The 72,089-nt window shown below is 36.2% G+C and overlaps 2 protein-coding genes across 2 annotated transcripts; both read left to right on the forward strand.

The window, feature by feature from the left end:
- Window positions 1–11,389: 11,389 nt before the first annotated feature.
- LOC101036329 (uncharacterized) lies at window positions 11,390–17,812 on the forward strand. The gene is made up of 3 exons (XM_003931923.4): window positions 11,390–11,468; window positions 12,678–12,745; window positions 17,312–17,812. Exons 2-3 carry the CDS (start codon window positions 12,692–12,694, stop codon window positions 17,786–17,788), a joined length of 531 nt encoding a protein of 176 aa, XP_003931972.1. The 5' UTR covers window positions 11,390–11,468; window positions 12,678–12,691; the 3' UTR covers window positions 17,789–17,812.
- A 5,023-nt stretch (window positions 17,813–22,835) lies between these two features.
- OPRPN (opiorphin prepropeptide) lies at window positions 22,836–56,084 on the forward strand. The gene is made up of 2 exons (XM_074395662.1): window positions 22,836–22,907; window positions 55,379–56,084. The coding sequence occupies exons 1-2, from the start codon at window positions 22,836–22,838 to the stop codon at window positions 56,072–56,074; spliced, it is 768 nt and encodes a 255-aa protein (XP_074251763.1). The 3' UTR covers window positions 56,075–56,084.
- The last annotated feature ends 16,005 nt before the right edge of the window (window positions 56,085–72,089 follow it).

Below are 72,089 nucleotides of genomic sequence, written 5' to 3' on the forward strand. Positions count from 1 at the left end.
GCCCAGACTAGCTTGAGAAATGTAAAAAACATGTGGAAGAGAGCTGAGCTCTCCCAGTCAAGGCCATCTTAAACCAATCAGCCCCCAGCCAGCTCACCAGCTGAACGTAGCATATAAGTAAGCCCAGATAAAATCAGTCAGACCTGGCTAATCCAGGAAACCTGCACAATCCAGGAAACCTGCCCAGTGATCACACTAGTATTTTTAGTGAGAAGTACTCAACAATTGCTGTGTTAAGTCATCAGGTTTTGCCCAGTGATCACACTAGTATTTTTAGTAAGAAATACTCAACAATTGCTGTGTTCAGTCATCAGGTTTTGCAGTGGTTTGTCATGCAGAAATAGCTAACTGATACACCAAGAGAACCAAAAATCAATCTATATCTCAGGGTCCCATTATTTCCCAATCAAGACCCTAAACTGGGCATTGCAGATCTTCTAGATTAAGATTCAGTCTTCTCCAGAAATTGGCTATTCTTGTGACTGAGTCCTAGTTCTGGTCTTCAGATGCTTCTGCCCTTCACCTACAGGAGATCATAGTTTATACCCATGCTCTGAGGAAGATTTCCTGGCCTTCACATCCATCCTTTAATCACCTTTCTTTATCTGTTTCCCAAAGCAACAGTTGCTCCCCAAAACAGCTTCCAGTTAAAATGAAAGAAGTATTTTTCTTGTCTATTTTCCTCCTTTTGATTGGATTCTATTGACTTGTTTCTCAAAGAATACTTTATGAAACAACTGCACTGAAAGTATTTACAGTATATACTAACACTGCAATTTCCTGGGCCCTATTCTAAAGCAAAATCATCAGTACCTCAGCCAATGGATCTGAACTTGTAGTTATCACCAACCTCTTTGTGGTTATTAAGTACATCAACACTTAGTACAAATATGTCAGAGCTTGAAGAAGACCAGTAAGAGATTAATGACAATGAAACTAAGGCATCAAGACTTCTTTGCTGAGATTCTTCTAAGGTAAGGCCCCCTGAACAGATACAGCAATATGCTCAAAAAGTCATGTGTTTTTGTAAAATTTTAAAAAGCAGGATCTTTTAACTACCATTGACTAACGTTGCTTTTCTTACTTTTCCAATTTTCCCATGAGCAAACCTCCTCTTATATCAGGTGGACTTTGGATACCTCTGACCATTTTGTATTCATAATTTCTCCTATAAAGTGGCCTTACAGTGGTTGTAGAAATTTTCTAATCATAAAGTTGTATTGTTTTCCTTGTAGTCAGTGCCCAAATTATATAAGCCTCAGCTCTCTCTAAACTTCGATCTGCTTGTAATGGCGATGCCAGGGAGCTATCCAATTCGACTTTGTCATTTTACAAAGGAAGAAAATAAAGCCCCAAGAGATGAATGAACATTTCCAATGCCATACAAGTAACAGATGGCAAAGTCAATTCTGGAATTGGGATCTTTTCATTTCCATTTCAGGGAACAATACACTGTTTCCTCCAAAATATAAAGCTGTTAAGGCATTTGTACTTTCAGGTAATCCCTCACTATTTTTAATAAAATTCATTTTTAGAGTCCTTCATTATTTTTAAGTAACAAATTTTTACCATTAGATTGTATGTACTTTTTAGGAATAACTTTATTAAAGAAGCCAGATATAATCTTACTACTAATTCTGCCCCCTTCTGATGTTCTTTCTCCATTTAAGTAACTATAATATTAACATCTTCATGCAGTTATTTTGTATATTAAATGAGAAAATAAGTATAGCATGTTTCACCATATAATAAATGTATTAAACTAATGGTTTAAAATTGTTTAAGTTCTTGATGTAATTTACAGAGAAAGCTTGTATATGACTAGATTTTTTTGTAAAAATAATATGGCAAAAAATATATATTTTTAGAATTTAGATGAATACACGAATATTTCTCATGGAAAGGGGAACTGAATTTATGTGGTTACATGGTTGAAGTTATCAATCTAGCAAAATTCTGATTAAAGGGCAATTGAATACTTGTTTACATTCGCAAATTGGGACATCCAGGTTATACTATAAAGACCACTTTCACATTGGAAAAATACACCTCCTGCTTAAAAACATTGGGAAATTTTCCCATGGTTCTCAGTAGAAAGAAGAACTACTTTTCTCAAGAAATTATCATGATTATATTTTATGGACATTGTAAATGTTTTATCTGATTTCTTTTTGTTACAACTTTTGCTACTTGGGAGTTTAGAGCAAATTTATCATCAACTTCCAGAAAGTTTACAGACCTACATGATGTGGGTTTCTTGCAGCAACCAGGCTGCACGAGTCAAAGATAATAACTTTTCTTCAGTCTACAAGCTCTATTGTTAATTGCATTTCATCATGCTAGACTTCAATCCAAGAGAATAAATTTCTCTCAGAGCTCAATGGCAGTATTGATATCCTACACAACAGTATTTCCACAGAAAATTTTAAGGTAATCTGTAAATTTTAAAGCTTGATAAATATTCAAGGTGGCATTACCCCAGAAACTATATCACCTCCTTCTGAATAATCTAGAAGAAGCACATACTTTCCATAAGTTCAAAGAAACTATCATTACTGTTCTATTTCAGTGAAAATGAGTGTAATAAGGACAATAGGAAAACAGACTTCAAATGTATTGCTGCATGACTGAATTTAATTCTGCTAATTTTCTACCTATATTAGGAAAATATTTTCCATCTGTCACGTAAAACTCTGCACTAACAATAATTTTACTCTGCTGTCACTTTTTAAATTTCCTACGACCAGAGACATTAGCTCTTTTAGGTATTGTTCTAGTAAGTATTTAGTCAAGATCTTTTACAGCCATGAATTAATTAAAGATTAACTGGGGTGACTATTCTTCTTTCTTAACAGACCTATGCTTCCATTTGTTTGGGTTCCTCAAATTCTTTCTTGGTCACAAACCACTCAGAAATTGTCTTTTGGTTTTGCCAGCATTCATCCTAAGTCCCTCAGAGCCAATGATCCATTACAGTGTAAATCACATCTTGTCTTCAGACATTTGGCTGATGAAAACGTTGGCACCAAAACAAGAAAGAAGAGACATTTATCTTTTGACACAATGAATTACTGTCAAAGAAGGAAATGAAAATGTCTGTTAATTAGGAATAGAACTATCTTCACTGATGTTTGGGCATGTAATTGTTCAGCAGCATATTAAGGGCTAAGATTAGCAAACCAGGAATATATTTTTATTATACTTAATTATGTCATCAGAATTGTTAAAGGTAGCGAAACTCTAACAAAGTAAATGAAATTAAGTATAGTCATTTAAAACTAAAATAAACTCTGAAAGTGTAACTTCTTAATTCCTACATTACTCATGACTCACAAAAACTTAAAAACAGTAAGCACTTAGATATACTGTAACTTCAGCAACCTACACTGTCTTCCACCCAGCAGGTAGTCAATAAATGTTAGTAAGAAAGACACAAGGAAAAAAGGAAGGAAGGAAGGAAGAAACGGAGGGAGGGAGGGAAGAAGGAAGGAAAGTCCTAATCTCCATGACTTAGAAATTATAAACACTTTAATAATATATTTTTTTAATTAAGAAGTTGAGACACAATAAGACAAAATAGCTTGTCTCATATAACCCAGAAAGGAAGTGTTGTTACTGGGCTTTGAAGTAGAAAGACCTATTAAGTTCACTTGATTCATCTCTCTAATGTACTGTAACAAATGTTAATTAAGTGTATGGTGATTGTTAAGATTACAGAGGTAACAAGAAATACAGTTAAAAAAATCACTTAGATCATGAAGTGGGCTGACTTAAGGTCAAGTCTCACTCAGCTAATTAGCATCTATGTATAAAACTAAGATGACAATAGAACTTATTTTAACATATGGAATATGTTAGAGGCTTAATAAACAATAGCTGTTATGATTACACAATAATGTATAGAAACATGAGATTATATGATCATTTAGCATAGGATAATTATTCTCAATGCCTAGATTTATCAAAAAGACAAGGTTATAACTTTCCATTAGATATTTGCTTTGAAGTAAAAATATCTGTATAATTTTTCCATAATCAAAAATTTTGCATGTCATCATACTTTTAATTCAAATTCTCAAGTTAATTATGGCAAGGATCACATCTAGTTAGTTCTTCATTGATAAAAGAGAACTTCCCGGAAGAACCTGGTAAGATGGCTGAATAGGAACAACTCCAGTCTACAACTCCCAGGGAGATCAACACAGAAGGTGGGTGATTTCTGTATTTCCAACTGAGATACCTGGTTCATCTCACTGAGACTGATTAGATGATGGGTCCATCTCATAAAGGGTGAGCCAAAGCAGGGTGTGGTGTCACCTCACCTGGGAAGTGCAGGGGGTCAGGGAGCTACCTCCCCTAGCCCTGGGAAGCCATGAGGGATTGTGCTGTGAGGGACTCTGCCATGAGGAACAATGCACCCAGACCAGATACTATGCTTTTCCTACGGTCTTCACAACCCACAGACCAGGAGATTCCCTAGGGTGGCCACACCACCAGGGTCCTGAGTTTCAATGACAACACTGGTCAGCCATTTGGACAGACACCAAACTAGTGCAGGAGTTTTGTTTGTTTGTTTGTTTTTGCTTTTTGGTTTTTGTTTTCCATACCCCAGTGGTGCCTAGAATGCCAGAGAGACAGAAACATTCACTCATCTAGAACAGAGGCTGAAGACAGGGAGCTGAGTGGTCTACCTCAGCAGATCCCACCCCCATGGAGCCCAGCAAGCTAAGATCCACTGGCTTGAAATGTTCATTACCACCACAGCAGTCTGAATTCACCCTGGGACACTCGAGTCTGGTGGGGGGAGGGGCATCCACCATTACTAAGACTTGCTTAAACAGTTCTCTACTCATAGTGTAAACAAAGCCACAGGGAAGTTCCAGCTGGGTAGAGCCCTCCACAGGTCAGCAAAGCTGCTGTAGCCAGATTGCCTCTATAGATTCCTCCTCTCTGGGCAGGGCATCTCTGAAAAAGGCAGCAGCCCCAGTCAGGGGCTTATGGATAAAACTCCCATTTCCCTGGGACAGAGGACCTGGGGGAAAGGGTGGCTGTGGACGCAGTTTCAGCAGACTTAAATGTTTCTACCTGCTGGCCCTGAAGAGAGCAGCAGATTTCCCAGCACAGCTCTTGAGATCTGCTTAGGGACAGACTGCCTCATCAAGTGGGTCCCTGACCCCTGTGCCTCTTAACTGGGAGACACCTTCCAATAGGGACTGAGAGACATCTCATACAGGAGAACTCTGACTGGCATCTGGTGGGTGCCCTCTGGGACAAAGTTTCCAGAGGAAGAAACAGGAGGCAATCTTTGCTGTTCTGCAGCCTCCAGTGGTGATATCCAGGCAAACAGGGTCTAGAGTGGACCTCCAGCAAACTCCAGCTGACATGCAGCAGAAGGGCCTGACTGCTAGAATGAGAACTAACAAACAGAAAAGAATAGCATCAACATCAACAAAAAGGATGTTCACTCAGATATCACATCCAAAGGTCACCAACATCAAAGACCAAAGGTAGATAAATCCATGAAGACGGGAAGAAACCAGTGCAAAATGGCTGAAAATTCCAAAAACCAGAACACCTCTTCTCCTCTGAAGGACCACAACTCTTCATCAGCAAGGGAACAAAACTGGATGGAGAATGACTTTGTGATGAATTGACAGAAGTAGGCTTCAGAAGGTAATAACAAACTTTTCTGAGCTAAATGATCATGTTCTAACACAATCTAAGGAAGCTAAGGACATTGAAGAAAGTTTGGAGGAATTGCTAACTAGAATAATCAGTTTAGAGAAGAATATAAATGACCTGATGGAGCTGAAAAACGTAGCACTAGAACTCTGTGAAGCGTATACAAGCATCAATAGCTGAATCAATCAAGCAAATGAAAGGATATCAGAGAGTGAAGATCAACTTAATGAAATAAAGCATGAAGAAAAGATTAGAGAAAAAAATAATGAAAAGGAATGAACAAAGCCCCCAAGAAATATGGGAGTATGTAAAAAAATTTTTTAAAGGAAAAAACCTACATTTAATTGGTGTACCTGAAAGTGATGGGGAGAGAGAAACCAAGTTGGAAAACACACTTCAGGAAATTATCCAGAACTTCTCCAAACTAGCAACACAAGCCAGCATTCAAATTCAGGAAATACAGAGAACACCACAAAGATACTCCTCAAGAAGACAAATCCAAAGACAAATGTTCATCAGATTAACCAAGGCTGAAATAAAGGAAAAAATGTTAAGTGCAACCAGAGAGAAAGATCAGGTTTTCCACAAAGGGAAGCCCATCAGACTATGAGTGGATCTCCTGGCAGAAACCTTGCAAGCCAGAAGAGAGAGGAGGTCAATATTCAATATTTTAAAAAGAATGTTCAACCTAGAATTTCATATCCAGACAAACTTAGCTTGATAAGCAAAAGACAAATTAAATCTTTTGCAGACAAGCAAATGCTCAGAGATTTTGTAACCACCAGGCCTACCTTACTGGAGCTCCTAAAGGAAACACTAAACATGGAAAGGAATAAACAGTACCAGCCACTGCAAAAACATGCCAAATTATAAAGACCATCAACACTGTGAGAAAACTGCATCAACTAATAAACAAAATAACCAGCTAGCATCATTATGAAAGGCTCAAGTTCACACATAACAATATTAACCTTAAATCTAAATGAGCTATATGGCCCAATTAAAAGACACAGACTGGCAAATTAGATAAAGAGTCAAGACCCATCAGTGTTCTGTATTCAGGAGACCTGTCTCACATGAAGACACACATAGGCTAAAAATAAAGGGATGGAGAAATATTTACCAAGCAAATTGAAAAAATATATATATAAATAAATAACAGGGGTTGCAACCTAGTCTCTGGTAAAACAGACTTTAAGCCAACAAAGATCAAAAGACACAAAAAAGGGCATTACATAATGGTAAAGGAATCAATGCAACAAGAAGAGCTAACTATCCCAAATATATATGCACTCAATATAGAAGCACTCAGATTCATAAAGTAAGTTATTAGAGACCTTCAAGGAGACATAGACTCCCATAGAATAATAGTGGGAGACTTTAACACCCCACTGTAAATATTAGACAGATCAATGAGACAGATAATTAACAAGAATATCCAGGACTTGAACTCAGATCTGGACCACGTGGACCTAATAGACATCTACAGAACTCTTCACCACAAATCAACAGAATATACATTCTTCTCAACACCACATCACACTTATTCTAAAATGGACCACATAATTGGAAGTAAAACACTCCTCAGCAAATGCAAAATAACAGAAATCATAACAAATAGTCTCTCAGACCACAGTGCAATCAAATTAGAACTCAGGGTTAGAAACTCACTCAAAACCGCAAAACTACATGGAAACTGAACAACCTGCTCCTGAATGACTACTGGGTAAATAATGAAATGAGGCCAGAAATAAATAAGTTCTTTGAAACCAATGAGAACAAAGATACAACGGACCAGAATCTCTGGAACACATTCAAAGCAGTACCTAGAGGGAAATTTATAGCACTAAATGCCCACAAGAGAAAGCAAGAAAGATCTAAAATCGACAAACTAATATCACAATTAAAAGAACTAGAGAAGCAAAAGCAAACAAATTAAAAAGCTACCAGAAGAAAAGAAAATCAATGAATCCAGGAGCTGCTTATTTGAAAACGTCAACAAAATAGATAAACCAATAATCAGCTTAATTAAGAAGAAAAGAGAGGAGAATCAAATAGATGCAATAAAAAATGATAGAAGGGATATAATCACTGATGTCACAGAAATACAAAGTACCGTCAGAAAATACTACAAACACCTCTATGCAAATAAAGTAGAAAATCTAGAAGAAATGGATGTATTTCTGGACATATACACCTTGCCAAGTCTAAACCAGGGAGAAGTCAAACCCCTGAATAGACCAATAAGAAGTAGAAATTGAGGCAGTAATTAACACCCTACAAACCAAAAAAATTCAAGGACCAGATGGATTCACAGTCGAATTCTACCAGAGGTACAAAGAGAAGCTGCTGCCATTCCTTCTGAAACTATTCCAAACAACAGAAAAAGAGGGAATTCTCCCTAACTCATTTTATGAGGGTAGCATCATCCTGATACCAAAACCTGGAGAAGACACAACAAAAAAAGAAAATTCAGGCCAATATCACTGATGAACATTGATGCGAAATCCTCAATAAAATATTGACAAACTAAATACACCATTACATCAAAAAGCGAATCCACCATGATCAAGTCAGCTTCATTCCTGGGATGCAAGGCTGGTTCAACATGTGCAAATCAATAAATGTAATCCATCATAAACAGAACCAATGACAAAAACCACATGATTATCTCAATAGATACAGAAAAGGCCTTGAATAAAATTAAATACCTCTTCATGCTAAAAACACTCAATCAACTAGGTATTGATGGAACATATATCAAAATTACAAGAGCTATTTATGACAAACTCACAGCCCATATCATACTGAATGGGAAAAAAACTGGAAGCATTTCCTTTGAAAACTGGCACAAGACAAGGATGCCCTCTCTCGCCACTTCTATTCAACATAGTATTGGAAGTTCTGTCCAGACAATCAGGCAAGAGAAAGTAATAAAGCATATTCAAATAGGAAGAGAGGAAGTAAAATTATCACTGAGTGCAGATGACATGATTGTATATTTAGAAAACCCCATCATCTCAGCCCAAAATCTCCTTAAGCTGATAAGCAACTTTAGCAAAGTTTCAGTATACAAAATCAGTGTGCAAAAATCACAATCATTCCAGTACACCAATAATAGAGAGCCAAATCATGAGTGAACTCTCATTCACAGTTGCTAAAATGAGAATAAAATACCTAGGAATACAACTTACAAGGGATGTGAAGGACCTCTTCAAGGAGAACTACAAACCACTGCTCAAGGAAATAAGAGAAGATACAAAACATTTTATGCTCATGGATAGGAAGAATCAATATCATAAAAATGCCCATACAGCTCTAAGTAATTTATAGATTCAATGCTATCCTCATCAAGCTACCATTGACTTTCTTCACAATACAGCATGGTACTGGTACCAAAACAGATATATAGACCAAGGGAACAGAACAGAGGCCTCAGAAATAACACCACACATCTACAACCATCTGATCTTTGACTAACCTGACCAAAACAAGCAATAGGGAAAGAATTCCCTATTTAATAAATGGTGTTGGGAAAACTGGCTAGCCATACACAGAAAACTGAACCCGGACTCCTTTCTTACACCTTATGAAACAATTAACTCAAGATGAATTAAAGACTTAAACATGAACCCTAAAACAATAAAAACCCTAGAAGAAAACCGAGGCAATACCATTCAGGACTTAGGCATGGGCAAAGACTTGATTAATAAAACACCAAAAGCAATGGCAACCAAAGCCAAAACTGACAAATGAGATCTACTTAAACTACAGAGCTTTTGTGCAGCAAAAGAAACTATCATCAGAGTGAACAGGCAACCTACAGAATGGGAGAAAAAAATTCCAATCTATTTATCTGAAAAATGTCTAATATCCAGAATTTACAAAGAACTTAAACAAATTTAATTTACAAGAAAAAAAAACAGCCCCATCAAAAAGTGGGCAAAGGATATGAACAGAAACTTCTCAAAAGGAGACATTTATGCAGCCAGCAAACATATGAAAAAAAAAACTTATCATCACCGGTCATTAGAGAAATGCAAATCAAAACCACAATGAGATACCATCTCACACCAGTTTGAATGATGATCATTAAAAAGTAAGGAAACAACAGATGTGGAGAGGATGTGGAGAAATAAGAATGCTTTTACACTGTTGGTGGGAGTGTAAATTAGTTCAACCATTGTGAAAGACAGTGCGGCAATTCCTCAAGGATCTAGAACCAGAAATATCATTTCACCCAGCAATCCCATTCCTGGATATATACCCAAATAACTATAAATCATTCTACTGTAAAGACATATGCACACATATGTTTATTGTGGCACTGTTCACAACAGCAAAGACTTAGAACAAACCCAAATTCCCATCAATGACAGACTAAATAAAGAAAATGTGGCACATACACACCATGGAATACTATGCAGCCATAAAAATGGATGAGTTCAAGTGCTTCACAGAGACATGGATGAAGCTGGAAACCATCATTCTCAGCAAACTAGCACAAGAACAGAAAACCAAACACTGCATGTTTTCACTCATAAGTGGGAGTTGAACAATGATAACACATACACGCAGGGAGGGGATCATCACACACTGGGGCCTGTTGGGGTTGTGTGGGGGTCTAGGAAAGGGATAGCATTAGATGTAGATTAATGTAGATGACAAGTTGATGGATTCAGCAAACCACCATGGCATGAGTATACCTATGTAACCTGCACATTCTGCATATGTACCCCAGAACTTAAAGTATAATGTAAAAAAGGGGGAACTTCCTAAAAGATGTATGTGCATATATATATATGGTCTTTCAAATAATCTACTAGCTTAAAATAATCACAAACACAAAGAAATAAAATATAGTTAAGACTGAGAATCTGCATAATCTGCATGCACCTCCTGACTATTATTCCTCTCCCACCACTAAGTTTTTCTTTCCTGTTATTTTTGAAACATAGATCCAAATCTTAATCCAAGCATTCATTTTTCTCAGGAACATTTACTCAAGCCAACTGTGAGAAACAATATACAGGATAAGATATGTACAAATTCCCAAGTACAAAAGAAGAGTACAATTGCAGTCCTTCAAATGAAAAAAAATAGAAACAAAAAAACCCACAAAATATAGCCCTGTGATCAAGACAAGCAATATTTTAGATATTCTGAACATCACTGGCCGTGGTATAGTGCCTGTGCACACATGTATGTGCATGTATATTTAGCATCCCTTATTTAACTAATCAATTTTAAATTTAATTATCATTTTTGTTCCCAAATTGTCTTGATCATGATAGAATTCAATTTAAAAATATTTTTATTTCACACATAATTTAGTTCTTTGAAATGAAATAGAAAATACAAAAGATGGCCCATTTAAATTACTTGGAATAGAAAAATACTGGTCCTTTACCTTTAAAATAAAGAGAAAATGATGTGGCACAGGCCCCAGATTGTTTGCATGAAGTGATAGGATATTACTTGTTGTATCTGCTTCCTCAAGAAACAACAAATATTGAATGGGTCAATGCTTTCCAGAAATGAGACCAAAAATGCAAAAAAGGACTGACAAATTGGCAAGAACCACTTTCCTATCTTTGTTTGAAGAGGATCAACCCAGAAGTTATTTTATTTCCAAGTAGCTTGTCTCTTACTGACAACAGAAATCCTTTGCAATATTTAAGAACTGGAATTTCTTGTCTCTTCTGTTTTTATCTTTTGTCTTTCAACTGGCAAGAGTCATTTCAACCAGTGGATTGATCAACTCAAAGACAGATCCTCACACAAAGGTATGTACCTGGAAATATTCACTGAAGAATTTTTACTTTAAATATTAAATTTTTTCTCAGACTTTTCAAGATAACGTTTCATGAGCTTTTTTTAGGACATTCATTATCACCAAAAACATAAGCACTTTATGTAAAATTGTAAGTCATTAAACATATTAAATTTTGAAAAATTCTGCCATTCACATGTCAGAGTAAAGCATTCATGTTGGGCATTGCGGACAACCACTCCATCCAAGTACACAATTGACTTTTCCCCTTGATGTTCCTTAAAGTTCTTGAAACTTCATAAGGATAGATTATTCTCAGATGTACTCTAAAAGAGGGAATTGTTCTATAGTATATTTTTATCATTGGTTTTTCTATTGTTTTTCAAACTTCTCATAAGAATGGATCATGGGAACAGTAATCCTTAAAAGAAAGAGCCACACCCATATACAATTGACTATCCAGTGAAATTTTGTCCATAGGATTCTTACAAGACTTGCATTGCTCAGACAATATACTCAACCTATGTGGAGAATTGACTGACCGCAAACTATTTGTACAATAATGCATGGAGTTGCTTTCCCAGAACTCAAGATATTATGTACTTGACAGTTGTTGCAAATTTTCAGCCAATTGAGAATAAAATATCTGGTCATCTCCATGTTCTCTGATTTGGTCTTTGATCCACCATATATGGATTTTTGGAAGCACTTTGAGACCATACATCACAGACTGAATTAATTTAGTAGAATGTTGCTAACACTAGGAGATATATAATGAGATTCTTTTTTTCTTAGAATACATCAAACAGAGTAATTTCTTTCTTACGTTTTTGAGATATCCCAAGGAATTAAATTTATAACACATTATCTAGTTAATATGTTAATATTGCAAACCCAAGCCTATAGAAATCTATAAAACCATGTTCCTGCTATTTAAAAATACAAAACTATTCAAATGTAAATAATTGTACATTTCAAAGGAATTACCTCTAAAGGCAAAAACCATAGTTACAAAAGCTTCTATTGCTAAGGAGAATTCGACTTCAAAATAATGGACCAGTTTTTATTTTTGTAATACTGAATCCAAAATAATGTTAAGCAAATTTTCTAAAAATGCTACAGTAGTATATCTTTACTACAATATATCCATGTGTCGAGAAATTTTAAATAGTACTTTTTAATTTAAAAAATCATACTGATTACCTATTTTGCTTACTTTCAGAGGCAACCATAAGGATGAAATCACTGACTTTGATCTTGGGCCTTTGGGCTCTTGCAGCATGTTTCACAGCAAGTATCGTTAATCACAATCACACATCTTTATATTCTTCTCATTAACCATTACTTCAGATCTATTTTTACATTAGTAATATTACCTTTTCTCAAATATTAGTAATGATTACACATTGATGAAACACTGTTCTAGTGCTTAAATTTAAATTTAAAATATAATTTAATTTAAATACCTGCATATTGGGTAGCTCTAATCTATAATATCAGATTGCAGTAAACAGCTATATAAATGTAAATTCCTGTGCTCTAGCAATTACACAGCAGGCAAAACCACCGTAAAATGAGATTGTTTAGTTGTTCTTAACATATGGAGTCACCTAACTCACTTACTGAAAACATAGTTTTAAATTCCTCAGCCAAGCCTGAATAAGATTATCCCATAATGGGACCTGGAAAGATGCATTTTGCAAAGGATTTAGGAGAACGCTTGTATGCTAAATTTTGAGGAAATAATAAACATTTATAGTAACACCTACTATATATTAAAAACTAGGTTAAAGAAAACTTTCATTGTCCTCAACCTAGTTTTTCATTTTAGAACATTCTCAATATGCTACAAAATTACAAAGAATTTTTTAATGCGTATTCTTTAAAGTAATAGAATGAACCTCAGTTTGAAAGGAGGGGTAGATTAATTCCAGTGTTAGAAAAGGGAGATTAATTCCAGAGTAACTTCTCCTGAAGTACCATAAAATCTATTAGATCAAATGGGAAAACATGAAAGCTGATTTTTCAGAAGACTGTGACTTCCACAAAGCAGGCAACCTACAATTGTATCATTCTGAAACATGAAACATAAAATAATGCCTCTCTCTTCTACTTTTAAAAACTTGAATAAAAGCAGAACATTCTGAGATGACTGAAATATTCTGACTTTGGCCATGTTACTGCATGCATTATGAGTGGACATAAGTTTTTATAAGTCAGAAACATACTGGCCTACATTAAAGGTCATGTCTATTTTTTTTTAATTGCATTTTAGGTTTTGGGGTACATGTGAAGAACATACAAGATTGTTGCATAGGTACACACATGGCAGTGTGGTTTTCTGCCTTCTGTCCCCTCACCTGTATCTGTCATTTCTCCCCATGCTATCACTTCCATGTCTTAATGACTTCATTATAAAGCCAATTTTCAATATTTTTATGTCCTCAGAATAAAAGAGAAAAACATTTTATTATTTTAAAGTATCAGGCTGTTATTAAACAAATAATAACTTTTCTGTAAGATATATTTGAAAAATAGAGCTTTCCAATAATAAAAGCATTTTAAATAGAAAGGAGACTTTTTCCAAATTATGTGATTCATGATGATTAATAACTACTGAACATTGGAAATGTGAAGGGTAACATGTCCTTTGTGTATATATATTTGTAGGTGGGGTAAGTAGTCATATTCAACCTGTCACCTTTTGAGTGTTTTCTCTGTTATAGGTAATTTTCCAAAGGCATTACATGCATTATCTTTTTCAATCCTCAAAGCAAGTCTATTTATAGCCTCATCAAAAAAAAATTAAATTTAGATTCAAAGTATGCATGTCTTAGCACAATTATTTCTAAATTGAATAATGTAGGAGATTAACATTAGTTATAGCCCTTTGAGAGAGTAGTGGTTCTTCCTAATATAGTATTTTCATCATTGTTATCATTTTACTTTAGCCAATTGAAAGGGAGCTAATTGCTGTGACTGAGTTAAGAGATCAGGAAAAGAACAGATATTTACTACAAAGATTTTTCATTACATAATATTTAGATCAACATCAGGATATCTTTAAAAGGTTACTTTCAGCTAATTTTTTAATTGTCTCAACAATAAAAATATGTGAAATATTTTCTCATACTAAGGATTTGTTTTCTTGACAATAAAAAGTCAAATTCTGAACTTCCATATACCCTGACTAGTCTTTGGATTAGCAGCCCTCGGGTCAAACACTCTCCATAATACCACAAACTATCACTAGCTGGAGAAGACAAACATGAGGCTGGTCCCACAGAATTGCCTTGGAATTTTTTATTTTTTCATTTCATTGGTGATATGAATAAAAGTTTTGCTGGCATGTTAAGGGCAGAGGCCAAGTTGAAGAGCAAATGGGAAATAAGAACTGGTGTTGGCAAATATAGAATTCCCTTTCATACAGCTTTGCTTTGAAGGAAAGAGATAAGAAGAAAGTCACAACAAGGGTATTGGTGGTGAAACTAATTCTCTTATAAACAGGGGAATTATATAAATTGATATTTATTTCTCAAATGATGTCTTTAACCTCTCTGCATATGTTAGGTTAAAGGGGCAAGAGTAGAATCAAGAGGTCATATCAAGGGGCTGTTAGAGTAATTTTGGTAAAAATAGTGACAGATTAGAATGAAAGCAAGAGTGATGATAAGAAGTGGGTTACATTTAGAATTCTGGGAGTGGGATGCGGAGCTGATAGGATAGGGAGAAAAAACTGAGTTGAACGTAAGTGACAGTGCTTTTCTGAAGAAAATGAGCCAATTAAAAGGCAGATATTAAAGTTTCCGAAAGTAAAAGGGAAGACTGACAGAGCCCCGTCCCTGAGAAAAGAATCATAAAGAAAAAAAAACTATCTAGCTATCAATGACTTCATGGTTGTGTGGCCAGTAAATCAGGGAAGTTCATTTCTAATTGCCTGCAATATTTTGGTGAAGCAGGAGGAAGGCCATCTTGGTGGGGTAGATGAGAACTCAGGATGAGGTGGAAAATGATGATAAAACTGGCATCAATGTAACATTACAGGCCTCTGGAGAAGTGGGAAGAGATAATTTAAGATAATCCTCAAAAAAGGATTTCAGGCAGCACTGAAGGTAACTAACTTTCTGATAATACAGTGCTTGTTACATCCTCTATCATTGTTAAGAATCTGGAATTAAGAATTCAGGAGAGAGATGATTTATGGTGATATTAAAGTTTAGGATTACCAAGGATAATGGGCAGCCAAACATGTGAAGGGACTGAGAACCACAAGAAGTGAATGGTTTTGTGTGCTATATAAACTATCTGCTCCAAGTAACCTGGACTTCTTGCCATCAGTAGAGTGGAACATCATCCTTACCCCAGAACATTTATGTATTTTCCTTCTATTTGGCATGTCCCCTCCTGATTTCATATTCCTTCAGTCTCTTTTCAAATGACTCCTTCTTAAAGAGACAATCCTTCATTATTTTCCTATCCAGAACTGATTGCTTCAGTTCCCTAATGTATTTGTTCCTTGCACTACTTTTCAACTATTTTTAAATTTTTTAATGAAGATGGGGTTTTGTTATGTTGTCCACGTTGGTCTTGAACTGCTGGCCTCAGGCAATCCACCTACTTCAGCCTCCCAAAGTGCTGGGATTTCAGGCATAAGCCCCATGCCCAGCCTCAGATTTTTATTTCTAAAAATTGTGCTCTCTATAAACCACACCTGAGATAAGCACCACCATAGGCACTTTACAAGTGATATTTCACAACAAATCTGACAATAACCACAGGAGGTGGGTACTTTTATGAATGTCATTTTCCTGATGAGAAAAAGAGACTCAAAAAGGACATCATGCTCACCCAAACTCTATATGCCAGATGCAGAACTCAAATAGTGGCAGGAAACCCTAGAGACTCATTCCACTCATTCTACTTCGCATTAGATCTTGTTTATCCCACCCTGTATTATAACTAGTCAGACTGTAGATTCATAGAAAACATGTTTGTACCTCTGGCAACCTGCCACAGTTCCTATATTAGCTCATTGCATAAAATAGGTGAACACATGTGTTTCACAATTTATTAATGTTCAAAGCCCACAACAACCCTGAACTCTTGAATTAGACATAAAACGGTCTGTTTTTCCCATGCTACAAAGGCATTGATTTTCATTTGAAATTTGGAATGACAGACCTCACTATAGGCAAAGGATAAGATTTTGCTCACTATATATTTTTTCCAGTCAATACTATCCCAGCTTTCACTGAGAGCCTAAGTATTCAGAGGGTAAAAGAGAAACTTTTTTCTTTGAAATAGACTTTCAGACATTAGTAGCCTTTAAGAACTTACGATTATCTCAGTTTATTTAGCCATAACTCTGAGCTTGACTAAAGTGGCTTCTCTGCTCAGAGTCTCACAAGTCTGAAAAGGTGTGTCCACTGCTGGTTTTTTTTTGTTGTTGTTGTTTTGTTTTGTTTTTTTTTTGCAGCTCAGTGTCCTTTTGTAAGCTTGTATGGTTGTTGGCAGGATTCAGTCCCTTGGTTGTTGAAGCCCCTACCTTCTTGCTGCCTGTGAGCCAGGTGCCACTCTCAGCTCCTATAGCCAGTCTACCATGTACTTCCACATGGCCCTCTCCACAGCATGGCATCTTGATTCAAAGCCCAGAGAAAAACATTTGCTGCAGCTTCAAATCTCTCTGATTTCTTCTCTTTCTGACATTGTAGAACCTGTTTTAAAAGGACAGCATGTGCCAGCAGGGAGTAGAAATCTTGGGGCCATCTTAGAGTTCTCCCTACCATAGAGAGAATTCACCCTTATATTTAACTGTGAAATATCTGATTTAAAATTATTTGCTTCTTTTTTCCACAGCCTGGTGAGAGTCAAAGAGGCCGCTGGGGACCATATCCACCTGGACCACTGGCTCCTCCTCCACCAACTTATCCTTTTGGACCAGGATTTTTCCCAGCACCCTATGTTCCAGGGAGATTTCCACCACCCCCTCCTCCACCCTATGTTCCAGGGGGAATCCCACCACCCCCTCCTCCACCCTATGTTCCAGGGAGAATCCCACCATCCCCTCATCATCCCCCTTTTCGCCCAGGTTATCCACAGCCACCTTTCCAACCAAGACCCTATCCACCTGGACCTCTATTTTTCCCTGTAAATTCTCCAACTGATACTACCCTCCCTACTTTGGCACCCCAAATACAGACAACTCCAAGAGAAACCATTACCACCAGAGAAGATACCATCACTCTTAAGACTACTGCTGCTGCTACCAAAAATAAGAATTTCAACACTACTTCAAAGAGACTATTAGACAAAATCATTTCCATTATTGGATGAGAATGAAAAATTCCAAAGCACTGAGTTTTTGAGAGAAATATCTTAAAGAGAAATTGTGAAACAATCCCCAAAAACCTTTATATTAATAGGGAAAAATAAAGAAGTGAGCAACACTATGAAGTCTCCACTGCTATCAGAGCCACCCGTTCACCCCTCAGTTATGTCACCTGAACAAATTTTAGTACTACCAGAGGCTGGCCTTGTCCCCCAAGGCCAAAAAAGTAAGGAAAAATGCAATAAGACACTGGCACTTGAAGTGTAGGGTTATGAAGTTAGAAGAATAGCCCACCAGAGGCCCTCTTCAGTATGGCAACCCAACAGACAATTACAAAGCACAAAATAGAATATTAATAGACACTAAAAGGAAAAAAACCTTAGACCTCACCATAGCCTGTCCCAAAGAAATTCCTAAATACCATCTGATCACTGCTTATAAATAGTTGCAGAAAAGAAACACAATTCTAGCAAATCTAAATATCTGAGAGGTGAAACACAAGTCTTTGAATTTGATATGAAAATCTTTTTCTACGCTAGGACAGAGATAGAAGATAGGTTCAGAAGGCAACAAGAAGAAGATGATGGCTGAGATTTCCAAGTTTCTAATGTATCTATTCGTTGATGTTTCAATCAGAAGTATTATGATAAGACTATCTAGGAAATGGCCTCATGATGTCATCAGAGCTTTATCTTTCTATGCTTGACTTTTTCCTTCGGGACAATTAACTTCCCACATTGCCATCAAACACATAAATTAAAACCTCTCAGGACACCTAAAGTAAACACAAAATTTCTGTACGTATTTAATGCTTTCCTTTTTTGTTTTCTCCCTGGAAAGGGTCTCACTCCCATCACCCAGGCTGAAGTATAGTGGGGCAATCACAGCTCACTGTAGACACGCCTTCCTGAGCTCAGGAAATTCCACCTCAGCTTCCCAACTAACTGGGACTACAAGTACACACCACCACACCTGGCTAATGTTTTTTGTATTTTTAGTACAGATGGGGTTTTGCTACATTGCCCAGGTTTCTCTTTCACTTTTGAGAACCTACCAGAACACAGGGACTGTTTTAGTAGCACAATAACAGCAATACTGTAGGTAGTCAAAGTATAGTCCTCATGGAGCTTATTACAAAATGATCTAGAGAAAAAGTGTTCAAGGCAAAAGAGATCCCCCCATGTAAAGAGCTGAAACAGCAATAAATTTTGTGTATGGGAAGAGCCAATGAAAGTTAATGTAGTTCACACTTACAAAAGAGGAGAGTGGAAGCAGATGATATGAAGAAGGTAGAGAAAAAATACATCATAAAGGGATTTTGATTTGGAACTTTATCCTACATGTTATGGGAAGTCATTATAGCTTCAAATGAAGAAACAGCATTATCTGATTAACATTTTCTGAACTTCATCACTCTGGCTGCTCTATGGATAGCAAACTATTACAAGAGCAAGAGTGCTTAATACCTAGGTGATGGGTTGATAGATGCAGAAAACAAACATGACACACATTTACTTATGTAACAAACCTGCACATCCTTCTCATATATCCTCAAACTTAAAATAAAATAGAAAGAGCAAGAGAGCTGGCTATTTCAGAAGTCCTGATGAAAGAAGAAGTGGCTTAAACTAGGGAAAGTTCAACAGAGATGAAGTGATCAGCTGCAGCATACAGCCAAAAAAATATCCAGAAACCTTTGATGAAGTATAGAATCTTGCATTTAAGGAAAAATACATAATCTAATAGTAACTCTGATAATGTTGGCCTAAACAACTGTGTCAATAACGGTGTCATTTAGTAAGTTAGGGAAAAAATGGGAAAAGATCAGGATGTAAGGGTTTGGAATATCATAAATTCTGCATTGGACATGTTAGGGTTGAGTTATCCATTTAACTTCTGCATTATTGTATTGCTGTCATACCATGTTATCACCAACTTAGAATCACAAAATAATACAATTTTATTATTTCACTAGTCTATAGAAAGTCTAGCTAATAGCATGGCTCAAATAGTACCTCTGCTTAGAGTCTCACAAGGCTACAATCAAGGTACTCATAGGGCTCGAATGCCTTTTTGCAGACTTTAGGGAAAAATCTGTCTAGAGGCTCATTATCTCTCCTGTGCAGCTCTTCTTCCTGACTTTTGTTTGGCCACATGTCTCTGAGTCCAGCCAGAAAAAAAAAAAAATCATTTGTTTTCAAGATGAATTTCCTTTCCTTGATTATTTAATAAAAGGGAGACTAGAGTAGATATGAAGTTTAATGCTTTGATGTAAAAATTGGAGGTAATGAAATTGTTGGTAATGATTATGTCTACAGGATTATCATGAAAAAGGTTGGGATAAAATAAAACAATGTAGGCTTTTCAAATCCAAATACAGAAGCACGCAGGTCAAAAACCTAGGAGGCCATGGATTGGATGAACCATTTATAGGGATGTTGAAGTCACCAAACCTGATGAATAAACAGAGAACACTAGGACCAAAGTGGTAAAGTCTTTTTAAAATGTCAAGTAGTGACTGGGCAGGAAGAAATTACTTCAATAAAGAAGAGTAGTGAGGAGGCATCGCTTTTTTGAAGATTCTTCAAAGTTGGAATGATGGTAAAGAGATGAGGTTTAGAAATAGGAGCGAAGGCACAGTCATCTACCTGACCTTGGTGTTGCTCCATCCATATTATTTGTAACTGGCAGTGATAGATGACATCAGAGTAGAATATAATTCTCAAAAGGCTCTCCTTATGACATAAACATTACAAAGCAGTGCTTTCAGTACATGAAATGAGGAGTACCTAAACAGAAACAAGTTGCTGTGAATTACTTAGCAAGGTCCTGTGTACTTAGCTAGCATGTGGTGATGGGGTGAGAGAAATGAGTATATGTGATTCTTCTTTATATTGTTACTTCATCCTGGTTCAAGATGTAATTTTATTTTTATTTGCAAAACATCTGGGCTTCTAAATTGCATATTTATAAAGATAAGTGATCTATACATTTGCTCCCAAACCCTGTGGAAAAGGGCATGAAAAACATACTCCAGCTCCATCAAGTGCTATAGTACAAATAGTGTACTTGATACACAGACAAGTACTGAGTTTTGCAATATATTACTGCAAACACACAGAGAAGAAACTGAGAAGTGAAAGGATCCTTTCTGATGAATATGCATGAGTTTGAGAGAGCAGAGTTGATGTTTGAGGATTGGGGAAGAAAGAGATTATACAGCCCTCTAAGATGGCGGTCTGAATATAGGTGGACGAGCTTAGAGACAAGGAATCTTAGAGGAAAAAGATGAACTCTAAGACACAGCATGATTAGTCCTGATGGCATCTTAGAGAAAGCTGGGTAATACATTTTAGTTATATCTTGTTTCTCGAGATTGTTCTCTCAGGATGAGAGGGTATTAACAAAAGCATCCAGAGCTCAGAAACATTTCAATGTTTTCTTAATTTGTTTAACATTATTTACTGACCTCCATGTGTCATGAACTGCAATAGTTACCTGAATAAATAAGTGATCAAAACTAAAATCTTTGCCCTCCGGGAGCTTAAAAAATATCAAGGGGGAGTGGGCTATGATTTTCTGTCAATACCATGAAAATTTTTTATCAATTCAAGATCATCTTGATATTATTTGATTGTTAAATATTTAAATTACCTACATATTTGCTATGATAGTTTTGGTGACTGTAGAGAAAGAAATATGTGATTATTATTATATCTTTAGACAAACCCACTTCTCAAAGATGTCTTGAAATTCATGAAAAATGTACATAATTAAAACTATTATATCACCAAAAAGAGGATACAAGGAGCACCAAGCTATAACTGACTGATAAAAAAATTTTTTTAAACATTCCAAAAATAATGAATAATTCTGATTATCTGCATTTCCCTTGGAATGCATCACAAGTTTCACATAGGTCATGTGTGAATATCAGAACGATGAGAGCTGAATCCCTTTAAAATAAGGCAAATGCATGCCTGAAGCACTCTCTACCTCTGGCTATCATGAGAAAAGATCAGGAAATAAGGAGAGCTGTAAATAGTCAATAGATAGCAGGTGTATTGGAAAAGATGAATTATTAAAGTGAGCCAAACGAATACAAATAGGGTGGCAGAGGGTTTAATGTTTAAAACTGAGAGCTTGGACACCATGCAGAACCATTATCTGGAATTTGTTTCTCTCCCAAATGTTGTCTCTAGGTACTATACTTACATTTGGATCTTTATTTTTTCTTAATTAAATATGCACATACATACACATCTGTAACTACCACCTCACCTCATTACTTGCAGCCATTTTAACCACCAGAGGTAGCATTTCTCCCATCTTGTAAGCACATAAACTGCCCCAAACTTTCCCCTTACAAGAAAGTTCCCTCAAAACTCACCTTGTCTTACAGTGTTTGGCTAACACAGTTCCTGCACCAACATCTTTCTGCGGCTGTTCCAAGTCCCTTTGTAAAAACTGCTAAACAATTTTTTCAAGTCCATTCTACTATTTGTATCAAGTCCATTCATCAATTTGTATGCACTATCAACTAAATATCAGAACTTTATAGTCAATTTTGCATGTAAAGTTAAACACACAATCACTACCCTCAAATTGCTCATTAATCCTTTCTGGTCTGGCAGCCTGTCTGGACAGACTACATATTCCTGCCATTTACTGCAGCATCCCATTTTATTTACTCCATCTCTTCTACACCATAAGAAATCGAACAGCAAAAATATAAATTGCTTATTTTATAAATATGCAAATTAGAGACTCAGATATTTTGCAAATAAAAATAAAATTACACCTTGAACCAGGATAAAATAATAATGTAAAGAAAACAGCATGTATACACATTTCTCTCACCCTACCACCACATGTCACAGGACCTTGCTGAGTAATTCACAAGCATAACAAACAATCTCACCTAGGTTCCTATTTGCTATTTCTTACTTCATTTACTGATAGCACTGCTTTGTAATGTTTATGTCATAATAGTAGCCTCTAGAGGGTTATGTTCTACTGTGATGTCATCCATCACTACCAATTACAAATAATATGGATGTAGCAACACCAAGATGGATGTTGCTTCAGAATGTCTCCTATGAATCCAAAACTCCCAAATTGCAGGTGAAGCATCATATCATTAAATACTGCACTTAAGAAACCCACAAATATCTAGAAAATCTGCATTAATATAGATCAAATGAACCCTTAAGGAAATATTTATTCATATCAAATGAAAGTAGTTTATATAGTTATGTCAATTGTAGCAAAAAAATCCGTAATTTCAAAGGGATATCTATTTCTCTATTCTTTCTGGATATACAGCCAAACTACATTTCTCAGACTTCCTTGCAATTAGGAATCACTATGTCATGAATTTCACCAAGGAAAGGAGAGAAGAAAGTAATAGGAGTTACTTTAGAAATGGTGCCCCAAAGAGTTAAAGAAACCAATAACTAACAGAAATTTTTTTTTCTTTGTTTTGTTTTGTTTGGGGGAGGTAGATACTTTTTCTGTGTGTGTGTGTGTGTGTGTGTGTGTGTGTGTGTGTGTGTGCTTTAGGCTCTAGGATACATGTGCAGATCATGTAGAATTGTTGCATAGCTACACACATGGCAATGTGGTTTGCTGCCTCCATCCCCCCATCACCTACATCTGGCATTTCTCCACACGTTATCCCCCCCAACCTCCCCACTCACTGCTGTCCCTACCTTGGCCACCCCACCAACAGGCTTCAGTGTGTGATGCTCCCCTCCCTGTGTCCATGTGTTCTCATTGTTCAACACCCTCCTAAGAGTGAGGACATGTGGTGTTTGATTTTCTGATCTTATGCCAGTTTGCTGAGAATGATGGTTTCTAGGTTCATCCATGTCCCTACAAAGGACACAAACTCATTGTTTCTTATGGCTGCATAGTATTTCATGGTACATATGTACCACATTTTCCCTGTCCAGTCTATCGTCGATGGGCATTTGGGTTGGTTCCAGGTCTTTGCTACTGTAAACAGTGTCACTACAAACATAAGTGTACATGTGTCTTTATATAGAATGATTTATAATCCTTTGGGTATATACCCAGTAATGGGATTGCTGGGTCAAATGGAATTTCTATTTCTAGGTCCTTGAAGAAGCATCACACTGTCTTCCACAATAGTTGAACAAGTTTAAATTCCCAACAACAGTGTAAAAGTGTTCCTATTTCTCTACATCCTCTCCAGCATCTGTCTCCAGATTTTTTAATGATCGTCATTCTAACTGTCATGAGGTGGTATCTCAATGTGGTTTTGATTTACATTTCTCTAATGATCAGTGATGATGAGCATTTTTTCATATCTTTTTTGGCCTCATATATGTCTTCTTTTGTAAAGTGTCTGTTTATATCCTTTGCCCACTTTTGAATGGGTTTGTTTGTTTCTTGTAAATCTGTTTTAGTGCTTTGTAGATTCTGGATATTAGCCCTTTGTCAGATGGGTAGATTTCAAAAAATTTTTCCCTTTCTGTTGGTTGCTGGTTCACTCTAATGATTGTTTCTTTTGCTGCACAGGAGCTCTGGAGTTTAATTAAGTCCTATTTGTCTATTTTGGCTTTTGTTGCAAATGTATTTTGTGTTTTAGTCATGAAGTCCTTGCCTATGCCTATGTCCTGAATGGTATTGCCTAGGTTTTCTTCTAGGGTTTTAATGGTGCAAGGCACATGATTGTCAGATTCAGCAGGGCTGAAATGAAGGAAAAAATGCTAAGGGCAGCCAGAAAGAAAGGTTGGGTTACCTACAAAGGGAAGTCCATCAGACTCACAGTGGATCTCTCTGCAGAAACCCTGCAAACCAGAAGAGAGTGAGGACCAATATTCAACATCCTTGAAGAAAAGAACTTTCAACCTAGAATTACATATCAAGCCAAACTAAGCTTCATAAGCGAACAATAAAAAATCCTCCATGGAGAAGCAATTGCTGAGAGATTTTGTCACCACCAGGTCTGCCTTACAAGAGCTCCTGAAAGAAGCACTAAACAAGGAAAGAAACAACCAGTATCAGCCACTCCAAAAACATGCCAAATGGTAAAGACCATTAACACAATGAAGAAAATGTATCAACTAATGGGCAACACATCCAGCTATCATCAAAATGGCAGGATCAAATTCACACATAACAATATTAACCTTAAATGTAAACAGCCTAAATACCCCAATCAAAGGACACAGACTGGCAAATTGGATAAAAAGTCAAAACCCATTGGTGTGCTGTATTCAGGAAACCCATCTCATGTGCAAGGACACACACAGGCTAAAAGCAAAGGGATGGAGGAATATTTAAAAGCAAATGGAGAGCAAAAAAAAGCAGAAGTTGCAATCCTGATCTCTGATAAAATGGACTTTAAACCAACAAAGATCAAAAGAAACAAAGAAGGGCATTACATAATGGTAAAAGGGTCAATGCATCAAGAAAAGCTGATGATCCTAAATATACACACACCCAATACAGGAGCACCCAGGCACATAAAGCAAGTTCTTAATAACCTACAAAGAGACTTAGACTCTCACACAATAATAGTGGGAGACTTTAACACTCCATTGTCAATATTAGACAGATCAATGAGACAGAAAATTAACAAGGATATCCAGGACTTGAACTCAGATCTGGACCAAGTGGACCTAATAGACATTTACAGAACTCTCCACCCCAAATCCACATAATATACATTCTTCTCAGCACCACATCACACCTATTCTAAAATTAACCACATAATTGGAAGTAAATCACTCCTCAGGAAATGCAAAAGAATGGAAATCATAACAAACAGTCTCTCAGACCACAGTGCAATCAAATTAGAACTCGGAATTAAGAAAGTAACTCAGAACTGCACAACTTCATGAAAACTGAACAACTGGCTCCTGAATGTCAACTGGCCAAACAAAGAAATGAAGGTAGAAATAAAGATGTTCTTTGAAACCAACAAGGACAAAGACACAACATACCAGAATCTCTGGGACACATTTAAAGCAGTGTCTAGAGGGAAATCCATAGCAATAAATGCCCATCAGAGAAGCAAGAAAAGATCTAAAATCGATACTCTATCATCAAAATTGAAAGAGCTAGAGGAGCAAGATTAAAAAAAAAAAACTCAAAAGCTAGCAGAAGACAAGAAATAACTTAGATCAGAGCAGAACTGAAGGAGATAGAGACACAAAAAATTCTTCAAAAAAATCAGTAAAACCAGGAGCTGGTTTTCTGAAAAAATCAACAAAACAGACCACTAGCCAGATTAATAAAGAAGAAAAGGGAGAAGAATCAAATACATGCAATAAAAAATGATAAAGGAGATATCATCACTGACTCCACAGAAATACAAATTACAATCAGAGATTACTGAAACAACTCTATGCACATTGCACCCTCTGAAGCCTAAACCAGGAAGAAGTTGAAACCTTGAACAAAACAATAATGGGCTGAAGTTGAGGCAGCAATAGCCTAACAACCAAAAAAAGTCCAGGTCCAGATGGGTTCACAGCTGAAATCTACCAGACATACAAAGAGGAGCTGGTACCATTCCTTCTGAAACCATTCCAAACAGTACAAAAAGAGGGAATCCTTCCCAAATTTTTTTTTATGAGACCAATATCATCCTGATATAAAAACCTGACAGAGACTCAACAAGAAAAGAAACCTTCAGGCCAATATCCATGATGAACATAGATGCAATAATCTTCAATAAAATACTGGCAAACCAATTGCAACAGCACATCAAAAAGCTTATCCATCACGATCAAGTAGGCTTCATCCCAGGGATGCAAGCTGGTTCAACAGATGCAAGTCTGTAAACATAATGCATCACATAAACAGAACCAAAGACAAAAACCACACGATTATCTCAATTGATTCAGAGAAAGCCTTTGACAAAATTCAACAGCCCTTTATGCTAAAAAATCTGAATAAACTAGGTATTGATGGGACATATCTCAAAATAATAAAAAGCTATTTACAACAAACCCATAGGCAATATCATGCTGAATGAGCAAAAACTGGAAGCATTCCCTTTGAAATCTCGCACTAGGCAAGGATGCCCTCTCTCACCACTCCTATTCAATATAGTATTGGAAGTTCTGGCCAAAGCAATCAGGCAAGAAAAAGAAATAAAGGGTATTCAATTAGGAAAGGAGGAAGTCAAATTGTATCTATGTGCAGGAAACATGATTTTATATTTAGAAGACCCTATCATCTGAGCCCTAAATCTCCTTAAACTGATAAGCAACTTCAGCAAAGTCTCAGGATACAAAATTAATACACAGAAATCACAAGCATTTCTATACACCAATAACAGACTAACAGAGAGCCAAATCATGAGTGAACTCCCAATCACAATTGTTACAAAGAGAATCAAATACCCAGGAATACAATTAACAAAAGATGCAAAGGACCTCTTCAAGGAGAACTACAAACCACTGCTCAATGAAATAAGAGAGGACACAAACAGATGGAGAAACATTCCATACTCATGGTTAGGAAGAATCAATGTTGTGAAATGGCCATACTGCCCAAAGTAATTTAAAGATTCAACTCTATCTCCATCAAGCTACTAATTACCTTCTTCACAGAACTGGAAAAAAAAAACACCTTAAACTTCATATGGGACCAAAAGAGAGCCCATATAGCCAAGACAATTTTAAGCAAAAAGAACAAAGCTGGAAGCATCATGCTACCTGATTTCAAACTATACTACAAGGCTACAGTAATCAAAACAGCATTTACCTATAGAGACAGGTTTTACCTATCTCTATACAACATTAAATGTTCTAAATCCTATGAAAGCCTAAATATTTTACTACAAAATAGAGCAAACTGTTGTAGATAAGAGAGGATGGTTCTACAATTCGAAGTTAAAATAGTCCAAAGTATTTCAATTATTTTTCAGTGCAATTCTCAATTGCTGTTAATGATGTGGTGAAGAGCCTGAACTTGATCCCATAGGCATTAGGTAATACCTGATTATATTTAATCAAGAAAAAATGTATTAAAATATTATTTAGGGGAAATATATATAAATGAAATATCTAGGATATATTTAAGTAGAATAAAATAGTATAATGATAGAAAAACAATTTAAATTAAGATTTAAATTGTAGATGCTGAATGATAATTTTTATTCATTCAGATACCAATTTAGTGAGTATTGAATTGTCTACTCAGTGTCAAATATTATTTTGGGCCGTGCATTTTATAAACTAATGCTGTATATAAATATCCACCCTGTACCAGGCCAGAATACAAATATATTTAGAGGAGTAAGAATTTTACAAATAATCTCTTTTCTTTTCCCTTTCTGTGTAGGTTTGACTGGAAAATACAACTTCTACATGCATATTCTCATCCTTCATACAATAGCACACTATCACCACTCTTTGAAGAATTTTCAAGATCAACACAAATGAAAAGAAAGACTATAATTTACTGTATACTCTTTGTTTCAGGATAATTGCCTTTTAAATTATCATTTAATGACATAATTGAAATTTTAACTGTTAAGCTGTTTTCAGTGCTGTTTCTGAGTAATAGAAATCACTTCTCTGAAAGAAATAAATTTCAAGCACATCCTTACGTGTATGCTCCTTATTTCTCTTTCTTCTATTAATAGGCATGATGATATTTTTCATCAACTTCTTTCCCAGTTTCACTAGCACAGACTGAAGTACACAATGTCAGAGGTCTTTGTTTATCATTCAGTCTGTCATATTTTATATCTTACAAACATAAGATCGTCAAATTCACCTAGATTATTAGAGCTATTTATGCCAAGATTTGATTTGCCTATGATTTCCTTTGAGACACCACAGGTGCTAAGCCTCCAAAATGCTCATAATTTTTATCTCAGTCCCTGAGGGCCAGAAGATAATCACCAGGTCACTCTACAGCAGTCTGTAGGCACTCTGCATATAAGCCATCTAACACTCTCCATTAGTTTGTCAGCAACGACTATTATTCAAGAAATATTTGTTAAATGAATTCAGCTGTCAGACCCTCTTCTAGACGTTGTAGGCAAAGAGAGACAAAAGTCCTGCCTTTAGAGAGTTTACGTTGTAGTTGGGAGATGCAGATAAAAAGTAAATAAATATCACATATCTTAGGCAATGATGACTGTCCTAAAGAAGTATAAGCAGGTCTAGGGCATAGAAACAATTTTAAATAGGATAGTCAACAAGAGACTCTCTAATATAGTGACATTTTATCAAAGATATTAACTAAGCATGAGAGTGATATGGAGAAATAAATTTTCCAGCTGAAGAAATAGCAAATGCAAATCCATTGTGATACAAACATATTTGCTTCATTAGGGACAGCTTCATAGAGACCAGTATGGACAGAAAAGGCAAGTGGATCAAAATTAATTATGTCACAGTGTAAAGGATGCGCAGGTAATTAAAGCTCTGTAACTCAAGTTAAGTATCTGATTTGACATGAATGACATTGGAGAAAGATATAATCTTAGTTATATTTTGTAATGGAATCAAGGGTTGAATCATAGATATCTATACTTTGGCCTTACAGAAACCTGTGGGCCCTTCCTATTTTTATGTCCTTTTAGTCTATGTGCTCCTTTTAAATTTTATTTCATTTTCCTCTAACCCAGGACTTCATAGTTTTCATTCACTATATACTTGCAATAACTCAAACAACCTCAGTGAGCTTCTGGGTTTGAGTAGCCCTATTTGCTAATACTCAATCCTTAAAATTCTTAAATTTTATGCTATGTATCTCTACCAAAACTGATATATATATAGAAAAAATGTGATTTTGTGTTTTCTAAATGTAGAATACAACATTGCTTACCAAATGTCAATTTCAGATAATAATAACAACAAAAAGTTGGTCTTTGAGGGAAAAGATAAATTTAATAGGCATAAGTGTCTTAAGCTTCTTACTCTTGCTTTTAATAAATTAATCTATGTCTGATCAGATTTCTAACTCTCAAAGTTTTAAAGGTGAAGATGACCCTCATGTTTTCCAATTTTTTTTATTATTTTTTGTTTTGCATTTTCTCCTTTTTTTTCAATTGTCTTATAAATGATTTTTTATGCTTTATTTGAACAAGTTATTGACATTGGTAGTATGTCTTTTAAGTTTCTTTTTTTTTATTGAATTTTAGGTTTTGGGGTACATGTGAAGAACATGCAAGATTGTTGCATAGGTACACACATGGCCGTGTGGTTTGCTGCCTTCCGTCCCCTCACCTGTATCTGTCATTTCTCCCCATGCTATCTCTTCCCACCTCCCCACCTCCACACCCTCCCATCCCTCCCCCATTTCCCCCCAATGGACCCCAGTGTGTAGTGCTCCCCTCCCTGTGTCCATGTGTTCTCACTGTTCAACACCCGCCTATGAGTGAGAATATACAGTGTTTGATTTTCTGCTCTTGTGTCAGTTTGCTAAGAATGATGGTTTCCAGGTTCATCCATGTCCCTACAAAGGACGTGAACTCATCGTTTTTTATGGCTGTGTAATATTCCATGGTGTATATGTACCACATTTTCCCTATCCAGTCTATCATTGTTGGGCATTTGGGTTGGTTCCAGGTCTTTGCTATTGTAAACAGTGCTGCAATGAACATTCGTGTACACATGTCCTTGTAGTAGAATGACTTATAATCCTTTGGATATATACCCAGTAATGGGATTGCTGGGTCAAATGGGATTTCTATTTTTAGGTCCTTGAGGAATCGCCACACTGTCTTTCACAATGGTTGAATTAATTTACATTCCCACCAACAGTGTAAAAGTGTTCCTATTTCTCCACATCCTCTCCAGCATCTGTTGTTTCCAGATTTTTTAATGATCGCCATTCTAACTGGCTAGCCATGTGCAGACAGCAGAAACAGGACCCCTTCCTGACACCTTACACCAAAATTAACTCCAGATGGATTAAAGACTTAAACATCAGACCTAACACCATAAGAACCCTAGAAGAAAATCTAGGCAAAACCATTCAGGACATAGGCGTAGGCAAGGACTTCATGACCAAAATGCCAAAAGCAATGGCAACAAAAGCCAAAATAGACAAATGGGACATAATCAAACTCTACAGCTTCTGCACGGCAAAAGAAACAGTCAGTAGAGTGAATCGGCAACCAACAGAATGGGAAAAAATTTTTGCAGTCTACCCATCTGACAAGGGGCTGATATCCAGAATTTACAAAGAACTAAAACAGATCTACAAGAAAAAAACAAACAAGCCCATTCAAAAATGGGCAAAGGATATGAACAGATACTTTACAAAAGAAGACATACAGGAGGCCAACAAACATATGAAAAAATGCTCATCATCACTGGTCATCAGAGAAATGCAAATCAAAACCACATTGAGATACCATCTCACACCAGTTAGAATGGCGATCATTAAAAAATCCGCATTTTCTCCTTTATTCTCAGAGAAATCTTTGAAACTAAGATGTTCTTTCAAATAAATATTATGATGGTAAAAATCGTAATAAAACTACCTGTCTACCTTTAAATATGTTATATTTTTTGTTTCATAAATATACAGAAAATAGTGTATGAAATATATATTTCATATAATATATAAATTATATTTTATATAATATATAAATATATGAAACATATATATATTTCATATAATATATAAATTATATTTTATATAATATATATTAATATATGAAACATATATATATTTCCATTTAATTTACTTCCAACTATTATTTTAATTTGCTCTGTGTAACAAAATTGTAGCTTATAGAAATTGCACAATCCCCTATTTCACTTCAACTTTTGTTCATTGTTATTAACATTTTCCCCTTGAACTTTCATCCCCTTTGCTTCCATTATATATGTATATTGTTTGAAAATACTTTCCAAGTATCTGCTGCCTTCAAGAGACTCACTTAACACATAAGGACTCTCAAAATTTTAAGGTAAATGGGTGGCAAAAGACATTCCATGCAAATGGACACCAAAAATGAGCAGGAATATCTATTCTTATATTGGACCAAACAAACTTCAAAGCAATAGCAGTTTAAAAAGACAAAGGATAAATTTTATAATGATAAAAGGTGTTGTCACAAGAAAGTATTACAATTCTAAATATATATGCACCTAAAACTGCAGTTCCCAAATTTAGAAAACAATTGCTATTAGGCCTAAGAAATGGCATTGATAGCAATACAATAGTAGTGAGGGGCTTCATTACTCCACTGGTAACACTAGACAGATTGTCACTGAGACAGAAAGTCAACAAAAAAACGATGGATTTAAACTATACTCTAGAACAAATGAACTTACCAGATAGTTGCAAAACATTCTACCCAACAACTGCAGAATATACATTCTATTCATCAGTGCAAGATAGACCATATGATCAGCCACAAAACAAGTCTCAATAAATTTTTAAAAATTGAAATTATATCAAGTTCTCTCTCTCTCTCTCTCTCTCTCTCTCTCTCTCTCTCTCTCTCTCTCTCTCTCTGGTGAGGATTTGCCATTTATTCAAGTTCTTCTCTAGAAAATGAAAGAAAATCCACATATGTTGTTTTTTGAAGAGTATGTATATGCAAACATTTTAGAAGTGTTACTTAAAAATAATTTAATAAAATTCTAGTCTGTCTGATTCTCTGCATTCATATTGGGCTACTCTGAATTTTCTAATTTAACATTAGGTATTCACACTGTAAGTTAAGTTTTTTTGTTTCCTGGCTTAGTTTTTTTCTTTCTTTCTTTCTTTTTTTTTTTTTTTTTTTTGTAACTATATTTTTTATTGCACTTTAGGTTCTGGAGTACACGTGCAGATCATGCAGAATTGTTGCATAAGTGCACACATGGCAATGTGGTTTGCTGCCTTCATTCCCCCATCATCTATATCTGGCATTTCTCCCCATGTTATACCTCCCCAACCTCCCTACCCCTTGCTGTCCCTCCCGCTATGAGATAAATTGCTGCTTATGGCATAAAAGAGCTAGATGAAATGGATTGGAAACAATATGACCAAAGGAGCCATAGTAGGGAATTTATTTTCCCCCCCTAGATAAGAAATAGTTTTGATGAAATTAAATAGCATAGGATTAGATGATATTGGATGGAATGAGATTAACAGAAATGGAATGAAACAACAGAGTGCATTGTGCTTCATACTCCTTGTTCTAACAAACACATTCACCTTTATGCATACTTGGCCATGTTGTTTAATGTATTTCCTAACTGCTATTCATAATAATAAAAATTTAAAATATTTTTTGAGAAAGAATGTCACTTTAATGATCTACCATTGACCCTATGTTGAATGCAGACAGAAAGGTTAAAGAGAGCTGATGGATCTGGAGAAAGTCATGAGGTCAATGAATTGGTGTTTCCAGTGGGAAGAATTAAATTTGTAAACTTGAAGGAGAGCCAGTTGTCATTGTGGAATGAGTTGTATGAATGAGTGATTTAGAATTAGGATATGTTAGTGTAATAGCAATCCAAAGTGTGACTGCAGCAGTGAGTAGCTGAAATATAGAAAAGTCACTGGAGATGAGAAAATACAAAATCAGATAAGGTAGGGATTGGAAGAAACATCTAGTGGAAACAGACACATAGATTGATGGAACAGAATGGAGAACCCAGAAATAAAGCCATGTACCTAAAACCATCTGATCTTTGAAAAAGTCAACAAAATAAAGCAACAATGAAGGGAGTCCATAATCAATAAATGATGCTGGCATAACTGGCTAGCCATGTGAACAAGAATGAAAGTGGACCCCTACCTTTCCCCATATACAAAAATTAACTCAAGATGGATTAAAGACTTAAATTTAAGGATAAATACTAAAACTATAAGAATCCTAGAAGAGCCTAAGAAAGACCATTCTGGACATTTGTCTTGGCAAAGAATTTATGACTATGCCCTTAAAAGCATTTGCAAAAAAAACAAAAGTTGACAAGTGGGACCTAATTAATCTAAAGAGCCTCTGTACATCAACAGAAACTAACAACAAAGTAAATGAAAAACCTATAGAATGGAAGAAAATATTCTCAAACTACACATCTGACAATTTACTATCCAAAATCTATGAGGAATTTCAACAATTAAGCAAGAAACACAAATAACCCCATGTTCATGCAAAAGACATGAACAGACACTTCTCAAAAGAAGACAGACAAGTGGCCAAAAAACATATGAAAAATGTTCTACATCATTCATCATCAGAGAAATGCAAATAAAAACCACAATGAGACACCACCTCACACCAGTCAGAATGGCTATTATTAAAAAATCGAAAAATAACAGGTGCTGGCAAGGTGGCAGAGGAAAGGGAACATTTACACGCTGTTAGTGGAAGTGTAAATTATTTCAATCATTATGGAAAGCAGTGTGGTGATTCCTCAAAGAGCTAAAAACAGAATTATCATTACCATGTATATACCCACAGGAAAATGAATTATTCTACCAGAAAGACATGCACCTGTATGTACATTGTAGCACAATTCACAATAGTAAAAACATGGAATCAACCTAAATGTGCATCAACAGTGGATTGGATAAGGAAAATGTGCTGCATATAAACCATAGAATACAGGCAGCCATAAAAACAGAACAAAAGCATGTCCTTTGCAGCAACATAGATGCAGGCCATTATCCTAAGTGAATTAACACAGGAACAGAAAATCAAATATTGCATATTCTCACTTACGAGAGTTAAACATTGAGTACAGTAAACATAAAGATGGGAGCAACAGACACTGGAAACTATTAGAGTGGAGAGGGAGTGAGAGAAGGTAAGAGACGAAAATCTACCTATTGGGTACTGTGCTCAGTACCTGGATGCTGGAATCATTCATACTCCACCCTCAGCATCATGCAATATACCCAGGCAACAAACTTGCATATGTACCCTATGAATCTAAAATGAAAGTTGAAATAAAAAGAAAGAGAAGAAAGATTCAAGTCACCCAAGATAACTTCAAGCAAATAACAATATAACTGACAAAATGAAATGAGAAGAGGTGGTGGCATGAGCAGAAGTCAGAGTGTAGAACTGAATGGAATTGCCCTCAAAGGAGCATGTGGTACAATGGAGGTGAAGGAGAAATATTGCCAACTATGAAATTTTAGCTTTTGTTTTCAGCACTCTGACTTTGAGTAACAGAAGAAATCACATTTACAAATGACATAGTGTTAGACTGGCCATAGCATTCCCATAGAAATATCCCTCTACTCTGAGCCTCTAGCACAGCCATGACTTATCAACTACATCAGATTTCATGCAATCAATATACCATTAAAGTTTCTCTGAACTTGGGTTTTCCAACCACATTCAAGCTTGTTTCTCATGACCATATACATCCCAGGTTCAGAATGGCTGGGACATAGGAAGCTGTGCCTAAAGTTTACCAATTCTTCAGCAAGCTATTGTTAAGTATGCTGTATTATTACCAATTCTGTATATTAGTAAATGCTAAATAAACTTGGTATGTGATGAATCCTTTGTCTAGTGAGTTCGGGCATCATCCTGAGCCCAAGACCACGGCTGTTAGTGGAGTCAGTGGGTGTTGAAGCCATTAGTCACTGCATCAGTTACAATGCTGTCAGGAGGCAGCACTAATGCCAGTTATTTTTGTTGTTGTTGTTTTTGTTTTTTGAGATGGAATCTCACTCTTGTTTCCCAGGCTGGAGTACAGTTGTTCAATCACTGCTCACTGCAACCTCAGCCTCCCGGGCTCAAGCAATTCTCCTGCCTCAGCCTCCCAAGTATCTGGGATTAGAGGTGCCACCACCACACCTGGCTATTTTTTGTATTTTCAGTAGAGATGGGGTTTAAGCTTGTTGGCCAGGCTGGTCTCCAACTCCTGACTTCAGGTGATCCACCCACCTCAGCCTCCCAAAGTACTGGTATTACAGGCATGAGCCACTGTGCCAGGCCTATTTTTAAAATAATTTAATACCAAATATCATTAACTAGGCATTAAGAATTGTTAACTAGGTAACTGAAAAGGCAAAATGAGAACACTAGAGGTACTTCATGGAGGTAACAACTACAGAAAGAAAATAAGACTTCTAGGGCTGAGGAAAGAAAGGTAATGTTTGAAATTACCGAAATTTAGAAGCTTGCAGGAGCGGTCCCACACTATGAAGACCAAACCCATGAAAAAGTAGAACTTCTCATCTTGTGCTGATTTCTCTACATGTACAGGAATGGTCCTTTTGGTCTAAGACCTAGTCCGGTAGGGAGGAATGCAGGAAGGTTGGTCCTAGAATCTCAGAGGATTTAATGAGGCTGTTTTTATAAGTGTTGGAAAAACAACAAACTGAGTTCAACCCTTACCAAAGTTCCTTTCCTAATGGCTTGACTCAAACCTTCATTCCTGAAGTATCTGAATCCTCATTGCCCATACGTTTTCTTGGTTGTAGTAGTGTCCCCTTAATTTTCACTTCTGAACATGAACATACTAAATGGTGCCCCAGAGAAACTCTTGAATTCCAGACAGTCCTCTCTGTTCCTCTTTTTTAGCAGCAAACCAATTTCCCCCTTGGCAATCAAGACCAATCCTGCTAACTAGTAGAGTAACTCATTTATTTTTGTTCTGTAACATGAGGAGACCAAAATGTCCTATATCTTCGCTTATGAACCAAGACCTCCAAAGTAGCATAACTCAAAGTTACAAAGACAGAAAGCAAAGATTCTGTGAGTAGGTTATTAATTGTAATAATTAGAAGAGCCTTAATTTCTGTTTCCATAAATTCTGGCCCTGGGAGAGCTGGATGCATATGTTGGTCACTGATTGAAAGTATGTACTGCATCCTATGACATAGAACCTTATTCTTGCAGAGTATATACTCTCAAATGGCATCATAAAGTCTTCAGTAGGTCATTAGACTGTTTTATTAGACTAGATGATTCTATTTGATGGGGTATGTGGTAAGAAGAATGAGCGTCATATACACGAGCTCATAATCACATTCTTTTGCTGTGAAATGAGTTTCTTGACCAGAAAAATGTCATGATAAATAATTTTATTCACCAACAGCAGTGAGACTACACCAGGAACTTGAATTTCCTTGACAAAAGGTAATTGTTGCTTTAAGTATTGTTCTAGAAAATATCTAGTCAAGATCTTTTAAAGCCATATGTTAATTAAAATTTCTCTTGCATAACAGTTTTTATTTTGAAAAGAAATCTGCTTTCCCCTGCTTTGGAAACTAATCCTTTGTTGACTGTGAGTCATGCAGAAATTATTTTAATTTTGACAATGTTCATTCTTAAGTCCTTGATGTCCAATGATCCATTACAACAACAAATCACACCTTGTACTTAAAATACTTGTCTGAAAATATAGTAGACACCAAAACAATTTACAACACCAAGCAGTATAATAATTAAAAAAAGAAATTGTTCACCTTTTTCACAAAATGAGCATGTTACTAGAGAAGGTAACAATTCAGGAAGTGTTAAATATTAACTTAAGGGATTTCCTGAGTCACAGAACTGTACAGAAACAAAACTGTCTAAAACATAATCAGCATGTTAACAAAGCAGACAAGAGTTCTAATTGTCAACTTGTCATTGACAAAGACAGAAGAAAATATGTAGTTTAAGATCAATTCCAACTTAATTCCCCATTCACCACCAAAAGCTTTTTTTTTAAAGTTCTATTGTTGTTGTTGTTGTTGTTGTTGTTGTACTTCAGGCTCTGGGATACATGTGCAGATCATGCAAGATTGTTGCACAGGTACACGGCAAGGTGGTTTGCTGCCTCCATCCCCCTGTCACCTATATCTGGCATTTCTTCCCATATTATCCCTCCCCAACCTCCCCATCCCCCACACTATCCCTTTCTTAGCGCCCCCAACAGACCCTAGTGTGTGATGCTCCCCTCCCTGTGCTCATATGTTCTCATTGTTTGACACCTGCCTGTGAGTGAGAACATGCAGTATTTGGTTTTCTGTTTTTGTGTCAGTTTGCTGAGAATGATGGTTTCCAGATTCATTCATGTACCTACAAAGAACATGAACTCATCTTTTTTATGGCTGTGTAGTAGTCCAAGGTGTATATTTTTTTGTCCAGTCTATCATTGATGGGCATTTGGGTTGGTTCCAGGTCTTTACTATTGTAAATAGTGCCACAATGAACATACATGTGCATGTGTCTTTATAACAGAACAATTTATAGTCCTTTAGGTATACACCCAGTAATGGGATTGCTGGGTCAAATGGAATTTCTATTTGTAGATCCTTGAGGAATTGCCACACTGTCTTCCACAATGATTGAACTAATTTACACTCCCAACAGTGTAAAAGTGTTCCTTTTATTACACATCCTCTCCACCATCTATTGTCTCCTGATTTTTTAACAATCGCCATTCTAATTGACATGAGATGATATTTCTCAATGTGATTTTGATTTGCATTTCTCTGATGACCAGTGATGATGAGCTTTTTTTCAAATTTGTTGGCCTCATAAATGTCTTCTTTTGAAAGTGTCTGTTCATATCTTTTGCCTACTTTTGAATAGGTTTGTTTTTTTTCTTGTAAATCTGCTTTAGTTTTTTGTAGATTCTGGATATTAGGTCTTTGTCAGATGGGTAGATTGCAAATACTTTTTCCCATTCTATTGGTTGCAGGTTCACTCTAATGATTCTTTCTTTTCTGTGCAGAAACTCCTAAGTTTAATTAGATCCCATTTGTCTATTTTGGCTTTTGTTGCCATTGCTTTTGGTGTTTTAGTCATGAAGTTCTTGTCTATGCCTATGTCCTGAATGGTATTGCCTAGGTTTTCTTCTAGGATTTTATGGTGTTAGATTTTATGTTCAAATTTTTAATCCATCTGAAGTTAATTTTAGTGTAGGGTGTAAGGAAGGGCTCCAGTTTCAGCTTTCTGCAGATGGGTAGTCAGTTTTCCCAACACCTTTATTAAACAGGGAATCCTTTCCCCATTGCTTGTTTTTGTCAGGTTTCTCAAAGATCAGATGGTTGTAGATATGTGAAATTTCTTCCAAGGCCTCTGTTCTGTTCCATTGGTCTATATCTCTGTTTTGGTACCAGTACCATGCTATTCTGATTACAGTAGCTTGTAGTATAGTTTAAAGTCAGGTAGCATGATGCTTCCAGCTTTGTTCTTTTTGCTTAGGATTGCCTTGGTAATTCGGGCTCTCTTTCACCAAAAGCTTTTAAGTCATCTTTTAAATTTAAATATGTTTTATCCCTTTACTAGAGATTCATCAAACCCAGAATATTTTAAAAATTGCATGACACAGGAAGACATTCCCACTGAAAGGCTAACACTTACTAATAACATGAGTCACAATTTTCTATGTTCTATTTATTTAATCTTCAGAACAATATCAAGAAGTAGAAGTAGACTAGAGCTGACAGAAAACATATGTTTTACATAATAAACCAGTATGGCCACATGTGTAACTTTATAATATATACTAAAAAGTACTTATATATAATGCAATCCAATATTTACTTCTATTCTGCTCTATCCATTCTCTAAATTCTGTTTGCTACTTTCTAAATCGATTTCATGTATTACTGATGAGTTACATTCAAGCATTGAGAAGTGCTACTATTAAAAATATATTAATTATTTCACTGGTTCAAATAATTGGATTTGAGAGACAAAAATAGCATAAGGAAGGGGGAAAATTCAAACTCTTTAATGTGGCAAATTTAAGGTCAATTCCTATCTCAGCTATTTTAGTGAATTTTAGCAAGTTACTTAACTCCTCTATAATTTATTATCTTATCAGTAATCCGACAATAATGACATAAATTGCAAGGGGTTGTTGTGAGCATTAGGAAAGCTAATCTACATAAAGTGAATAGCACACAGTCTAGGACATGGTAATGACTCAATAAATTGTGGCTATTCGAAAATAAAGCATAACATCCCTAGCATATGGAAATTTCCTCTCAACTAAAGAGATTTTGTTTCATATGAGTAAATTTCTTAGTACCTGCATTCATCTTATACACAAAATTGTCTGATTTACTATATCCTTTGCCATAAATGTAAAATAAATTGTTTAATGTTCCCATGCCTCCCATCTTTGGTAGGCTAGTGTACATTATATTCATCCTTCTGCTTTAGAATGGTGATAACACAACATATAATGGAGAATTTATTATCCATTAAGCAGTCCAGGTATTCATTATTAGCTTCAGGAAAATATATTAAGTAATTTCTATATATTTAATATTTTAAGTAGCTCAAATGCATGTGTACAGTATCTTTAAATAAAATTACACAACTAGGAAAGAAATATGAAATTGAAAATAAGAAACTGTAAGGATTTTACTTCTAATTATCTCCCACCACTAGATATCTCCTGTCATTTTCAAAATTAGGACAAAGAATTTATTTCAACTGCCTCCTTTTCCCATTCTTCAAATTTCTTCTTCCTAAATGAGCTTCTTCCCAAATAAACCAACTCTATATATTTTATATATATATATATATGTGTGTGTGTGTGTGTGTGTGTGTGTGTGTGTGTGTGTAGTATTAGATATTAACCTAAATGATTTCCTGAGTCATAGAAGGGTACAGAAACAAAACTGTCTAAAACATAATCAGCATGCTGATTATAATGGGTCAGCATTATATATATGGGTCTATATATATGTATCAGAACTGATATGTAGTAAGATATCAGAACTGATATATATATGTATATATAGTATGATACCAAAAGTGAAACATATATATAGGTATAGACACATTAAAACTCCAGAATCTATAGCCTTTAACAGCAGTGGTTCCCAAACAAAGCTTCACTTTGCAGTAACTTGGGGAGTTTTTAAATTCTTATGCTCCTTTGCACCAATATGCACGCAGGTGGAAGCCATTATCCTAAGCAAATGAATGCAAGGACAGAAAATCAAATACTGCAAGTTCTCATGTATAAATGGGAGCTAAACATTGAGTACACATGAACTCAAAGAAGGGAACAATAGACACCGGGGCCTACTTGATGGTATAGAGTAAGAGGAGGGTACTGCGCTCACTGCCTGGGTGATGAAATAATTTGTACAACTAACCCCAGCAACACACAAATTGCCCGTGTAACAAACCTACACAGGTGCCCCTGAAACTAAAATAAAAGTTGGAAGGCAAAAATTAACATAAATAAAATTAATAAAATGTCTTAGAACAAAATAAAATTATTTTGCCTGTCTTCCTGTCCCATAACTTTTGATAAATTGGTCTGGGGTAAGGTCTGAGAATTGGTATTGTTTTCTAAGTTTCCCAGATCATTGTGATGTGCAGCCAAGTTTAAAAACTACTGTACTCCAGCATTCTGTGTGCTGCCCCAGGGCCTGCTAGAACAGTGATTGGATCACAGTTCTATAGATGAAGCTGCCAAACTGGCAACTGCAACTATTATTTCTTTGTTTCAGTAAAGAACATCAATACAGAACTTTTACCCTCTCTCAACCTTTCTCTTAACTCCAATAAAAATCCAGACAGAGGTATATAAGAAGAAAGTCCTTCTATCAAAGTTCTTTCTCTTCTTGGACTTTTAAATAGTGACTACCTAAATTGAGTATCTGGCAAGAGTAAGATTAAGCAGTAGTTTGTTCCAAAGAAGAATCTTCTACCAAGGTAGGTTTTTAGAAATATAAATGTAAGAACTTTCACTTTGGACCTCTCGCTTTTGCTCATATTCTCAAGAATATTATCCTCAAGGCTTTTAATGGAAATAGCTATGCTACCTAAAAATCTCAGATGGGGGTTTTTGTTTTTTTGTTTTGTTGTTTTTGTTTTTGTTTTGAGACAGAGTCTTGCTCTGTTGCCCAGGCTGGAGTGCAGTGGTGTGATCTCTGCTCACTGCAACCTCTACCTCCCGGGTTCAAGCAATTCTTGTGCCTCAGCCTCCCAAGTAGTTGGGGCCACAGGCACATGCCACCACACCTGGCTAACTTTTTGAATTTTTAGTAGAGACAGGTTTTCACCGTGTTAGCCAGGATGGTCTTGATCTTTTGACCTCATGATCTGCCTGCCTTGACCTCCCAAAGTGCTGGGATTACAAATGTGAGCCACTGCACCTGGCATCAGATGTGTTTAAAAAAAAAATCGTTGTCAGTGGTAAAGATTGTCAAGCCTTAAAATTCCTGAAAAAGTGTCAAGAACATTCACATTGATTAGTTACACAATTATCCAGTTGTGAAATTATCCAATTTCACAATCTATTGACTTTTTCCACTGCTATATCTTATGGTTTCTAAAGTCAATTATAAGTAGAAGAGTCTTAAAAAGATATATAAGATAGATTTGCATTTCTGTTGTTCTTGTTTGAGTCGGGTTTCTTACATATTGCTAAACTGCTTTTATGAAAACATATTAGAAAAAGCTATTTAAAGGATAGACACATGCACATAAACTGTATGATCTGTTGACCTGTCTTATGTCATTTCAAGAATAATGCAAATGACAGATATCACATGGACCCCAGGACAATCTGTCAGCCTATGTGCTTGAAATTTGCCTTCCTAGAACACAGGGTGCCATGTACTTACTGTATTTTGTTGAAATTTATAAACAAATTAAGGGCAAAAACCTTTTTTTTTCTCTAATTCACACGCTGATAGACAATAATTGACTTTTGGAATAACTTGGAAAAAATCATATCAAGGCAATAATACCTCAGTAGAGTGATGTTAAAGAAAAAATACACATTACATAGTTTTGCTTGAGACAGATCTAAATAACACAATAATTGTATTAAGAAGTTATTTTTTACAATAGTCGTCACATTAACAATATTTAGGTCACAAATCTATAGAAATCTATAAGTTTTGACTAATTTTAAGTAAATATACTAAAAGTATATCTAATTAGTTATGTTTCAAAGTAGTCACCACTAAAGATAACAAGGAATTTCCAAAACTGCTTTAATTTTAAAATGCACTTTCAATATTTATCAGAAAATTACCTTTCATAAAGTACAACCATTTTTTATTTTTAAAAATCACAAACATGACATTATTGCTGTGCATCTATGCTGATTCCTTTCCCCAAAGCATCAAACACATCTTTAAAGGTTATGTTGGTCTTTCTTCATCGTATTATATAACAAGTGTTAAAATGCTTTAAAATTGTTAATCTGAAAAACACTATTGACTGATTTGACTAACCATGGACAATCTTTGGACTGTTTTTAGGAGCAACGTTAAAGAATGAAATTAACTTTTCTCTTGGGCCTGTTGGCTCTTACTTCATGTTTCACGGTGAGTTCCCTCAATTCTAAAGGTTCTTGTTGTATTTCTTGTTAAACACTTCAAAGAAAGTGTTAAAGTCTTGTTAAAGACTTCAAAGAAAGTTTTGATACCAACAATTTTGTCCTGTATGTAAAAATTCAGCTGCTGATCATTATAGACTTGTTCTTACTTTCCTTTTCCTTTTTCACATATGACTAACCATCTAGTCAGTGGTTGCTAAGCATGAAGGGGACTGCAGGAAGAAGGCACAGGACAGGTCGTATCTGGGAGAACTAGCTCTGATCTAGAAACATCTCTTCCTTTTTATTTCTTTTTCAAAAGAACTACCATCAAATTGTCAGAAAAATATAATTTAAGCTTACTAAATGTTTTGAAGCTGTAGGAAATGAGAAAGTATATAGTTGGACCTTCATGATAAATTTTCTACAAAGACAACATGATATATCAGTGCAAGTATTGCTGATTGTACAACAGTTTTTTTAATCGAAATATTTGTAAAAACTAAAACCAAAAAGCCTTTATGATGTCTCAAAATACATTAGTTATGGCTAAAATATTCCTTTTTACACACTGGAAAGTAAAGTGCTACTCACTTGGGAAAACAATAAAAACAGATAAAGAAAAGTCACTCAAGAGGCACTTACACTAATTCGAACTTTTGAAAAGCATTTGTTAAAGCTCTATAGGAGATCCAAAAATATATAATGCAAAGTAACAAGTGCTAAGTGCCATAGTCAAAAATATCACTAGCATAATATGAATTTCAGAGTAAGATCAGTTTCCCTAGTAAATGTTGGCGTTGGGTAGGCTTGACAGAAGACAAAGAGCTCTGTTTGTCTCATTTCTTAATAATTCCTGACAATCCACTGTGTGTTGGGCCTAGTGCTGCTGACACAGAAATACCAAAGTTGAATTCCAAATTGGGATGTTCATAGATTATATCTTCTTTTCATAGTATAGTACCTACCTAAGAGAAACTATTTCTGAATCAGTCTACATTACACAGTGAACAAATAAATGTCAATAGACCCTACTAGCAATGGCACAAGCAGATAAAGTAGCATTATTGTTCTAAAGCATTTAGTGACATTTAATGACATTTGTATGAATATCATTAGTGATATTTAATGACATTTGTATAAAAATTCTGAGGTTGAAATAGAAGAGTATTGTACTCCATAAGATACCTATATCAGAAACATCTGATTTCACTTATTAAAAATGGTCATTTCCAATCCCTATCTCCAACCTGAGGAAAAAAGAATAGCTGATCTTGGGGCCTGGAAAGCTGCATTCTAGAATATTCTTACTCAGGCTGAAGTCTGAGACTACTTGAATAAATTTTCTTGAAATTTACTTGTCAAGTTCAGTATTTCATACTGAGAATAGGCAACTTCTGAAGAGCTTTACATAAAACATCCATCTTGAGGATTCATATGAATTAATGGCATATTTTTATTCCAGAAGCCTGAATTGCACGACAAATGCAACTTAAATTCTTCTCTACCTTGAAAGAGTATAAAATACCATTTATATAAGAGACAGACGATTCCATGTTCTGAAGAAAGTTAGTTTAATACATAAATTTTCTCATTAGAATTAAATATTATTAGATATAAGAAAATTAGAATCATAGGACATAATTTTTTAATGTCGCTCTAGCAAAAATGTTTTCCTCTATTCATTGCCTCATGAGTTGTTAAATCTTAACAACAATCTTAGGTGTTAGCCTAAATAAAGAAACTTTATTATACTTAGCATCTAGAACTTTCAATACATCAGATTATTTTTATGAGGTAGGGACTAGCTAGGAGTTAAATTAAAAATAACAGTTCATATTTATATATTTACAATATACTATGGAGCACAGTTTTACCCCCAAACCTCACAAAAACACAGGAAATATTTGAGATGCTCCTTTTTATAGCACAGAGCTGAACATGAGACAAAACCTCAATAAGTGTTATGTGAATGCAACAATGAGTGAATGAGCCTTTGTGTAGCTGACGCCAAGGAATAACAAATAGGTTTCAGAGTCTTGCCTGTTCATTCATGCCATTGGATAGGCTACATAAAGGATGATACAGGGATGGACTCTAGGCCAAGTGTAAGATGCTGAAAGAGGTGAAAAAGCTAACCATGCAAGCAGAGGAAACAGGAAGTTTCAAAGACTGGAGTAGGGTACACTTGCCTAGTGTTAAGAATAAGGGGGTTAGCATGGCTGGTAGAGAGTGAGATGGGAAGAGAGTAGTAGGAGGTAAGACGAGAGAGGTAGAGGAGGGTAAGGTAAAGCATCTCATGAATGACAAGGATGTCTCCCATGCTCACAAGATGGATAAGGACAGCATTTTTGCCAACACCTGCCATCCCTAACAAGAGAAGCCTTTGTTTGCAGCACAGTCTGTTGACTAAACTGCTATGGTTAAACTGTCGGTCTGGCAGTTTCTAATCCCTAAGAATAGGAAATAGATAGAAGTTTTTAAAAAGTTAAATGATTAAAAAGGGAGTATAAATAAAATAATTTACAGAGGGGCTATGATAAAATAATTACCAAAAGTGAAGAAAAAGCTTTAGCCTGAACTAAACCAATGATAAGCAATTATCAAATAACCTAAGACAGCCAGTCATTCTCAAAACTCTACAAACTCTAAAAACTCTATCAGGGACACAAATCATCTGGGGATTTTGTAGAAATTCAGACGCTGATCCAGTAGGTCTGCCTGAGACCCTAGAGTCTACATTTCTACCAAGCCCCAGGTGATGTTGATGCTTATCTGCTGTCTGCAAATAACATTTTGAGTAGCGAGGCCCTAGTCTACTGAGAAATCAAAAACAGAAAGATTGAGGACTTCTTCGGAGTTTGTACGAATGCTGGAGTCTGCCTCAAATGTTGTCATGGGAAAAGCCTTATGCTCCTTGCCTTGTGCAAGGAAGGAAATGGCACTCTGAAATCAAGTCAGAGAAATTTCTGCCTATCACCAAGTCTGGTAATTCATTCAACACAAAATATTTATTGAGCACTTAATATTTACCAGGCACTATTCTAGATGTTGAGTAAACAGCAGTGAACAAAATAGGCAAAATGTTCCTAACCTCATGGAGCTTATATTCTACTTGGGGAAGACAAGCCATAAACAAAATGACTGACTATATAATGCAGAAAATTTTGGAAGAAGGAATTTGGGGAGGAGGTAGAACAAAGATGTGATTTAAGACAGGGTAGCCCAGTGGAAAATGACATTTGATTAAAGACCTGAAAGAGGTGAAAAAGCTAACCATGCAAGCAGAGGAAACAGGAAGTTTCAAAGACTGGAGTAGGGTACACTTGCCTAGTGTTAAGAATAAGGGGGTTAGCATGGCTGGTAGAGAGTGAGATGGGAAGCGATTAGTAGGAGGTAAGATGAGAGAGGTAGAGGAGGGTAAGGCTGCATCAGGTCTCATGGGCTTTTGCAGAGCCTTGGTTTTACTCTGAGTGATATGCAAAACTTTAGTACATGAAGTCAGTACACAACCTTAGAAAGATGCCACCTCTTCCCACACACTCTTACTTTCCATCATCCATAATGATTCACAGGACAAAAATGAAACTTCTAAATTATCTGAACAGTATCCATAAATATTTACTTAATGTCACCTATAGAGAGTGCAAGAAGGATGTAAACACTGATAAACATGACCTCTAACTTTAAGAGGTATATGACTCTCAGAGGATACAGGATAGACTGGTAAAAATAGCCAAAGCAGGAGTTGACAAACTTTTTCTGAAAAGAGCCAGATAACAAATACTGTAGGCTGTAGGCTTCTGTGGGCCTATAATAAGTGGCCAACTTGGCTGAGGTCGCTTGAAAGCAGCTACATGAAACGAATGGGCATGGCTATGTTCCAGCAAAACTTTATTTACCAAACAGCCAAATTACATTTGGCCCACAGCCTTAGTTTGCCAACTCCTGGTCTACAGAGACACTGAACAAGGCAATATGACATGTAAAAACCTGATACTTGATTTACAAAATAACCATAAAATTTACCCAACATTATTCATGAGTTAAAAAAAAATTTATGTTTCACTGAAACTGTATGCATGCAAAATACTATGCTAAATTGTCATTTTAATTATTTTTTCTAAAGAACATCATGTGGTAGATACTATTACTTTCTCTCTTTTAACGATGAGAAAAGTAACAGAGAGGTTACATAACTTACCCAGATTCACACAACTTGTGAATGAGAAACAAATTTTAACTTGCCTCGATCTATTTGCCTATCTTCTGCCTTTTCTTCTATTACCTGGGATGAGCTAAAATCACCCCAGTGTGTTCTAAGACCAACCCCTCAACTCGTAAACTAGACCCCATCCTCTCTCCTATGCAAGGAGGTTCCACAATTATCCTGTTAATTATCTACCCTAAATCTAAACATCCTACATCAGCAATTTTTCCTTCTCTCTATTGATTGTTCCTACTGCCACATAAATATGAGGAAATATCATCTATATGTTTGTTTTCATTCTCCAATGACTCCCATTATGATCTGTTTGAAAAAGCTGCCTCTGCACATCTTCACTTTTCCTACTCCAAGCAGATCTTGCCCACATCATTTGAATTAAACTACACTTGTCAAATTGTACTCCAAATGGTCATGCATAATGGTCAGCTTTCTGTTCCCATGATAATGACGTCTAAATTGAATTTGACATGATCAGTCTCCTACTTAAACTCAGTTTTTTATTTTGCGAACTCCCACACAACTCCACTCTCCTGATTTTTACACTTTTATGACCCCTCCTTGTTGGTCTCCTTCTCCAGACACATCTCTTTCTGATCTCTAAATGTCAGAGTGTCCCAAGACACCATCCTCTTACCCTGTCTCCACCTCTAACCACAAATCCAGTTGCTCAGGCCAAAAAACGAAATCATCCTTGACTCTGTCACCTCCCAGATCCACTCCTTCAGCAAATCTTGCCCACTCCGCCTTCACACCATCAACTAAATTTGACCCTTTCTCACCATTCTCCTGCTAGCATTCTAGGCCAAGCCACCATCACTTCCTACCTGCTGGAACAATAACTGGTCTCCCTGCTTTCACTCTTGTTCCTGTAGCTTATTCTCCACACAATAACCAGAAAGATGTTTTTCCAAAGTAAATATTACCATATCACTCCTTTGTTCAAAACCTTCTAATGCTTTTCACAATACTTAGAAGGCAGGGGTACAAAGTCCTTACTCCTACCAACAAGACCCTGCTTGGACCTCCCCGCATCTTAACTCTGATTTCATTTCTGACTGACTCCCCAGGTTTCATCCAGAGTGCACATTTCACTGATCCTTGAACTTACCAACCTTACCCTTATTTTAGGGTATTTGATGTGCCCTGTCTTTGTAATGCTCTCCTCTTTAATATCCACACTTTTCTTCCTAAACTTCAATTAGTCTCTTCAAGAATTTCCTCCTCAGAGAGTCCTTGTCTTGACCACTTTATCACTATTCATTCTCTATCCCTTATACGGTTTACTTTTATAGGATTTATCACTGTGTGATCTCACACATCACTTTCTGTACATGCTATCTATCACTTTTTGTTTCTTGTCTGTTTCCCCTAATTGGAATAAAATCTCCATGAAGGCAAGGACCTTTTTAGTTTACCACCATATGCCCAATGTTTATAACTAGTGTCAAAAAAAAATGTTTATTGGAAGGAAAGAAGGGAAGGAAAGAGGGAAGGAATAAGGAAAGAAAAGGAATCCATCTTTCTCAAATTCCTGAACTTAAGTAAAATACTTTCCCTTCAAAATGTGTGGCTTTCAACTCCTGCTCTTACAAGACCACAGAAAGATAATGTTCACAAAACAAGTATAGTTTTATTTTGGACTGCTATTACCAATCCTAGGCATACTTTTTGTTGACTCATTAATCCAGCATTAAAACCACACTAATCTGCAGCTTGAGCAACAAAGCGAGACCCCTGACCTTAAAAAATAATTTAAAAGTTTTAAAAATTGGTTGGGCATGTGGTACATGCCTGTAGTCCTAGCTACTCAGATGGCTGAGGCAGAAAGGTTACTTTAGCCCAGGAGTTTGAAGTTGCAGTGACCTGTGATTATGCCACTACACTCCAGCCTGAGTGACAGAGTAAGACCCTTTGTCCAAACAAACAAACAAACACCGATTGAGAATAGAGCCCTTGAAAACTGAAACCTGAAGCGTTGTTTGCACACTTGAAAAAATAATACATTTTACATGTAACATTTGCGAAAAATTATATATTATCAAACAATTAGTACAAAAAAGTAAAAATTTATTCAATTTGCATTATAACATTGAAAAATCAATACCATTTCATCTTAACCAAATTCTGTTCAAGAATTTATTAATAATCAACTTATTAGATATACCACAAGCTTCCTAATTATTTTTATTTAATTTAGAACACAGTTATAAATTTTGTGGAGATTTCTAACGAAAGCAGATATTTAAGAGTGAAAATTCTTCATTAGATATCACTTTTAATTGGTCTCAAATACTCAACTAATTCTAAGCTAACTATTTATTTGTATTAATAATGCATATCAGGTGAAATATTTACTCCTACTGAAGAGTTAAAGATTTAGCATTTTTAAAGCCAATGAAGCCTAAAATTCCTTAATATACTTCAGAAAAGTTTGAACTCTCCCCCAATTTTTCTAATTACATTTTTCTCAATACACTAGATCCAAAACAAAATAATGTCAAATACATTTCAAGACATAATGTGTACTGAAGAAATGAAATTGCCTAGGTATCAAAGGAGAAAATAAAATATAAATACCACTAAAAAGAACTGCTTAAAAGGTATCTATCCATTAAGAAGGAAACTTAATTGAGGGCATTCTAGATCTTCTGCCTTCTCTCAGGAACTTGAACAAGGACAAGTCATCCAAAGTATGTTTAATAATCTGATTTAGAAGCTGGTTTTAACTATTGCTATTATTCAGATTTTGTGAGAAACTATATTAAAGATCTAACCACCAGACATTAGGCTTTAGGTAATTAACACATAAACAAGAATTAAAACATCAAAATTGGAAAACATAAATCCTGTAACTAAACAATTTAGCAGTCCTAGTACTTTTTGAATTATTTCTTCAATTCCTTACTATAAAATATGTATTTATTCACCCACTACATATGTTTAGCTCCTACTCAGTATCAAGAACAGCTCTGTGTGCTAGAATACTAACAATAAACACATCAGGCAAAAATCTCTGCTTTTTCCCATATATGAAAAAACTCAGAAACAGAAAGCCAAATACCAATATTCTCACGTATAAGCAGAACCAAATAATGTGTACAGGGGACCATAGAGTATGGATGATAGACCTTGGAGATTCAGAATGGTGGTGGTGAAAAGGGGTGGATAATGAGAAATTACTTAATGAGTACAATGTATATTATTCAGGTGATGGGTACCCTAAAAGCCCAGACATGACCACTAACCAATATATCTATGTAACAAAATTGCATTTATGCTTTTTAAATGTTTTATAAATAAATAATAATTTTAAAAATATCTGCTCTCATGGAACCCATACATTATCAAATCATTTTTGATTATTTAAAACCATCAAATGCTGAAACTATAGAGCAAATACAATCAAATTTAAATATAGGTGGGCTACATAATAATAATATTTAAACTACCACTTATGGAGTGTTAACATATTCCAAGAAGTATATTATAAAACTACACTATTTAATCTCTCCAGAAATCCAGTGTGACAATTATTATTATTATCCTCTCTTAACAAATGAGAAAAATGAAACTCAAAATAGCCAGTTTTGTATTCTGTTTCCAATAAACCTATCATTTGCAAAGGTAATCGGCCCTAAATGTAGACTCCTTAAGAAGGCATTTTCATCATTTGTCTAAGATTATAAAGTTCACCACCATTGGCCAGTGGAAGAGGGAAACTAGCTAGTGAAAAATTGTGTTAAGAGAGGAGGAAAAGATTAAAATGATCTGAATGGAGATCAAAGGTCAGCTATTTGCTGTGAAGTGTAATTTTTCACATGATTTCTCCCCGTCTCTGCTTAGGGTCCAGAGAGCAGCTCAGTGAAGCTCAATTTGAACTTAACTGCCATGACACTGTACCATCTGGGTTTCTTCCTGACTTTGACTATTCATCATTTTCCTTCACTAGCTTCTCAGCTTCCTCTTATCCAAGTTTCTGTCTTCATCCATTTCTTCTTTATTACTTTCTTACCTATTGTGTTGACCCAATAGTGCTTTACGAATCTATTTCTCCAGCTCTGAGATTTCAATCTGCATCTACAAACTTCCATGACTTTTCAAACTCAAAAGGATTAAAACATAATTAATTTCTTTCATCCTGGCCCCTATATCTTCATTAATGTTAGCAGCCATGACTTAAGATCTCAATTTCATTTAAGTCTACATTCATTTATTCAAAAACATTTACTAAGAACCTGGCCAGGCATGGTGGCCCATACCCTGTAACCCCAGTAGTTTGGGAGGCCAAGGCAAGTGGATTGCTTAAGCTTGGGAGTTCAAGACCAGCCTGGAAAACATGACAAGACCCCATCTACACCACAAATAGAAAAAAAAAAATAGCCAGTCATGGTGGTGCACTCCTGTGGTCACAGCTACTTGGGAGACTGAGGTGGAAGGATTGCCTGAGTCTGGGGGGAAAAGTTTGCAATGAGCTGAGATCATGCCACTGCACTACAGCCTGGATGACACAGCAAGACCCAGTCACAAAAAAAAAAAAAAAATTTACTGAGAACCTCCAAGGTGCCAGAAACTGGAGATAGAATGATAAACAATACAGAGACATTTTTGTTGAAGAAGTTAATAATTACTACACTGTACAATAAGTGACTATAAGTATTATAATAGAAGTGCTAAAGCAACAAAACTAATAGACACCTAACTTACCTCTAATTCCTTACACCCTTTATTACTCACAAAGATGCCAGGCACTGACTAAGATACTAGAGGCACAAAGCTAAAGAAGATACAATTAATTATTTCAACAACAGCAAAACAGCACATGGCCTAAGAGTGGAGAAAAATACCAAAACATAATTACTATCACTGTGAAAAGAGAGTGATAAAGTTTGGTTTTGTCTCCAATAAAAGCTTTACAAAAATATAATTTTTAGCTTATTTTATATTGTATAAAGATATTTTCTGTACAATTCTTTTAATTTTCATATTAAATTATTGGAGGAGGGGAGTGAAGCCACTTAAACATGTTGAAGGAAGAGCTTGCCAGGTGAATGGAAATTAGGGCAGGAGTAAAACATTCTCAGCTAGAGGAATTCTAGCACAGGGACTACCAGAAAGAGCTCATTATGTTGATAGTGCTAGTACTAGTTCTACATGGTCAGATCGAGGACAAAGAAGTGACAAAAGATGAGATTGGATGGTGTCATAGGCTTTTGCATTTGGCTGCAAAGAACAGGGTTCCTCTCACAATACTTATTCTTACATTTTTAGGGCTGCCTTAGTTTTCTGTGCCAGTTCTAATTGATATTTATTCTTGTATTGACTTCCTTTTTCCTTAAAGTAAGGAAACATGCCAGGCCAAGTTCTCAATAAATGTTTTTTTCCTTCCTTAAAAAAGGAAGTCAATGTAAGCATAAATATAAATTAGAACTGACACAGCAAAACCAGGCAGCCCTAAAGACCAGTCTCTGTTTCTTAACACATCCCTGCTTCTCTGCACTGTTCCCTCCCTGAGATGTGTTCTCTTTACTCACAATCCCTGTGTCCTTATAGCTGAGTCTGCACATGGCCCTTATTAATGTTCCAACCTCTATCTGGCTCCTCTCATCTCACAATGTTCACATTTTAGTTCCTGCTTCTAATAGGAGATCTCAATACTTCCTATTTCAAGTTACAAAAAGAAAGAGAATTTTATAAACCTGGCTTATTTTCCTTCTTCTATAATCCTGTATAGCAAGTGGTTTACAGGGTCAATAGCCAAGAAATAACCCAAATAAGTGTGTTTATGTTTTATGTTACAAGAATAAAAGGTGATAACTAAGACAGGATAGTCCCTGGGAAGGAAAAAGATGTAGATATAAAATACACAGAGGAATTGATCATGTGACAAAGACATGACTATGGCTCCCTCTGAAATGACTTGGAATTTTTGAGTCATCACTGATCCTTGTAAGAGATTCAGTTGTGTGATGGGACAGTAAGCAGGATAAAATGGAAACTGAGAAGTGGAAAGAGAAAATCTAAACCAGCCTTCCTCACTATCTGGTGAGGAATGGAGAGAGGTAAGCTAGTAAAGAAAGCTTCAGGGGTACCCTAGGTTGAGAATGAGATTCTTTAATACATAAGATATCAATCAATATTATAGACTGAAAGAATACAGCCAGGGATTAGAAACAGAGAATAAAAGGTGATAACTAAGAGAAAAAAAGACACTAGGGACAGAGAAGATGTAGATATAAAACACAGGTGAAGAGACTGGTCTTACACAGGAAGAGAGAACAACAAGATATTTGTGAGTTTTATAGGTGTGGGACAAGAAAATGAAGAAGTTCTTTCATGTGATGGCCTAAATTATGTGAAATAGAAGGTGAGATCATTTTCTGATGGGTGTAGGTGGGAGCAAGTAAGGAAGAAGTGAGGAATAGATGTTAAAAAGACAGCCTTTGAGAAAAAATGGGAGGCAATGATTTAGCAGTGCTGATGCACCAGACAAACATAGACACTATAGTTCTCTAGTGTTGCTATCTTTACAGATTGTGACATTCTCCAGCAATGCTATCCAAAATTTACAAAGAACTAAAACAGATCTACAAGAAAAAAATAAACAAGCCCATTCAAAAGTGGGTGAAGGATATGAACAGACACTTTACAAAAGAAGACATACATGAGGCCAACAAACATATGAAAAAATGCTCAACATCACTGGTCATTAGAGAAATGCTAATCAAAACTACATTGAGATACCATCTCACGCCAGTTAGAATGGTGATCATTAAAAAACCTGGAGACAGCAGATGCTGGAGAGGATGTGGAGAAATAGGAACACTCTTACACTGTTGGTGGGAGTGTAAATTAGTTCAACCATTGTGGAAGACAAAAAATAGAAATTCCATTTGACCCAGCAATCCCATTACTGGATATATATTCAAACCTAAAAATCAATTTAAAAAAAAAAGTAGGACTATGGAAGGTAGTTTGCATAGAGTTGATCCAAAAGTTTAATGTTTCCAAAGGCAATATGGCAGAGACACAAGAAAGAGTTGACTGTTGTAGGAGAATGACCAGAGTCTTGCACCTTCCTAAAGCTTTTGTTTCAGGAAAACTGGTCTCCTGATGGTTGCTAGAATAGAACCTATGTTTTTCTTGACCTTGTTCATTTGCTTATGATATTATTTTAATTTGGCTTCCTCTTCCTCATTTCAACTCTGTTATTTTACCCTCATTTCAAATGCTATTTTCTCTACATGGCAATTAATCCTCTCTCTTTGATCAAAATTGAAATTTCCCTCCAAATTGCTATAATTTTTTACAATATTTATCAATTATTTCTTGAGTTGCTACCATCTACAAGCTACCATGCTTGTTATCAATAGAGTACAAAATCACTCCAATTTATATTGAGCCCTTACTCTACCTTAGTATGTCTAAACACTTTGCACAGATTATATATAATCCTATCTACCATTATATATGGTAAGAACTATTTCTAGAACAAGCTGAGGAGTTAGAAAACAGGCAGAGATAACCATAAGCAAGCCAGCTAGCATGCAACAGTGGAAGGACTGGCTCTAGGGGGTTCTAGCAATCAGACTCAAGTATCTTCATTTTAACCAACATACTATACTAGCTCCATAGGCTTTTTGTTGTATAGCTTTGTATTGTCATTTGAGAGTTATATCTTCCATTGGATTTCAGACTCATGTTAGAAGTATCTTAAATCTGTTTCTGTTTGTCCCTAGAAAGCAGTGTTGCATATAATAGTTACACAATTAACGGTTCAGAGTCTGGAATCTCACTGAATTCTTAGAATGACATAAGAAAGAATTTTCCCAGATAGTCCCACTGGAGTATTTACCTCCACTTGAAACTACATTCAGAGGTCGTCTTTTCTTGCACACACCAAGTTGATTTTGTCCATCCCTAAAACCTACAGGTTAGATAGCAAGGTTATCATTTTTGTAGTTTTTGTTGTTTTCTGATTTAATATTATTCTACTTTTCTTTGATTGCCCATGCATCCAGAATGAACAGGAAATTTTCTTTTCCTTATTTACCTAACTTATTTTCTCAGTAAAATATATGACTTATGACTTAAAATACATAGGATATCCTAATGTTTGAACTTTAAATGATCAAATTTAGAAACTTTGTTTTTTGCTTTTGTTATTATCTCCACAGCCCAGTGAGAGTCAAAGATTCCCTGGAAGACAGTATCTATCTGGCCAGCTGCCACCACTTCCACCTTACAGGCCAAGATGGCTTCCACCAAGTCCCCCACCTCCCTATGGCTCAAGACTTAATTCACCACTTTCTCTTCTCTTTGTTCGAGGGCGAGTTCCACCATCTTCTTTTCCTCAGTTTAGCCAAGCGGTCATTCTATCTCAACTCTTTCCATTGAAACCTATTGGACAACCTCGACTCTTTCCAGGTTATCCAAACCTACATTTCCCACTAAGACCTTACTATGTAGGACCTTTTAGGATATCAAAACCCCAATTTCCTCCTATTCCTTTTTATCTTGCTATTTACCTTCCCATCTCTAACCCTAAACCCCAAATAAATACCACCACCACAGATACAATAATCACCACAAATCCACCTACCACCACAACAGCAACCTCCAACACATCCACAAAACATACAATGACAGTCACCTCTTCAACAGTACCTATCTCTTCAATACCAGAGCCTGCTGCCTCCACATCAGCAGCAACCCCCACAGCACCTACTGAAAATACTACTCAAATTCTCACCAACCCGCCTCACACTGTATTGCTCAGTGCCACTGTCCAAGTTACAACTTCCAACCAAACTACATTCAGAAGCACAATGCCTAAAAGTTTTTGGCAAAAACTTTTTGACATTTTTGGTTGAAGATGCAAGAAATGATACTTTCCAAACTGCTCTGATATCTGAGAAGAAATAAACTGCGATGATTTTGATGGAACCAACCCTGACCTAACCAGCACACCAAATAAATAAAGTATTTGAGCAGTAATATGCACCTATTGCTGTCATTATGAATGACTACCACTCTAGCCTACATTTTGTCACTTATTAACACTTGATGAGTCAGGTTACCAGAAGGAAACAGAGGCCCTTTATGAGAAAAAAATGAATAAAGTGTGTACTTAAAGAGAATGAACAGGATTTTAAAAAGAATAGAGGTCTATAGAGACATTCAGGGTCTCCCAGTGGAGCTGGTCAGGGGCCTGTGTTTGATTAAGCAAAATGAACAGATAAAGAGCCCAGAGCCTGAAGAAGAGTTGGGACAATGAAGGAAAGGCCACTCAATAAGACCTGTTGTGCAAAGACGTGATTACTCCCAGGTGTGACTACCGCTTCTCATTAGCAGTCCACTCTTCTCTGCCTAGTTCTCAATCCCGGGAGGATAACCTTACAAACTCTTACATGTGGTTTTCTTACCTGGGGTGCAGGGGAGGGGAGGATTGGTTGGGTTCTGCTGATGAAATAGGTTGGGGGGAGAGGTACAAATCTTTTATATTTGGTATAAAATATTAAAATGGTACAACTGCATAGGTCCCTTGCCATGAATGGAGCTAAGCTAAGCTCGTAATAGTTACACAATTAATAGTCTCCTAATAGTTACACGATTAATGGTTCAGAGACTGGAGTCTCACTGAATTCTTAGAATGGAGTAAAAAATAATTTTCCCGGATAGTCCCATTGGAGTGCTTACCTCCACTTGAAACTACTTTCAAAGATGGAACTACTGCCTACTTCTTAGTTCTCTGATTTCTTAGAAGCTAAGCTCCATTTATTGCAAGGGACCTATATGGTTGTACCATTTTTTAGCTTTTATGCAAAATGGTACCCCTACCTCTTTCCTCCCCCTATTTTATCAGCAGAACCCAACCAAAATTGCATAGGTAAGGAAACCCACATGTAAGAGTCTGTATGATCATCCTCCCAGGATTGAGAATGAGGCAAAGAAGAGTGGACTGCTAATGAGGATTTATAAGCCCATAGGCTGACACCACAAGTAGCCTCAATTATCATCTTGAGACCAAATAAGTAGTCAAGGAAAAACATGAGGGTTCCTAACTTCCTGTACATAGAAAAGGCAGAGGCAGCATAAAAATAAATTATATCAGTTTTCTATTGCCTTTACCCAGGAAATTTACATATATATAAGGTCAACCAGATAACAAAAATATAAGTAAATAATAATATAAATTAAGAGAAAAGAAATAAAATAATTATCTACTTAAATTGAAATAATACCTAAGTATTCAAATATAGACACAAAATAAATATAAAACAAAAATCTTTTAAAACTTTAAAAGTGCTCTCTTAGCAGCAATAGCCTATAACTATAAAGCATTTAACACAGTCATGTGCCACAGTCAACAACAACTTTTCAGTCAATGACAGACCATATAGATGAAGGTGGTCCCATAAGATTATAATGAAGCTGAAAATACTTTATCACCTAGTGATGTTGTAATCATCTTGACGTCACAGCATAGCACATCACTCATGTGTTTCTGGTGATGCTAGTGTAAACAAAATCACTATGCTTTCACTTGTATAAAAGTAGAGCTCACATAATTAAGTACCGTGTGTAAGATTTAACAGTTATAATAAATAACTATGTTACCGGTTTAGGTATTTACTATACTACATAAATAATTATATTAGAGTCTACTCCTTATATTAAAGCAAGTTAACTATAAAACAGCCTCAGGCAGATCTTTCAAGAAGTATTCCGGAAGAAGGTATTGTTATCATAGATGACAGCTCCGTATGTGTTACTGCCTCTGAAGATCTTACATTGGGATAAGATGCAGAGATGGAAGACAGTGAGTGATATGGGTGATCCTAACTCTGTTAAGGCCAAGGCTACTGGGTATATTTGTGTCTTTGTTCTTTTTTCTTTAAGTTTAAACAGTTTAAAAAATTAGATAAAAAAGTATATAGAATAAGAATATAAGTAAAATATATAGAAAGATATAGATAGATAGATAGATAGATAGATAGATAGATAGATAGATAGATAGATAGATGATAGATATAGATAGATTTTTTTTTTTTTTTGAGATGAAGTCTCGCTCTTGTCCTCCAGGCTGGAGTGCAATGGTGCATCTCTGCTAACTGCAAACTCTCCCTCCTGGGTTCAAGCGATTCTCCTGCCTCAGACTCCTGAGTACTTAAAATTACAGGCTCCTGCCACCACACTCAGGTAATTTTTATATTTTTAGTAGACAAGATTCACCATGTTGGCCAGGCTAGTGTAAAATTCCTGACCTCAGGTGATCTGCCCACATTGGCCTCCCAAAATACTGGGATTACAGGCACAAGCCACCACCCCTGGCCTGAAATATTTTTGTATAGCTGTACAATGTGTTTCTATTTTTAAGATAAGTTGTATTAAAAAGAATTAAAAAGTTTAAGAAATGTATGCCATAATAAAGCTACAATAAGCTAAGTTTACACTATTATTGGAGAAAGAAAAATATGTTTTATAAATGTAGTGCAGCCTAAGTGTGCAGTGTTTATAAAGTATACAGTCATGTACTATCATGTCCTAGGCCTGCACATTCACTCTGCTCACTCACTCACTCACTCAGAGCAACCTCTGATTCCGCAAGCTCCATTCATGGCAATGGACCTATACATTTGTACCATTTTTTATCTTTTATACCAAATTTTTACTGTACTTTTTCTATGTTTAAATACACAAGTATATCCTGTTGTGTTATAATTGCCTACAGTATTCAGTACAATAACATGTGGTACAGCTTTGTAGCCTAGGCGCAATAGGCTATATGATACAGGTGTGTACCAGGCTATATCATCTAGGTTTGTGTAAGTGCAGCACTTAATTTCACACAACAAAATTGCCTAACAATGCATTTCTCACAAGGTGTCCCCACAGTTTAGCAACACATAATTGCAATATCTTAACACATTGATGGTTTTATCCTTCAAAATCTCTTTCAAATTATGCAATCATTATATGTAATAATGGCATCATCTATATATTGATTTCTGGAGTGGAAAGTTCATTCTATCAATCTTAACAAATCTTTTTTTTATTATATTTGAAGTTCTGGGGTACATGTGCAGATCATGCAGATTGTTACATGAGTATACACATGCCATGGTGGTTTGCTGCATCCATCCTCCCGTCATCTACATTAGGTATTTCTCCTAATGTTATCCCACCCCAATCCCCATACCTCCTGCTATCAATCCCCTAGCCCCGCCCACCCCCCAACAGGCCCTGATGTGTGATGTTCCCCTCCCTATGTCCATGTGTTTTCATTGTTCAACACTCACTTATGAGTGAAAACATGTGGTATTTGGTTTTTTGTTCCTGTGTCAGTTTGCTGAGAATGATAGTTTCCAGTTTCATCCATGTCCCTGCAAAGGACATGAACTCATCCTTTTTTATGGCTGCATAGTATTCCATGGTATATATGTGCCACATTCTCATTATCCAGTCTATTATTGATGAGCATTTGGGTTGAATACTGTCTTTGCTATTGTAAACAGTGCCACAATGAACATATGTGTGCATGTGTCTTTAGAGTAGAACAATTTATAATTTGTTGGGTATATACCCAGTAATGGGATTGCTGGGTCAAATGGTATTTGTATTTCTAGATCCTTGAGGAATCACCACACTGTCTTTCACAATGGTTGAACTAATTTACACTCCCACAAGCAGTGTAAAAGTGTTCCTATTTCTCCACATCCTCTCCAGCATCTGTTGTCTCCAGATTTTTTAGTGAATGCCATTCTAACTGGCATGAGATGGTATCTCAATGTGGATTTGATTTGCATTTCTCTAATGACCAGTGATGATGAGCATTTTTCCATGTGTCTATTGCCTACATAAATGTCTTCTTTTGAAAAGTATCTGTTCAGATCCTTTGCCCACTTTTGGATGGGGTTGTTTGTTTTTTCTTGTAATTTTCCTTTGCTATGCAGAAGCTCTTACATTTAATTAGATCCCATTTGTCTATTTTGGCTTTTGTTGCCATTGCTTTTGGTGTTTTAGTCATGAAGTCCTTGCCTATGCCTATGTGCTGAATGGTATTGCCTAGGTTTTCTTTTAGCAGTTTTATGGTGTTAGGTCTTATGTTTACATCTTTAATCCATCTGGATTTTGTATAAGGTGTAAGGAAGGGGTCCAGTTTCAGTTTTGTGCATATGGCTAGCCAGTTTTCCTAACACCATTTATTAAATAGGGAACTCTTTCCCCCTTGCTTATTTTTATCAGGTCTGTTAAATATAAGATGGTTGTAGATGAGTGGCATTACTTCCGAGGCCTCTGTTCTGGTCCGTTGGTCTATAACTCTGTTTTGGTGCCAGTACCATGCTGTTTTGGTACCAGTACCATGCTGTTTTGATTACTGTAGCCTTGTAGTATAGTTTGACGTCAGGTGGCATGATGCCTTCAGCTTTGTTTTTGTTTTTCTGTTTTGTTTTGTTTTGTTTTTGCTTTGTATGGTCTTGGCTATGTGGGCTCCTTTTAGGTTCCATATGAAATTTAAGGGTTTTTTTTTCAGTTCTGTGAAGAAGATCAATGGTAGCTTGATGGGGATAGCATTGAATCTATAAATTGCTTTGGGCAATATAGTCATTTTCACAATATCAATTTTTCCTAATCATGAGCATGGAATATTTTTCCATCTGTTTGTGTCTTCTTTTATTTCCTTGAGCAGTGGTTTGTAGTTCTCTTTGAAAAGGTCCTTCACATCTGTTGTTAGTTGTATTCCTGGGTATTTTATTCTCTTTGTATTAATTGTGAATGGGAGTTCACTCATGATTTGGCTCTCTGTTTGTCTGTTATCGGTGTATAGGAATGCTTGTGACTTTTGCACATTGATTTTGTATCCGGAGACTTTGCCTTTTATTTTTAACCCATAAAGCATAAGATATTTTAATGAGAAAATGAAAACAAAACCAAACCTTAGATTCATGTTTCTATCTAATGATACTCAAAACTAGTTTTCCCTTGCCAATCCCTTTCCTAACTGCAACTTTATTTGTGACCATGTAATAAAGGCCAGTTTAAAGATATTTTTTTAAGTTTATACCTTTTTTAAAAAAATTAAACAATCAGCCTAGCAAAAAGTTACTCAATACATATTATCCTTATATCGAACAAGTAATATTTCAGTACAATATAACTATACAGAATATATAAAATACACTGTTCACAAAGCAAACACTACAGGCTCAGAACAGATTTGAAAAAACATGATATTCACATTGATTGCTGAAGTTGCTTATCAACTTAACAAGATTTGGGGCTGAGACAATGAGGTCTTCTAAATATTACAATCATGTCATCTGCAAATAGAGAAAATTTGACTTCTTTTCTTAATTGAATACACTTTATTTTTTTTTCTTCACTGATTGAACTTCCAACACTATGTTGAATAGAGTCATGAGAGAGGACACGCTTATCTAGTGCCAGTTTTCAAAGGGAATGCTTCCAGTTTTTGCCCAGTCAGATTGATATTGGCTGTGGGTTTGTCATAAATAGCTTTTATTATTTTGAGATACGTTTCATCTATACCTAGTTTATTGAGAGTTTTTAGCATAAAGGGCTGTTGAATTTTGTTGAAGGCCTTCTCTGCATCTATTGAGATAATTGTGGTTTTTGTCTTTGGTTCTGTTTATGTGATGGATTATGTTTATAGATTTGTGTATGTTAAACCAGCCTTGCAACCCAGGGATGAAACCAACTTGATCACGATATACAAGCTTTTTGATGTGCTGTCGGATTTGCTTTGCCAGGATTTTTTTTTTTTTTTTTTTTGAGACGGAGTTTCACTCTTGTTACCCAGGCTGGAGTGCAATGGTGCGATCTCGGCTCACCGCAACCTCCACCTCCTGGGTTCAAGCAATTCTCCTGCCTCAGCCTCCTGAATAGCTGGGATTACAGGCACGTGCCACCATGCCCAGCTAATTTTTTTTTGTATTTTTAGTAGAGACGGGGTTTCACCATGTTGACCAGGATGATCTCGATCTCTTGATCTCATGATCCACCCACCTCGGCCTCCCAAAGTGCTGGGATTACAGGCTTGAGCCACCGCGCCCAGCTCCAGGATTTTATTGAAGATTTTTGCAACAATGTTCATCATGGATATTGGCCTAAAATTTTTCTTTTTTAATTGTGTTTCTCCCAGGTTTTGGTAACAGGATGCTGTTGATCTCATAAAATGAGTTAGGGAGGATTCCCTCCTTTTGTATTCTTTGGAATAGTTTCTGAAGAAATGGTACCAGCTCCTGGTTGTGCTCTGGTAGAATTTGGCTGTGAACCTATCTGGACCTGTACTTTTTTTTGATTGGTAAGCAATTAATTGCTGCCTCAACTTCAGACCTTGTTATTGGTCTATTCAGGGATTCAACTTCTTCCTGGTTTAGTCTTGGGAGGGTGTAAGTGTCCAGGAATTTATCCATTTCTCCTAAATTTACTGGTTTATGTGCATAGAGATGTCTGTAGTAGTCTCTGATGGTAGTTTGTATTTCTGTAGAATTGGTGGTGATATCCCCTTTATCAATTTTTATTGCATCTATTCAATTCTTCTCTCTTTTCTTTTTTAGTAGTCTGGCTAGCCGTCTATTTTGCTGATCATTTCCAAAAAAAAAAAAAAAAAAAAAAAAAAAAAAAAAAAAAAAACCAGCTTCTGGATTTATTGATTTTTTAATGGTTTTTTGTATCTGTATATCCTTCAGTTCTGCTCTAACCTTAGTTATTTATTGTCTTCTGCTAGGTTTTGAATTTGTTTGATCTTGCTCCTCTAGTTCTTTTAATTTTGATGTTAGGGTGTTGATTTTAGATCTTCCCTTCCTTCCCATGTGTGCATTTAGTGTTATAAATATCCCTCAAGACACCGCTTTAAATGTGTCCCAGGGATTCTGGTATGTTGCGTCTTCATACCATTCTCATTGGTTTTGAAGAACATCTTTATTTCTGCCTTCATTTCACTATTTATCCAGCAGTCATTCAGAAACAGGTTGTTCAGTATCCATGTAGTTGTGTGATTCTGAGTGAGTTTCTTAATCCTGAGTTCTAATTTGATTGCACTGTGGTATGAGAGACTGTTTGTTATTATTTCCATTCTTTTGCATTTGCTGAAGACTGATTTACTTTCAATTATGTGGTCAATTTTGGTGTAAGTGTGATGCAGTACTGAGAATGTATTTCTGTGGATTTGGAGTGGAGAGTTCTGTAGACATCTATAAGGTCTGCTTGGTCCAGATCTCAGTTCAAGTCCTGGATATCCTTGCTGACCTGTCTAATATTGACAGTGAGGTGGTTAAGTCTCCCAACATTACTTTGTGGGAGTCTACGTCTCTTTGTAGGTCATTAAGAATTTGCTTTGTGTATCTTGGTGCTCCTATATTGGGTGCATATATATTTAGGAGAGTTAGCTCTTCTTGTTGCATTGATCCCTTTACCATTATGTAATGCCCTCCTTTGTCTCTTTTGATCTTTGTTGGTTTAAAGTCTGTTTTATCAAAGACTAGGATTGCAACCCCAGCTGTTTTCTGCTCTCCATTTGCTTGGTAAATCTTCCTCCATCCCTTTATTTTGAACCTATGTGTGTCTTTGCACGTAAGATGGGTCTCCTGAATACAGTACACTGATGAGTCTTGACTCTTTATCCAGTTTGCCGGTCTGTGTCTTTTGATTGGAGCATTTAGCCCATTTACATTTAAGGTTAATATTGTTATGTGTGAATTTGATCCTGCCATTGGGATGCTAGCTGGTTGTTTTGCCCATTAGTTGATGCAGTTTCTTCATTGTGTTGATGGTCTTTACATTTGGTATGTTTTTGCAGTGGCTGCTACTGGTTCTTCCTTTCAATGTTTAGTCCTTCCTTCAAGAGCTCTTGTAAGGCAGGCATAGTGGTGACGAAATCTCTCAGCAATTGCTTGTTCATAGACTTTTATTTCCCCTTCACTTATGAAGCTTAGTTTGGCTGGATATGAAATTCTGGGTTTCTGCCAGGAGATTTTCAGAGTCTGATGGACTTCCCTTTGTGGGTAACTTGACCTTTCTCTCTGCTGCCCTTAGCATTTTTTCCTTCATTTCAACCCTCGTGAATCTGATGATTACATGTCTTGGGGTTGCTGTTCTTGACGAATACCTTTGTGGTGCTGTCTGTATTTCCTGAATCTGAATGTTTGCCTGTCTTCTAGGTTGGGAAAGTTCTTCTGGGTAATATCCTGAAGAATGTTTTCCAGCTTGGTTTCATTTTCCCCGTCACATTCAGGTACACTGATCAAATGTAGATTTGGTCTTTTCACATAATCCCATATTTCTTGGAAGCTTTCATTTCTTTTCATTCTTTTTTCTCTATTCTTGCCTTCTCGTTTTATTTTGTTGAGTTGATCTTCAATCTCCGATATCCTTTCTTCTGCTTGATTAATTCAACTACTGAAACTTATGTATGCTTTGCAAAGTTCTCGTGCTGTGTTTTTCAGCTCCATCAAGTCATTTATGTTCTTTTCCAAGCTGGTTATTCTAGTTAGCATTTCATCTAACCTTTTCTCAAGGTTCTTAGTTTCTTTGCATTGGGTTAGAACATGCTCCTTTAGCTCAGAGATGTTCGTTGTTACCCACCTTCTGAAGCCTACTTCTGTCAATTCATCAAACTCATTCTCCATTCAGTTTTGTTCCCTCACTGGTGAGGAGTTGTGATCCCTTGGAGGAGAAGTGGCATTCTGGTTTTTGGTGATTTCATTCTTTTTGCACTGGTTTCTTGTCATCTTTGTGGACTACTGGCAGTCCACTCCAGACTCTGCTTGTCTGGGAATCACCAGCAGGGGCTACAGAACAGCAAAAATTGCTGCTTGTTCTTTTCTCTTGTAGCTTCATCCCAGAAGGATACCTGCCAGATGTCAGCCAGAGCTCTCCTATATGAGGTGTCTCTTAGGATATATGGGGGTCAGGTCAGGGAGCCACTTGAGGAGGTAGTCTGTCCCTATCTGAATCAGAGTATAGTGTAATACCTTTGGTCTTCAAAGTTGGTGACTTTCAGATGGGGTCTCTGAGTAGACAACCTTTCTGTTATTTTTGAAGCTATTTCTTTCTGTTTTTTATTTTTCTTTCTAACAGTCAGGCCCCTCTGGTGCAGGACTGCTGGAAGTCCACTCCAGACTCTGCCTGTCTGGGAATCACTGGCAGGAGCTGCAGAACAGCAAGGATTGCTGCCTCTTCCTTCCTCTGGTAGCTTCATCCCAGAAAGGTACTGGCCAGATGTCAGCCAGAGCTCTCCTGTATGAGGTGTCTCTTAGGAGTCAGGGAGCCACTTGAGGCAGTCTGTCCCTTATCAGAGCTCAAGTTATGTGCTGGGAGCTCTGTTGTTCCATTCAGAGATGCTGGACAGGGACATTTAAGTCTGCTGAAGTAGAATTCACAATCACCCCTTTTCCCAGGTGCTCTGTCCTGGGAACTGTCTAACCTGTCCCATTGAGATGAACCTGGTACCTTGGTTGGAAATGTGGAGATCACTCGCTTTCTGCAACACACTCACTGGGAACAGCTCTCCGGAGCTGATCCCATTAGGCCATCTTGGCCACCACCTGCCCAATCTTAACAAATCTAAAGGTCTGAATGAGACATGGGCAGAATTTTATTAAAATAGAATTTGTCTATAAGATACAATTATTTTTCAGAGGTGCAATCAGCAAATATGGTTATTGACCTAATTGTGTGTTCAAACTAATAATATAAGGCATAATGCTGTCATTTCAAAATTATGTTTGTTTATGACTGTTCTCTGGTTTGATGTCATAAAAGATTACCCCAACTCTTTATGGAATGTGTGAAAACTCTGGGAAGACTCAATCTCCTATGTGCATTTGGCTTTTTAAGAAGAGCTCTCAACTCCCACTTTAAAGCAGTACATGCTAAATATACTCAATCTGCTTGTCAGTTGTCATCACCATAATCTGACTTCTAAATCTCTATAATGCTTAGACATTATAAGTAAACTAACACCCCACTAACTGTCCTGTTTGGCACCATTGGAGTCCCTGCACTGTAGATCTCTCCTGCCTCCCCGTCCCTGATAGAGACAACTGAACCAATTCATGCCAGCTCTAGTTACTTCTCAATTTGAACTTCCTTCACTAAATATATATATCAAATGCTTGCTACTACGAGGCACTTTACAAAGTCAAAAAATACATTTCCTGCCATCAAGGAACTCTTTGTCTTTTTCAATTTAGGCAGCAATTATCCCATGCTCCCCACAAAGCTTTTAATGGGGGCAGTCATTGCCATCTATGTGATGAGCTCTATATCAACTGCCAGGCTAGGCTGACCACCTGAAGGGACAATTTTTATAAGGAAGGATACTTACCCATTCCTCTCCTCTTCCCATTAACCTTTGGTAAAATGAAATTGTTGACTCACATCACAGTAATGGAGTCCCAGTGGAACATATGGGCTCATCAGATTTTGCAAAGTGCTACATTTCACTTCATTTCACATGTAGCATACCTTTTCTTTATTATTGACCTCTCTCCAAATCTACTTCACTCATCTTTGTTAGAAAAAAACTTTCACTAAGGGAAGTTCACAGGCCTGTCTACAATGTATCCTCCTCACTCAAGCTTGTCTGAGTTACCTACCTCTTATTTTTTGTAGGTTGTGTACTATACATTTCCAAAAGGAATACTTTCCACCAGCTGCACCATACCCAGCTTGTCTTCCCTGATTTTCTCTAGGTCACTGTTTCTCTATATAATATACAAGACACCTCCACCATGACATTTGTGGTCCCAATTCTATGAGAAGACAATTTCCCTAGATCCTGAAATTTCTTTTGAATACTGAACTGAATAAACTAGGCATCCTCCTAAAGACAGAATATAGAATCTTAAATCATGACTATCTATGCCTTCTGAAAATGGCTAAATTATAAGCTTCCAGGAGTGTTCAAATGTTGCATTCACATTTATTTCCATTTAAAAGAAATGAAAGAGGCATTCTTATGTTCCTAATTTCTCTTCAAGCACAGGGGAGAATAAATATATTTCAGATACCACCACCATTGTAAACAAGCCAACAGGTCCTGTGGAAAAGGCTAAGCTATAGAGTCACAAGAAGGTGACTGAGACTACCGTATCAATTTTCTCAGAGTTCCTCACCTTGCAGGACAAAGGGTCTATGTCTGTTTCCTACATTTGTGTGCATTTGGCTGGCAAGGAAAAGGGCATACATAGGTGGCATAGGAAGCTCTATCAAATGAAACAGAGACGCAGCTGCATGGATGGGCTGCAATGGCCAGACACACTGGTTTTGCACAAACCACTCAGTAGTCATCATGAGACAAGGTGGCAAGTAGAAAGTGAAAAATGTTTTACCTAAGATGTTCCTTTCAATTCTATGTAAGCCACTTCGGCAAATGTCTACCATATGCCAGACACTGGGCCTGGTGCTCAAGTTTCAGTACTGTACAGTTACTGTCAACACAGAGCTCAATATCTAGCCAGGAAGACAAACATTAAACTAATTCTTGCAAATGTTTTACTAAAGGGAACTGCAGATGGCTAGAACTTCAACTAGGAAAGAAACATAACATGTTCTAGGAAACTCCCTAAGCTCTTAAACTGGCTCAGTTCAGGAAACAAACTAATTAAGTAATTATCAAGATCAAACTCCAGGAATAAAATACCATGGCTCGTCCAGAAAACTCTCTCTGTATTTAGCCTTGAAAATCTGAAAACCTTTCCTGACACAGATTCAACCTGGAACCACTCATCTGGGATATTGTCTGAATAGGGAAAGACAAAAATCTTAAAGAAGCCACCACTGACACTGTTGGTTTTATTTAACACTTATATGATACTACCAAACACTTAAAAATGTTACCAATGTTAACTCATTTAATCTTCAAAACTGTTATGCAGCCTACAAGTGTCCAATCCAGGATCTGAATCCAGGCAGTCATATTTTTTATTTAAACTCTTGGTAAGCCATCAATTTACAAATATTAACACCATGAAATGACAACTTGCTATTTTATTAATCCCAGATAAAGCAATTAATAAAGCCAAATACTTACATTTACCCATACTTATGCAAACACATACATACACAGACTCTCACATACCTCCCACAAATAGTCATTAGATAAACAGGGTCAGTTTATCTTTGTTTATATGTGTTAGTTTGTTAAGTAATAATAATAATAATAATAGTCACACCTCTAAATCTGTAGTGCTTGGTTACATTATGATGTGGTCTACCCCGATATGGTTAGGCTTTGTATCCCCACCCAAATCTCATCTTGAATTGTAATCCCCATAATAGCCATAATCCCCACATGTCAAGGGTGAGACCAAGTGGAGGCAATAGAATCACGGGGACAGTTTCCCCATGCTGTTCTTTTGATAGTGAGTGAGTTCCCACAAGATCTGATGGTTTTATAAGGGGCTCTTTCCCCTTTGCTCAGCTCTTCTCTCATCTGCCACCCTGTGAAGAGTTGCCTTCTGCCATGATTGTAAGTGTCCCGAGGCCTCCCTAGCCAAGCAAAACTGTGAGTTAGTTAAAACTCTTTCCTTTATAAATTATCCAATCTTGGGTAGTTCTTTATATAAGTATGAGAATGGACTAATTCAACCCCTCAAGAGAAATAAATAAGGCTGACCTCAGAATTCAGTGCTATCACTGAAAGGCAAATCCAGGTTGTGTGGGGCCTGAACCTTATACAATTTGACTAGTCCTTTTATGAAAAAGAATACAAAATTATAAATTCAAAATTATGCAAAAGATTAAATACTTAGAAAAAGAAATCCCACTAAATTACAAAGTTTAAAATGCTGACAAAATCCAAAATAACATTCTTAAGAATTAACTACCTAAAAGTCTATAATTCTTATTATCCTGCATTTTTATTTATTTTTTATTTCCTCTTCAAAAATAAATTATTTTTTATTATTTTACTTAAAAATTATTTATTTTTTTTCTAGCATGGATGATTGACATCTTTATATTATTGACAATTCAGGAATTTCTGTTGAAGTTTTACAACTCATTATTGACAACAGTGTAAATTTGTAAATTCGTTGTCAAATACTGGAATGCTTTTTACCAAGTTTCTTTTATATATGAGTTGTAAGATTTCACAGTATTTCCTAGTTTTCTTATAAAAGTGGCTTATCTTAAACACCTTTTGAAGTGATGGCATTTTGTCAATTATGTCTGCAACTGTAGCGATATATTATGAATTTTATATTACCTTTGACTATGTCAGCCTTTCCTGGGTATGCACAAAACATGTAGCTTCACACAAAAATGTACTCACTATTCAGAGAGTTTGGTTTGTGCCCTATAAAAACAGAAAATTTGATAAATTCTCAAGAGACTCCTGAAATAGATTAGCTAGATAGATAAATAGATACATAGATGGTTGCTGAGAGTTTATCATTGTATATGCTGCATAATCAAGGCAAGATTTTCAATTATGACTACAAAACAATGACAACTAAACCTTCCAGTTACAATTTTAAATATCTGATGAGTGAAGAATTTTCCACAGACTATCTTCTGGCTCTCTGTACATTTTAAACCATGTCCCTGTCTCCTGAGCCCACTATGGTGCTAGGTAACTTAATATATTCTCTTACTCTAATATGACCTCTAGTCTGACATACATTACAATGTCAAGTAAGTTAACACAGGGCAACTGAATCATTTCTAGAAGACTTACACCAAGAAGCCTAGCAATAACTAAACTATATCCAAAAGTGACTGCAACCCACATAAATATATCCCACTATCTCCGAACTAAATACATCCTCCTCTCAACTTTCTCTTATCCTGTTCATCAAAATGCCTGCAACATACTCAGTGCCACCAGACACAAAGGAAAATGGGACAGTAGAAAAACTGGAGAGGAAAAAGACAGTGGTCTTAACTAGTAGTGGCTAAATATTTTACTTCTGCAACTATTACAAAAGCATAGGACCACATTGCTAAGTATTCTTTCATAAAAGAGGCTAACTCCATTTTTTTTATGTTTGGTCATTAACAGCTTTTAAATCCACCCACTTCCCTACCTACCCCAAATCTGGTCAACCAACAAAAGAAGACCATACACATGCCACTAATCTTTTGTCACCTGAGGGCAATTCAACTTCACAAACCCCTGGCCCCCTGTGAACCCTCCCCCAGTCACACTCCTAACCACCATAAAGTACCAACACTCTCTGTTTCCCTAAAGCAACTCAGACTAGCTTGCACCTACCTTTATCTGCCCAGAAAGTCCCACTATGTGAATAATAAACATTTTCATATACAATAGGTGTATGTGGCATCCATCTTGACATTCAAACAAGTTAGCGGTGGGTTGAGGTTGAGGGTAAGTCCCCTCCCAAGTAGTGAAAAAAAGTCTGTGCATGTGGCCAGCCCTGAGCTCAACCTTCATTAGCTTCATGTAAATCTACTTCTGTATTTTATCAATGTATTGTATCAGTGTTTCTTTCCAAAACCTCCACTCTGATTTGAGTAAGCCTGGTGCACAAATATTTGTATTTTCAAAAGAATATGAAGTAGGAAAGTGATTCGACACTTAGTATAGTTTAATTTACATAAAGTTCAACTCACATAATTTTCAAGAACTGTATTATAAAATGGCCTGCTCCTTAGATCAAGCTTATTTTTTCAGATATTCCTTCCACACAATGTAAACAATGAGAAGATTCATTTTAGTATTATTTTGCCAAGCACAAGATCATCCATATTAGATGTCAGTGAAACACACAAAGAACTAGAAATATCATTGAGACCATTTTCTGGTATATTAAACTTTGAGAATCCAGGTTGGTGGAATTATAAAGAAGATGCCTGATGTTTTGTAAACATACAAACACCGACAGACACATACACACACATACATACACACATGCGCATGCACACACACACACACACACACACACACACACACACACACACACACACTATGCATTGCCCAGAACATCAGGATGCCTGGGTTCCCAGGCTAACATGGATATCAAAATCACAGGGAGTGGCCACCAGCAGACACATTCTACCCTGCCTGTGATGCACCCATCTAGCACTATCGTGCTCTGGCTTGAGAGACTAAATTTCCTTTTCTCCTCTCTTTTGTAAAATTGATGTTTGGTATTCTCATATTAATTTGCAAATCTAACTCTGCTCTTTGGCATTTCTGGCTTTTCATGTCGAATTTGACCCCCATCTTCTAATTACTATTAGTGTAATTTGATGTCTGTGAGAGGTATCCTGGTCTCCATCTTTCTGACTCTAGTCTGTCATCCGTAGCCTGTATAAAATCATTACTTTTATACTTTTATAAATAAAAATAGTTCATAATTAGATATATGCTCCCTTTAAAGATTCCATGATATGATATATCATTATATTACATATGTATGTAACATTTTTAAGAGGAACTATCTTTTTGCCTGCTTTTGGGGAACAATAAAGGATAAGAGCACTGGTCCTGCTCTGGGGCCTGTTGACTTGTACAACATGTTTCTCAGTATGCATTGAGATCAGTCAATTCACCTTCCCATCTGATTTTTATATAATCACTAATTATGTCACATAGTTGCTTAGTTGCTTACGCATATTAAGTTTCTCTTCTCTAAAAGTGTAGAATGGTAACCACAAGGACTCCGATTTCAATCATCTCAAAAAAATGTTTAGACTCTACATGTTCATAAATTTGTGATTAACATTTTAAATTATTGGTGCCTTAATAATTCACAAGTTTCCACCAGTAATTGTCTGTGTGTTTCAGTGGTATTTTTACAATATTGAGGTAAAGTTTAATAATATCTAATGATACCATGTAACACTTCATAACTTGTCCAGTAATATCAAAATCTTAGAATAGAAAAGTATTCC

The sequence above is a fragment of the Saimiri boliviensis genome, chromosome 3 (genome assembly GCF_048565385.1).
Source record: "Saimiri boliviensis isolate mSaiBol1 chromosome 3, mSaiBol1.pri, whole genome shotgun sequence".
Classification (NCBI taxonomy): Eukaryota; Metazoa; Chordata; class Mammalia; order Primates; family Cebidae; genus Saimiri; species Saimiri boliviensis.

Excerpts from the sequence above, each read along its gene's own strand:
- LOC101036329 (XM_003931923.4), top strand. The coding sequence starts at position 12,692 with ATGAAATCACTGACTTTGATCTTGGGCCTTTGGGCTCTTGCAGCATGT. Across the intron at positions 12,746-17,311 it reads CTCTTGCAGCATGTTTCACA|CCTGGTGAGAGTCAAAGAGG; the intron begins GCAAGTATCGTT and ends TTTTTTCCACAG.
- OPRPN (XM_074395662.1), top strand. The coding sequence starts at position 22,836 with ATGGATGTAGCAACACCAAGATGGATGTTGCTTCAGAATGTCTCCTAT. Across the intron at positions 22,908-55,378 it reads CCAAAACTCCCAAATTGCAG|CCCAGTGAGAGTCAAAGATT; the intron begins GTGAAGCATCAT and ends TTATCTCCACAG.